Source organism: Mesocricetus auratus, unplaced genomic scaffold (assembly GCF_017639785.1).
Source record: "Mesocricetus auratus isolate SY011 unplaced genomic scaffold, BCM_Maur_2.0 Super-Scaffold_100010, whole genome shotgun sequence".
Classification (NCBI taxonomy): domain Eukaryota; kingdom Metazoa; phylum Chordata; class Mammalia; order Rodentia; family Cricetidae; genus Mesocricetus; species Mesocricetus auratus.
The window spans coordinates 85,879,215-85,941,379 of record NW_024429194.1 but is presented as its reverse complement, the minus strand read 5'-3'; the positions used below and the strand labels follow the sequence as shown (position 1 = coordinate 85,941,379).

The following is a 62,165-nucleotide window of genomic DNA, read 5'->3' as shown; positions in this document are numbered from 1 at the left end:
CAGGGTAGAGGAGAGAGCAGAAGCTTCTCTGGTGGGAGCCTTTCTTAGGAGGTTTTCTTGAACCTTTTTGGAGCCTGTTTAAAGGTTTCTTTATATCATTGAACGAGTCTCTGTGTTGTCAATCCCCGACACCCTCCGCACGTTCTCGGACACAGGCCGCGCAGCAGACGTGACAGTATGTGGGTGTGTTCCGAGACTCCTTCAACGAGGGCAGGTGCCACAATCTGAGGCACCATGTCTTGAGCGCCAGCAACTTCCGGACACCAGCAACTGCTTTAGGTCTCAGGAGATTGTGATAATTACTACGGTTAACAGATCTGGATCACCTGGGTGAGGAGCTGCTGAGCTATGGGGAGCTATGGGGAGCTGCTGAGCTATGGGGAGGATTATCTTTTACTGAGGTGTGAAGACTGCCCGCTGTGGGCGGCACCATCCCCTTCTGGGGTCCTGGGCTGTGTAAGTGGAGAGAGGGAGCTGAGCGGCAGCGTGTGCTCTGCTTCCCAGGTGCAGATGTGATGGACCAGCTGCTTCAGGTCCCACCAATGTGACTTCTCCGCCAAGACAGACAGTGTGCACCCTTGAACTGCGGCCAGCGCAAAGTCTGCCTCCTTTAAACTGCTTTTGTCAGAGTAGATTATCACAGCAATAGGAAAAGAAACTCAGACAGGGATTCATCAGATGCAGTTCCTCAGGGATTAAGTTTCCTAGACAGTTAATGTTCTGGATGGGGAGAGAGACACAAACCATAAGTATGCAAAGAAATACATAGAGGGGAGGTGAGGGGCAGAGCTCAGTTGGTGAAGTGTCTGCCTAACCTGTGTGTGAGATGTTAGTCCCCAGCACTCGGGAGGCAGAGGCAGGTGGATCTTTGTGAGTTTGAGGCCAGCCTGGTCTACAAGAGCTAGTTCCAGGACAGGTTCCAAAGCTATAGAGAAACCCTGTGTTGAAAAACCCAAAAAACTAACAAACAAAAAACCCAACAACAACAAAAACGACATGTTAGGTTCAATCCCCAGCACCATATAAATCATCAGCCTGAGCTATATACTTTGGGAGCTGGAGAGAAGGCTCAGTGATTAAGAGCACTGGCTGCTCTCCTAGGGTACCTGGGTTCAATTCCCAGCTCCCACGTGGCAGCTCACAACTGTCTGTAACTCCAGTTCCAGGGACCTGATACCCTCATACTGACGTACATGCAGGCAAAACACCAATGCGCTAAAATAAATCTAAAAAAAAAAACAAAACAGGCCAGGTGGTGCACACTTTGCATACTTTTAATCCCAGCACTCAGGCAGCAGAGGCAGGCGGATCTCTGTGAGTTTGAGACCAGCCGGGTCTCAGAGTGAGTTCCAGGACAGGCTCAAAAATCAAACAAACTAGAGATGTTGCTCAATTCGTGGAGAATTTGCTTAGCTGGCAAAAGTCTTAATCCCTTGCAGGTATGCTGGTTCTTTGAGGTGGGGAGAAGGGGGACCAGAGGCCAGCCTAGGCTACATGAGACCCTGCCTCGGTTACCCCCCCCAAAGAAAGTGCTTGTGAGCGGGGATCTGACTCTAAATCAGTTTGGCAAGCTCAGTTTGGGTTTTATTTAATTAACAAATCTTTCCCTCAATATATGTTTTTATTTCAATTAGAAATTCATTAACAGTTTTAATAATAAAGGAAACACGTGTATCCCCTCCTGTGTCTTATGGGTGCAGAGAATTAAACTTCGCAATGATCGCTGGGTTCAGGAGAAAAACCGACTGAAATGAGGTCACTGTGGTTCTGTAAGGTGAACCTAGATCCCTCGCGGAACTGGATTGGCCGGTCCCTTGGTCTCGCAAGCTCTTTAACCCTTCCTGGCGAGGCTCGCTGGAGAGTGTACCATGACCACTTCCCAGGCTGGCCGCCAGGGACCACGTAGGAGCGCCTGACTGGGCGCTCCTGAGATCTACCCTAGGCGACCCGCAGAGGACGAAAAAAGCGGGTGAAAGAATCGAGTATCTCGCATTGTTGCCTCCTGGACCATCCCAGAACAAGAGCCTGGCTTCATCACTATCCCAGCTCGGGGAAAGAGACCTTCTCATGCTGTTACCACCCTCAGGGCTTCCCTTGCGTGTGTTGTGCGCTTTGAGATAGAATACTCCACGCTGGCCTTGATCTCCTGCCTCAGTCTGACGGGCGCTGGCCAGTTACTGGCGCGTGAAAACACGCCCAGCTCCTCGCCACCTTGCAGAGAGACATCCGGCCTCTTTCTCTCCACTGCTGGCCACAGTGACCCGGCCGCAGTGAGCGCTTCGCGGGTCTGCACGCTGACTGCGGGAGTGCCCGGTGCAAGCGCCCCGGCCCTGGGGTGGCCGCAGGCAAACTCGTTGCCCGGTTCCCACGTTTGAGAAACGGGTTCCCGGGAGCAAAGCACTCGGCCCCTTGCTGGGCGTAGTGACGCACTCTGCGCTTGGGCAGCGGAGGCAGACGGATCTCATGAGTTCTACAGGGCGAGCTGCAAGTGACTGCGGGTCTCAAAGGGAAAGGAATGCTTAGACCCATGCCTGGAGCATTAAGCGTAAGCGAACGTTGGCCTAGCTTCGTCACCCTCGCGGAGGCCACTGCGCCCAGTCGCCCTTTTAAGGGACAGCGCCACTCTCCCGCTTAAGCGGAAGTGCCCCCTGAGGGCTCCGGAAGTGACTTCAGAGCCCCTGAGAAACATGGCCCCGGAGCGTTGTTCCGGAAGCGGTCACGGGTATCTGCGTGACGCTGATCGAGTTAGAGCGTCCCGTGGTGTTTCTATGGTGCCGCCCGCAACTCCCAGGCTCTCCGCTTCCTTTCCCGCCTGAAGGCCCGGAGCTGCGAGGCCGCCGGCGAGTCCCACCGGCGAAATAGCCAGCCGCCAGGGGGAGGGGTTGGCAAGGAGGTGACGCTCTGGGCGATCCCGCCTGCGTCTCGATGGTACCCAGCGCTCCAGCGTACAGTTCCGACTCCTCCGGGCGGACGCGGCCCCTTTAACCGGCTGAGGGCGGGGCCGAGGAGTTCCCGCGAGAGCGTCGGGGGGCGGGGGGCGGTGCCGAGGCGGGGGCCCGTGGCGGATGGAGCCCGCGATGGAGCCGGAGACTCTGGAGGCGCGAATCAGTGAGTGTCCGGGAGGGGCGCGGGCCAGACCGGAACCGGAACCGGGGGCGCGAGGTTGGCCCCTTTCCCGGCGGGGGCGGGGTCCGCGCGCCCCCTCCTCACGCCCCGCCCCCGACCCGGGAGGGGCGGCGCCCCAGTCCGCGGCTCGGACCCTGGCAGCTGCGCAGCCTGGGAGTGAGCGGGCGCCGCCCACCCGCCCGATGGCCGGGTTGCCGAGAGCACCCCAAACCCTGACTGCTGCACCGAAGAGCAGCCCCTCGAGTCTTCCCCTTGGGGGACCCCCCAGCTCAGGGCCTGGGTCTTTTCTCACGACAGCCCCGGGTCTAGGAAGGGTGGCCCAGCTCAGGCAATGCTGGGAGAAACTAAGTCTCAGTGCTTAAGCTTGAAAGGGTCCTGTCTCAGACTCCGTAAAGAAATCCAAGTTCTCTTGTCACTACACCCAGCCCAGGTTCACTCTACACCCCAGATAGCTTTCCCCTCCTCCTCAGAATCAGCTTCCCACAGCTCTGGCTTCCAAGCCCCCCCCCCGCCTGTCCCACCCTGCTGAACATCCCTGGCTTTGCCCCCCCCCTTCCTAGACTATGTCCCCGGGAGCTGCAGGCTGCCTCGATGGGGCTGTCCTCAGAATGAACCTCTTGGCCTCAGGTGCACCACGGATCCGTGCAGGGTGATGTGGGGAGTCATGGTCAGCACCTTGGAAGCCGGTCTGGAACAGAGTTGAACCTGGAGATTGATTCCAAACTATACCATGGGGGAGTTAGAGTCAGCCTGGGGGGGGGTTGTTGGTGGAAGGAGACACTCACTAGCTGTAGACTCGAGATGCCACAACTGTACAGGTCTCAAGAGGTCAAAGTCAAGGGTAGCTTCTAGAAAGGACCGTAGATATTTTCACCATCAGAAGTCACACCCTGTTGGGAAACACCTCTCTACCTCCTCAGGTACTCTCCTCTGACACCTGCCAGGGCAGATTCACCCCCACCCCCACCCCCACCCCCGGTGGAGACTGGGGAAGGGAAGGGGCCTGTCTCCTCCAACTCTAAGATCCTCAGGTTTCTGGGCTGTGAGAGTTTCCTCTTCCCTGGCTGCTGACTCCAGATTTACTGACTCCACCCTCACCGGAGCTCACATGCCTTTGACACTTTGAAGAACTTCCTGTTTTAGCCCTTTTTCCCAGCTGTCACTAAGAGGCCAGTGCCCCAGACATTCTCTCTGGATCCAGGCTGCAGTCACCAGTGTTCAATGCTTGGCCATTGTGGGGGCCTGGGAGACATTAACTGTTCAACCTTCCCCAAGAAAGCAGGGGGTGTTCCTGGGGTCACTTGGGGCTCACTGGTGACTTCTGTCCATCTCAAGGCTCATGGGATAGATTTGCACCAAGATAGTGCTGCTGCAGCCCTCTGCCCAGCCATATTGCCTCTGAGTACCTAGGAGAGAACAGCCCACCCCATTGCTTTCCATCCTCTCTGCTGCTCCGCCCCTTATATCCTTCTGAGATCGCTTCTCAACGTTGCCTGGTTTAGGTCAGTGAGCTTCAGGACAGCAGGGCTTTTTGGCCACCACTGTATTTTATTTTATTTTACGAGACAGGGTTTCTCTGCATTGTTTTGGAGGCTGTCGGTCCAGCCTGGCCTCGAACTCACAGAGATCCGCCTGCCTCTGCCTCCCGAGTGCTGGGATTAAAGGCGTGTGCCACCACCGCCCTGCCTGTATGTTATTTTTTTAAGTAAATGTGAATCAAGTGAATGCCTGCCAGGGTGTCTAGGCCCTAGGCATTGTATAGGTCCCCAGCTGGGCAGGTGCCACATACGGGGCCCTAGCGTCCTCCTGTCTACAGATCTTCCGCAGCCCCACCCCTTGGACTGTGACGCTCTGTACCCCCAGCATGGGCAGAAGCGTCTGGGAATCATGGAGACACTGCAGCCTCACCATGCACAAGGTGTTTCTCATCCACCCTGTGTTTTGTTCAGCTCTCAAGTGGGGAAATGGGGTTCAGGGAGGTTGCATTGCATACCAGATCTTCACTTAGCTGGCGTTGGAGGCTCAAGAAGGGGATTGTCTGGCATTATTGGCTACACTCCTCTTTGCTGTTTACTGCTCATTCCACATTCCAGCCTCCGCAGCCTCACCCAATGAGGGGAGATAGGTGTGTTCACAGTGGACAGGTGCACAGTAGCATCGTGTAATAGCCAGTGACATAGCCACTACCATCCTGGGCAGAAGCAAGGGACAGAGGCAGAGCTAGGCACAAGGTCCAAGGTACAGTCTTTCCCAGGCCCACATCTTTAGCTTGGCAGATGAGCCCTCAGCCTGGTTAACTCCTTTCAGTCTTAGCTGGAATGTTACCTCCTCTGACCGTAGGCTGACCGGAGTCTCCTGCTTTGGGTTCCTATGGTTTCTTGGCCAGTCACCTTTTCTTGGGAGCCTGGCTTTTCTTGGCCTACTGCCCAGCCCTACAGTTCCTCAAGGGCTGGGACCTTGACCTTTTCCTTAACCTAAGTCTCCTGAGTACAGATTCCAGGAGAGTAGGGATCTGTTCATGAGAACAGAGGCAATAAAGTCAGCATGATGGGATGCAGCCATGGAAGGTGGTCCCTGAGTGCAGGCTCTGAGTTTGGAGCCCTGGGGTGAGCCCAGCGTTGACTCTGCTGGAATGTCGGTGCTCAGGCTTGGGGCTGTACAGCAGGAAGTAGAAGGAAAACTCCACGTGCCCAATCCCTCCTGACCTTGCCAGTTGCTGGGAAGAGTGAGGGGAGGCAGGAATCCCACTAGCCCATACTGACTCCCTCTGCTCCTGCAGACAGAGCCACAAATCCCCTGAACAAGGAGCTGAACTGGGCCAGCATCAACGGGTTCTGCGAGCAGCTCAACGAAGACTTTGAGGGGTAGGTGGCTCTGCTCGGTGGAAACACTCAACAAAACACACTGCCCCTGTCTCTCGTGCACACTCCAGAGCCTGGCACTGGGCAGGCCAGGGACCCAGTTTCCATTCTAAAGGCAATCACATTTAACAAAGACAGTGGCACTTTTTTTTTAAAGATTTATTTATTTATTACATATACAGTGTTCTGCCTACATACCAGAAGAGGGCACCAGATTGAATTGTAGGTGGTTGTGAGCCACCATGTGGTTGCTGGGAATTGAACTCAGGACCTCTGGAAGAGCAGTCAGTGCTCTTAACCTCTGAGCCATCTCTCCAGCCCCAACAGTGGCACTTTTTGCTAGAGGCTACATATATGCCACCCACCTGAGGGAGACTTCCTGGACCCATTTTATAAATGAAGAAACTGAGGCTCAGCTGTTTGCTCTTGATTCTCACCGGCCCTTCTAAGCTTGGTCAAATCTAACCCTACCATGTGGCTGATGGTTTATTGGGGCCTTCCAGAGGGCGGACTACACCCTCTCCAACGGGTCCTTCATGCAAAAAAGAACCAGAACTACCTGGAATGCTTGTCTAAAATACACACGTGGGCCACCCCTAGAAGTGACTCCTTGAGGGCTTGGATTGGACATTTCCCAGGCTCATGGTGCTGCTGGATCACAGGGACCGAGTCACAGTATGTTTCTCCTCCACCCTCCTTCCCAGAGCAGGTGTTTATCTCCAGCAGCCCTGGGTGGGGGGTTCGTGAGCTATGGGGCAAAAGGGTCCCACCTCTGACTAGTCTTGGGCAAGTCATTGACCGCTCTGAGCCTTGCTGTCCTCAGCTGTAAAGTGCTGCTGCATATATTGGGTTCCGGGAGTCTTCCTGCCACAGAGGAAAGCAAGGAGTGGAGGGGCTTGTGAGCCACCTTGCATGGCCTTAGCACTCAAGCCACCGTCGCCTGTTCTTACCATCCCCTGTGCAGGCCAGGGACACAGCTGCTTTTGGTGGTGATGAATTTGAACTCAGGACCTCACTCACCCATGCTAGGCAGGTGCTCTGTCAATTAGCCTCATCTCCCAAGCCTGTGTCGTAGCTCTTAAAGCCAAGGGGGTTAAACTTACACCTCTTGAAGATCCCTGTCTACACTGGGTGCCTGGCACTGGCTGGCACCATCCCAGGAACTGTTTGATCTGGAGAAACATGGGCCTTTGTATGTGCTTCCCAGGGCCAGTAGAAGACTGAAGTGCTGCAAATTGACCTAGTGACTTGTCCCTTTGAGTGAGTCAGGTACCACGTCAGTCATTACTCTCTCCTTCTATCCAGGCCTCCACTTGCTACCCGCTTGCTGGCCCACAAGATCCAGTCCCCGCAGGAATGGGAAGCCATCCAGGCCTTGACGGTAAGAAAAGACCCTGGGGTTCCATGAGCCCAAGGGAACTGTGACTAGGTGATCCAGGATGCAGGTCAGGGTCCCTCAAGGTCCCCAAGGCTAGTCTCTGTCACAGCTGGGCCTCTCTGGTGGCAGGGATTGCTTCTCCACTTCAGCTGCCCAGTGGACACCTCCCCAGGATACTTGTTACACAGAGTTAAGGCCCTCGGCATGCATGGTTTTGAATCCATGTTTGTAGAACTCCAGGTTCTCTGCAGGGGCCACCCGGGCCATGCAGGATCTGCAAACCCTGGGCAGCACTTTCCTCTTCAGTAAGATTGGGGCTCTGGGTTGAGGTTTCATGACTACAGCAGGAGCCAAAGAGGTGGGTCGCTGTCTATGACCCCCTGCACAGTCTATGTACTAGCTACTTTAGGACAATTGTTTGAGGCCAGGCAAAAACTGCTCTAAGTAACTATACATGCCCCAACACGTTAGTTTTTGTTTGGGGTTTCTTCTTCAAGTATACAAGGGTCTTGTGATTTCACTGGTTTGGGAAAGGCCAGAGTAGTGCCAAATTGTTTTTTAAAAGATGAAAAAAAAAGCCAGGGGATGGTGACAGCACACACCTTTAATCCCAGTGCTTGGGAGGCAGAAGCAGGTGGATCTCTGTGAGTTCAAGGTCAGCCGGGTCTACAGAGTGAGTTCCAGGAAAACTTCACAATGAAGCCATGTTTCAAAAAAAGAAAAGAAAAATAGTAAAAAGGCCATGTGCAAGTCAAGTGTACATGGGCCAAGGCATGGAGAAGCGGGTGGTCATACTGCAGCTTGAGCGAGCTGCTCAGGGCTCTGGGGAGTGATGGACAGTCGCAGAGACCTTTGAGGCTGCACCTTGCGCCCTCGGGAGTCTTCCCCTCCTCTGGGCCCTGGCAGAGTCGGGGCCCTAACGCTTCCCTTCCCAGGTTCTGGAGACGTGCATGAGGAGCTGCGGCAGGCGCTTCCACGATGAGGTGGGCAAGTTCCGCTTCCTGAATGAGCTCATCAAGGTCGTGTCTCCCAAGGTGCGTCTTAGCCAAGGCTCGGAGTGCTGGGTCTAACGGAGGTGGCAGAAGAGGGATCCCTGGGGCTCTCTCTGTTAGGAACCCAGCACAGATCATTCTCCAGGACCTAGCTGAGTCTGGATAGCCTGGCCGCTGAGGAACCATTCAGTATGCAGGGAAGCTGATCCCAGGGCACACACATGCTGTCATTGGGTATGACCAGCCCAGGTTGCTTAGGTATCTGACATTTCTCCCTGTCCCCGTCACCTAGATGTGGTTTCCTTGAACCTCAGCATCTGAAGCCACAAACCTGAGTCAGTTATGTTAGCAAATGGACCACACCCTGGCTACTGGCCTTTGGCCTGAGAAGTCCTCCCCCAGTTTGGGTACATATTCGATGCCCAACCCCCTTTCTCCTCCTCTGACCAGAACTCTGAGTGGGCAGTGCAGCCCCATGTCTCCCGGGAGAAAGCTATGCAGTGAAAGCCTCATGGCCTAGTTTGCTGCTGGAAATGATGTGTGGGGCTCACGACTCTACATGAACCCTTCTCTCCTCACCTGGGGTCCCAGGCTCCGTGCTGCGGTCTCAAGGTTCAGTTCTGTGTGCTCTGAGCTGGTGTTCCTGCTCTGGGCCTCCAAGTTTACACGCCCACAATGAGGAAACTAAGTCACTGACAACTGACACAGCCAGTGGTGGTCCAGCTAAGAACCGAGCTCAGTTTACACCAGGCTATTGGGCATTTGAGGACTTCAGAGGCATCAGGGAGGGTTAGAGGCTGAGGGTCAGGTGAGTGGGGCTGAGCAGTCTCAGAGCTCCCTGTCTGTCTCTGAAGTACTTGGGCTCCCGGACATCAGAGAAGGTGAAGAATAAGATCTTGGAGCTGCTGTACAGCTGGACGATCGGCCTGCCTGAGGAGGTGAAGATTGCAGAAGCCTACCAGATGCTGAAGAAGCAGGGTGAGCCTCCACCCCAGGGTGCCAGGGGCCAGTAGCACGCTCCGCCTGCAGGTCGGGCTCCAGCAAGGCCGTGGGGCTGCCCTTAATGTCTCAAGAACACACATGGGGCCTCTCTATGGCTATGCCTTAGGCCAGCTTGAATGAAAAAAAAAGGGTATGGGGTCATGCTCAGAGAGTAGCCTCAAAACACGGGTGCCCAGGCGCTAGGGATGTAGCTCAGTTGGTGGGATGTTTGCCTAGCATACGTGAAGCTCTGGGTTCAGTCCCCAACACCAACCACTCCAGGTGTGGCGATGCCACCCTCAGCTCCATAGTTAGTTCAGAAGGGTTACATGGTAGCTGTCCTCAGAAAACATATGCGTGGGGGCTGAAGAGAGTTCAGTAGTTAAGAGCACTTGCTCTTCCAAAGGACCCCAGTTCCATCGCCTGAACTCCTAAAGTGGCTCACAAGCCCTGGACCCCAGCTCCAGGGGATTGGATGCCTTTGACCTCCACTCGCACAGGCCCACGTGGAGGTACAGATACCACACATAATTAAACATAAACAAAAAGAGCCAGAGAGAGGGCTCAGCAGTTAAGAGCACTGGCTGCTCTTCCAGAGGACCCAGCACCCACATGACAGCGAGCAACTATCTCTAGCTTGAAGGTCTGACACCCTCACACAGACATGCATGTATGCAAAATACCAATACAAATGAAATAAAAGTAAATTATTTTAAAAAATACAAAGGAACTATTTAAGTTATATGTATAATGTATATATTAATATATATTAGGCTCAAACCGTCTCTGATGGAGTTCACTGTGTAGGTCAGAAGTAGTCCCACTGCCAGGTAGTAGTGGCACACACTTTTAATCCAGCACTCAAGAGACAGAGGCAGGTAAATCTCTGTGAGTTTGAGGCCAGCCTGGTCTACAGAGCGAGTTCCAAGGCTACACAGAGAAACCCTGTCTGGGGGGATGAATAGTTCCATTCATCAAAGTCCAAAGCTGGTGACCTTATGAAAGATTGACCCCCTTTTGTGAGCGCACCGGAGTACACACACCAGCACCCCACACTCCCACCCCACCACACAAGTGGCCTGGCCCCTCCCCCAAGAACCTCTAACTGCCACGCTCCAACCACAAAACACTAACTGCTGGACCTTGCCCCCACCCTATGTATTAAAAAGACCAATTTTTAGCCAGGTGGTGGTGGTGGTGGTGTTAGTGGCGCACGCCTTTAATCCCAGCACTAGGGAGGCAGAGGCAGGAGGATCTCTGTGAGTTTGAGGCCAGCCTGGTCTACAGAGCAAGTTCCAGGCAGGCTTCAGAGTTACAGAGAAACCCTGTCTCAAAAAACAAACAAACAAAAACAATTTTTAGATGAGAAATCTCTCCAGTCTCCACCCTGGAAAGCTTCACCCTGAAAAGTTCCACCTGCTTCCCAAGGAACTGTATATAAGCCCTGTATCCTGTTCAGTTTGCTGCTATTTCCTGTCCAAGCAGAGGCAGCCACCCTCCTGGTTTTTTTCCAATAAATCTCTTGAGTGAGGTTTGTTGTGCCGTGTGACTTAGTGATATTCCTTGGCTCCTGGCTGCTGGGATGCCTTTCCATCTGAGCTGTGATGAAAAACTTAGTCACACCTTTGACCTGACCACCCCATTCTCATACCCCCTCCTGTTACTCCTGGCCCTGACACCTACTAACAGCCTTCCTTACCCTGTGTTCCCCAGGGATTGTGAAGTCTGACCCCAAGCTTCCAGAGGATGCCATCCTTCCCCTCCCCCCTCCACGGCCGAAGAATGTGATCTTTGAAGATGAGGAAAAGTCCAAGGTAAGGCAGAGTTGCAGCTTGGGCGTTAGGGCCTCTAGAACAGGCTGGTGCAGAATGTGATTCCTGTGGAGGTGTCCATGGGAGGAAGCAGCTCTTAGCGCCTGCTGAATACCCTGACCCATGCAAGCATCTGCATTCAGTAAGCACAGCTCATGATCCAGCGTTGAGGAGCTGCATAGCTTTGTCTTTCCATAGCGATTGTCCAGCTCTCAGTGAAGGGAGCATCCGCCTGGAGGGGGCTGTTGAAGGAAGGACTGCAACCCTCCCCAGCCAGCCTCCAAGGCTACACTGGGTTCTGGTGTGCCCACCGGGAGGTTCTGAAAGCCACAGCGCTCTAGGGAGGGCCGTGTGCTGAAGGCATCCTGCTATGCTCTGTGGGGCATGTGTACAGTGTCTTGCTTATCCGAATGGACACCCATCAGGTGTCAATCGGTTTTCTCCATTTGCCCAGAGCTTTAGTGTCTTGCCCAGGTCCCACACACAGTTACTGAGAAGACTGGTGCTGCCCGCAGTCACTTGCTTGTCTCTGCAGATGCTGGCCCGCCTGCTGAAGAGCTCACACCCTGAGGACCTCCGTGCTGCCAACAAGCTCATCAAGGAGATGGTGCAGGAGGTGATGGCTGGCCTGGGGCATGGTGTGGAAGGGATGGGTCTGTGTGTGTGTCCGTGTGTGTGTGTGTGTGTGTGTGTGTGTGTGTGTGTGTGTGTGTGTCCGTGTGTCCGTGTGTCCGTCCATCCCTATAGTGGCCCAGCAGAACAGTTGCCACAGCAATAGTCATCCGCTGCTAAGAGGCTGATTGATGATTTAGCGGGAAGAACTGCCCAGTATTCTGAGTGAACCTGCTATGTGTGAGTTCTTGAGGGGCTAGTTAGTGTTTGTTAGTAACAAGGCCAAGAATTGGTGGCATGCACCTGTAATCCTGGAACTCCAGAGGCTGAGGCAGGAGGATCGTAAGGTTGAGGCTAGTCTGGGCCCTATAGCAAGACCCTGTCTCAGAAAAAGAAAGAAAGGAAGGAAGTTAGTTTGGGAGCCAGCAAGATACAAGTAAGTATGCAAACCTTTTGAAGAAGTACTTCGGGAATATACGGGCTACAGCTTAGTGGTAGAAAGCTTTTCCAACATGCATGAGGTCCTGGTGTTTGTCCTCAGCACCTCCCCAAACAAATTGAACCTTAAAGTATTTTTTAAAATATATATGTAAGTATGTGTGTGTATAGAGATATGCACACACACAGGGCAAAACACAGATGTTAGTATGGTTAATGTATAAGTCAGTATATGTTGGAAGTGTACACTGAAAGGCCAAGTCATCAAAAAAGATGTTCAAGACCGGGTGTGCTGGTATACACCTTTAATCCCAGCACTCGGGAGGCAGAGGCAGTGGATCTCCGTGAGTTCAAGGCCAGCCTGATCTACAGAGTTCCAAGACAGTCAGGGCTATGTAGACAGAGATTCTCAAAACAAACAAAAACTTTTAAAAAGCATTCGGGATGGGCAAGGTGACTGGGCAGGCCAGGACAAAAAGATGGCCTTGACTGAATCCCAGGCAATGGGAGCTACAGAATGAAACTTTGTCACAAACCAAACCACAGATCTCAGTTTCCTTCCTAATAGCCTGAACAGAAAGGGCCACAGGTAACATAACTCTCCAGGCTAAGGATTGGCAGCAGGGAAATAAAGGGTCAAGGTCACAAGGCAGGTACCTCTGAGGCAGGAGACATCCCATCATGTACCCAAGGTGGCCATCAACCTGCAGTCCTGTGTATCTAGATCATCAGGTCATTTTTTTTTTTTCTTTGAAAATGTACAATTCAGGCCTGGCATAGTGGTGCACGCCTTTAATTCCAGCACTCGGGAGGCAGAGGCAGGCAGATCTCTTGTGACTTCAAGGTCAACCTAGTTTACATAGTGAGTTTCAGACTAGCCAAGACTGTTATATAGAGAAACCCTGTCTTCAAAAACAAAAAAGAAAGAAAATTTCCAGATGTTTTAAAAGTGTGTACCTCACAGAAACTACTAGTTCACTCTTCCTCAGAGTCAAGATCTAGTCATGCAGGTTGGTCAGGCTAAGTCCAGGCCCCAGATGGACTGTCAGGGCCTATTCTGCATACGGTAGCAGCAGGGATAGGGCGTGTCATGGGTTTGGATGGCTCATCTTCAGGGTTGTGTTAAAGGCCAAGCTACGTGAGACCGCCCAGAACATGGAACGTTGTCTTCAAGAGACAGACACGGGAGGGTGAGAACGCACAAGACCACAGGCGTGCGTGTAGAATCTTGAGGTGATCTGAGGCTACCCCTGGATTGGGGACTCTGGAGAGTGTAGGAAGTGACACAGTAGTGTAGACTGCGCCTTGGACAGAGTGCCCATCCTGCGTGGCGAGCCCTCAGCAGGCCTTGGCCACACAGAGCTGAAGCCGTGCCCATCCAGCCCCTGCTCCAGACTCACGCGCCATCTCCAGGGTCAGGGGCAGGCCTGAGACAGCCTCTGCCACTTGCTGCTCCACAGGACCAGAAGCGGATGGAGAAGATCTCCAAGCGGGTGAATGCCATTGAGGAGGTCAACAACAACGTGAAGCTGCTGACAGAGATGGTGATGAGCCACAGCCAGGGCGCCCCCGTCCAGCAGCAGTGAGGACCTCATGAAGGTGGGCCTGCTCCAGCCCACCCCCAGCCTGCCCCCACGCCCCCCGAGAGCCCCTATCCACTCACCCTGTCCCCCCAGGAACTGTACCAGCGCTGTGAGCGCATGCGGCCCACGCTCTTCCGATTGGCCAGTGACACAGAAGACAATGATGAGGCCTTAGGTGAGTCCCAGGCTGCTGAGATCAGGTCTGGCCCTGTCCCTCTACCTCCTCCCGCTTCAGGCCCTGCTAGACACCCGCAGTTGGAAGGAGCCGCCACGAGGGGGCCCCGTTTCTCCAGCACTGACCTGAGAAGGCTCTTGCGGACTCCAGGAACAAGGTCCTGAGCAGGCATCTCAACTCCTGCCCAGGAGAGGGAGCTCTCCCCCCCATTTCCCAGCTGGGGCTCGGCAAACAAAATGAGCAGCCCTGGTCTCAGAGCACCAGTGTGGCAGATCATCCCAGCCCAGCCACCCAGGCCCTCTGTCGCCTCCCTATCCCAGTCACCCTGCCTGGCTGTCCCCTCGACATTCTGGGTACATTTCCACCTCCAAACTCTACAGCACCTCAGCTGTCTGCACCCCATGAATGCAGTGGGATGCATGACCCTTCCCCTTCACATACCCTTTGGGGTGGATGTGGGGGGCCCTTCTCCCCTATCCAGAGGTCCCTGCACTCCCTCAATCTGGCCCCTCGCCTCCTTCCTGTTCCAGCTGAGATCCTGCAGGCCAACGACAATCTCACCCAGGTGATCAACCTGTACAAGCAGCTGGTCCGGGGTGAGGAAGTCAATGGCGATGCCACAGCCAGTTCCATTCCCGGTAAGAAGAAAGCAGAACTGCTGGGGGCGGGGCAGGGCGCAGGGCAGCATGACCTTCAGCATGACCCTGGCTCCTTGAGACCATGAAGGTCCCAAGAAGGGAGCTGAGACACTCTGTGGTGAGCCTGAAGTTGGGGAGGGAAGCAAGTTGTCATGGCGTAGAAGGAAGAGGGCTTTTCTTTTATCACGCATGTGTGGAGCTGGATCAAACCCTAGGCCTGATTGGACTTCCAGAAAAGGGAAAGCGCTTTCGACACAGACATGCAGAGCAGTCGGGGAAGACGGCAGCGTGGCATGTGGGGTGGGGTACAGGTGAAGCTGGCGGTGAGTGGCCCTTGGAGGGCGGAGGACCGCTCAGCGGAGCCTTGGGTGTGAGAGCCGCAGTGTTCTCCTAAGGCTGTGTCCCTGACTGACTCCTCAGCAGTCTTGGTTGCTATCACTGTGCCTTCACAGTAACACCACATTTCTCACACGTCCCTGACCTTAAGCAAAGCGGGACTGCATTCTGAACACGTGCCACCCGCGAAAGAAAGTGCTTGGCAGGGCATTTGAACAGGGCTGCAGCGGCCCCCAGGGCCCGCCCGGATTGCTGTCCCCTCCCTGCTGTGCTGCGTGGCCTCATGACTTTCCCAACTCTCCTTTCCACTCAGGGAGTACCTCAGCCCTGCTGGACCTCTCAGGCCTGGACCTCCCTCCCTCGGGCACCACATTTCCAGCCACGCCCACCCACCCTGGCAACCAGAGCAGTCCAGAGCAGCCCAGTGCCTCAGTGTCCCTGCTTGATGATGAGCTCATGTCTCTAGGTAAGGAAGAGGGCAGCGCAGGGGCAGCCTGCGGGCACCAACTCTGCTCTCCACCGGGCGGCGAGTGGAGGCCTTGGGACAAGCAGCGAGCCTGCCCTGTACTGGGTAGAGCCGAGGCTCAAGGAGACCAAGAACAAGGTCAGCCTGGCAGACATCAAGGCTGGCCAGCTCTGGCTGCCTGGCAGAGGCAGGTGACTTTTGGAGTCGGGCTGCCCTGGGAAGGATCAGTGAGTTCTCCTGACAGGAAGGACAGGGTTTAGTAAGATCTGCTTGTAGTGAGGAACGCTGAGAGTGTTTTCTTTAGGCTTTTTGTTTGGGTTTTTGTTTGTTTGTTTGTTTTGTTTTTTGAGACAGTTTCTGTGTAGCCATGGCTGTCCTATGCTTTACTCTGTAGACCAGGCTGGCCTCCAACTCAGAGATCCACCTGCCTCTGCCTCCTGGGTGCTGGAATTAAGGTGTGCACCACCACACAGCCTTCTCTGTGGTCTTAAAAGAATGCCCTGGGGGAGACCTGACACTTGCTGGTTCCCTGCCTGCTGGAGAGCACTTGCTAAAAGCAAGGTCTCTCATCTTTCTAAGTCAGACACAGGGCAAGCGTGGACAGACAGGGCTCATGCTGGCTTTCCAGGCGCCAGCCCCAGGGCCCTCCAGCACCATTTAGTTGGTCTGATTGACTTATGCCAGAGCCCTCAAAGTCTCCCTGGTCCTCTTTGCTGTGGTCCACAGGGACACAGGCTCCCTCAGGATAGCACTTGCCCACAAATGCTCACCAGGACCTGTGAGCGAGCCCAGACTCTCTCCCTCCTCACTACCTCGGCTCCCCCTCATAGCAGCTGAGGCACAGAGGTGAAAGTTCCTACTTCTGCCCATGAGTTGGCGTCTGGGCCTTGCTGGGAAGAGAGGAGCAAGTGTGGGCTGCAAGATGGCTGTTGGGACAACCGTCTCTATTTTTCTCTGCCACTGGGTCCCTCTGAGAGTGTGGGTTCCACTCCTGACCCTCAAAGAAAGGGGGACCCGGGGAGCCCCAAGATAGTATGTTGTTAGCTTTTAGCCCACCAGTCCAACCCCTACCTTGCTTTCTCTACAGGCCTAAGTGACCCCACACCACCTTCAGGCGCCAGCTCAGAGAGTGTGGGGTGGAACAGCTTCCAGGTAAGAGGGCTGAAGCTGCCTCAGCCTCTGACAGACCCAGGGGTAGGGAGTGGGGGGCCAGTATCCTGAGGGGGTGACAGACAGCCAGGTGGGTCCTGGGCAAGGCTCCCTGGGGCTGGGCAGTTCCGCCCTAGGGAAGAGCCCAACAGTGTCTTGTAATCTCCAGCACAAGTGCCTGTGCCTCAGCCTGGGGTCCCCAGTAGGACCACAAGCTTGCCTTCAAGGTTAAGCTGGGGCTCTTCTTCCCTTAAAGGTGACTTGGGGGCCCCCATAGTGTGGCCGTGTGGAGCTCCGGCCAGGTCCACTGCTCTGCCTCATGGACAGGTGCTGCAGCTTTCTCAGCTGTCACCTGCAGGGCGGGGACGGCCTCTGCACACTTGAGAGTCTCACTCCATCTCCTTCACCCACAGTCGTCAGATGGCGCTGAACCCTCAGCCCCTCCTCCAGCCCAGACCCCCAGTGTGGACTGCCGACCCCCGGCACAGGCACCCCTACCAGCGAGCAGTGGCCTGGATGACCTGGACCTCTTGGGGAAAACTCTCCTGCAACAGGCCCTGCCCCCGGAGGCCCAGCAAGTGCGGTGGTGAGGGCTGCTGTTGTCGGGCCTCCCTGTCCCTATGTAAGCCAGCAGCTTCTGGGCCCAGAGGGGACCCTCCATCGCTAGTTCAGGGAGCCCGGCATATCGGATCACCCACTGTGCTGAGGGTTTCACACCACACGGAGTTGATGAGAATAGGGCACAGTGCCTGCCCACACGCCCCCTAGAGACAGATGAAAGGGGGATCAGCATGGGAGGGTGCTGAAGCAAAGGGGTGAGAGGTACTCTTCCTGCAGGGGCGATGCCCACGGCTAGAGACACTGACCTATAGGACAGAGCTGGGCAGCCCAGTCTTTCCAGGGCCTCTAGAAAGACCACCAGGAAAATCGCTTGCTAATACCCTGTTCCCATCAAGGGAGAAGCAGCAGCCAGCCCCCCGGCTCACCCTCCGTGATCTGCAGAGTAAGAGCAGCTGCAGCTTGCCCAGTCCAGGAGCCACCAGCCTCCTCCACAGCACGTCCCCGGAGCTCCCTGGGCCTCCACCACAGCCAGCACCCACCGAGCTCTCTTTAGCCAACGTCACTGTGCCCCTGGAGTCCATCAAACCCAGTGAGTGGGGCTGTGTGGGGTGGGCGGGCTAGACCAGGTGAGCTCTTGTCCCCAGGGCCGGCCACTGCTGACTCCAGTGCATCCCTGCACAAGGGCCTCCCCATCCTAGAGTGATGCAAGGCTGCTTCCTAATCTCGGGGTCACACAGGAGGGGACTCTGAGAGCTGAACTCTGACCCCTCCTTCCTAGAGAAGGCAGGGGCCAGAACTGGAAGGTTCCATAAGATGATGAAACCGAGCATCAAAGAAAGATCCAGGCCTAAGCCCCAGGCGTCCCTTACCAGGAACAGTTAGTTGGTAGCTGGTAACTAGCCAGGCTGCATTGGCCTCCTCAGAAGCTGTGACCAAGGGCACCACACCTTTCCTGTCCTCACCAGTAGAACCAACCCTGAGCCCAAAGAGTGCATGACCCAGATTTTGACCCTTGACTCCAGCCTGGTACGGAACCCGACTGTGACTTGGCTGCAGGGTGGGTGTCGTGCGCTGCCTCACCGTCAGACCCCAGTGTGCCTTCCTCCCCAGGGGAGGCCAGGCCCTGGGTGAGAGAGAGGCTGCCAGGCCCTGGGTGAGAGAGAGGCGGCCAGGCCCTGGGTGAGAGAGAGGCAGCTAGGCCCTGGGTGAGAGAGAGGCGGCCAGGCCCTGGGTGAGAGAGAGGCGGCCAGGCCCTAGGTGAGAGAGAGGCGGCCAGGCATGTCCCGGCTCTGCCCACGCATCGTCCTCCCACCCTTCTCCCAACAGGCAGCATCTTGCCAGTGACCGTTTATGACCAGCATGGCTTCCGCGTCCTCTTCCACTTTGCTCGGGACCCACTGCCGGGGCGCTCTGACGTGCTGGTGGTGGTGGTCTCCATGCTGAGCACTGCCCCCCAGCCCATCCGCAACATTGTTTTCCAGTCAGCTGTCCCTAAGGTGACAGGGTAGACCAGGCGGGCCTTCCTCCCTCAAGGCAGGGTGACCTGAGACTTGGTGGGTGGCCAGCTGGCGGGGCACGGTCAGGGGACAAGATCTCCCTCACCGGGGAGCTGGGGGAGGGGCGGTGGGAAGACAGAGCAGAGATCCCCAGGCCCTGGGAGGGGAGCTGGTTCCTCACCAGTGGCCTCGAGTGCCTCCAGCTGCACACCTCCTACCCTCAGGTCATGAAGGTGAGGCTGCAGCCACCTTCCGGCACAGAGCTGCCAGCATTTAACCCCATCGTCCACCCCTCAGCCATCACCCAGGTCCTGCTCCTGGCTAACCCCCAGAAGGTGAGGGCCCAGCTATGCCAGGGTGGTGCCCGGGGGGAGGGTGGTGCTCCCTCCCTTTCCTGCTCTGACCCCTGTGCTCCTGCCGTTTGCGATCCAGGAGAAAGTTCGCCTTCGCTACAAGCTCATCTTCACCATGGGCGACCAGACCTACAATGAGATGGGAGATGTGGATCAGTTCCCCCCACCAGAAACCTGGGGGAGCCTCTAGGACAGAGGGGCTGGAGAGAGGAGGGGCAGCAGGACCTCTTCCTGTGCAGCCTGGTGCTCTCTCCTTCCTGTGGCCCCCAGTGACTCTTCCCTCTCCCTAGGTTCCTTCTCCTGCTGAGCCAAACCCAGCAGGAGGCTGGGCCTGGGTTTGCCATAGCTGCTGGGACCCCAGCCACCAGTGGGAGCCTGGAACAGGGAGGGGCTGTATGCCCGGGAAGGACTCTGGGGAGCGAGGGGAGAAGCATGGCTATTAGGCCCAGCCCTGACTCCAGCCTGAGGTGGGGTCCTCCCCCCCTGTCTTTTATGCCTTATGGAAAGGCCCAGCCATAACTTGGAGGCCATGCTGGAGCTGGGACCAGCCCAGGCCTCCTCTGTGGGAACCCAGTGACTGGGGGGATGCCCATGTCCTAGCTGTTTGCACTTGGTGTGTGGTTTGGCTCTTTGCTTTTCTTTTGAAATGGCCCTGTGGTCACAGAGCTGTCCCTCGGAGGCCTCCCTTTGCTCTCAGGCCTCCTATGAGGCCATGGGAACTTGGAAGCAAAGCCAGAGGACACCCCCACCTCCCTGGAGAGCCATGGAACTCCCAGAATTCCATGCTTCATTTATGAGCTTCTGCTGGAGCCTCCTGTGAACACCTCACATCTGCCCACCCATCTGTGGTCAAAAGCAGGGTCAGTGTGGGTGACAGCAGAGTATTTATGAAAATAAAATGACCTTTTCCTGGAGTAGCCATTCTTGTCCCCCTTGTGAGGTTGAGAGAGGAAGGGGAGATCCAGGAGTTGGGGGTCTTTGAGCCGCCCTGTAGACCAGTCGGCGCCGCCCACCCATCCCAGCCCCTGAGCCCTGCACCTCCTAGGGGCCTGTGACTGTACTGAGTCACTCGAGAAGCACTGGTCTGTGGTGACCCAGAGCTGTCCGAGCTGGGAATGAGGAGCCCCGTGCTACAGAAACTGAGGAACGCCCTGGCTGCTTGCTTCCTCCTGCTGAACCTGCAGTTTCTCCTTATGGGCTTCTCCCAGCCCCAGGTGCTGTTCTGGGAAGCAGGGCCCCAACAGCAGATGCCGTGCCTACCCCAGGAGCCCTGCGCTGCGCCCACTCCCAGCAACCCTCATCTCTCCTGACACAGTAAAGGGCCGTACCCAAGCAGGGTGCAGAAAGCCACACAGTAGGAAAATCTGCCCGTGGGGTGCGGTGAGGAGCTGGCAGAAGAGAGCCCCTGCCCCTGGGGGTCAGGCCCACTCTCCTGTGGGCAGCTGCGATGTCACGGGCTCCAGGAAGTCCCAGTCTGAGAAAACACTTTCGCTTTGTCTCAGCTGGCAGCCAGTTCCTAATCTGAAGTTGGCTACTAAAATCTCGGCCGCGGGTCCTGTGAAGACCTGCACATGGCACTCTTCTCCAGCCCCACACGTGAGGAACTCCTGGAGGTCCACGCTGGACATGCAGAGCGAAGGCATCTTAGGGTGGACCGCACAGCGAAACCACAGGAGGCAGCAGTCCCTCTGAGCCGTCTTCCAGCCAGACTCTGATGCGTGACTCACACCTGACACAGCTGATGCCTGTCCCAGCACCTGCCTTCCTTTCTCAGAAGGGCCTCTAGTTCCCACCGGGGGCCTCAGAGTCGAGTCTCCAGTATGATCTTGTTAGATGGCCACTGGGTGGGTGAGGGTTGCCATGAGGTCATAGGACCATGAATTGGGAGTGCTGGTTCCAAAGTCACTCCCTGGCTTGCTCTGCCTTTCTAGGTTCCTTGTTTAAAAAGGTCACAGGGCAGGGACCCAGAAAGCTAGTAAAGACCCTTTGAAGGATCTGTAGGCCCAAGATCCCGGCTGTCATGGGGATGCCGCTTCAGTTTCCTGACCACACTCCATCTCTGGCCTTGTCCTAGTCCACCTATATACGTATCTTTTGAGCAATCCCATGCCAGGGGTGGCCTGTCTCAAAACCTGGTAGGAACATGGGAGACTCAAAGAGCCGGGAACAAGGGGCATCCAGAGGTCTGCACCTGTCCTAGTGCGGGTACCCTGGGAAATATCTCTTCTGCCTCTTAGAAGATGAACCCCATTGCCACATCAGGGCATCGGGGCTTCCCAGACCTCAAAGCCACACTTCCACTTCTGGGACACTGGCCAGAGCCAGCAGTTAATTCTTTGGTAACCACAGTGCAGGCTGATGCTCTTTAGCAGATGCCAAGAGTGATGGAGAAGCCTCTGCCGCCGCCCTGGGGCAGCCAAGAGGAGCCACCCATCCTGGGATGTTGCTTGCAGCCTCTGCCTCCCCTGCCTCTGGGTCCTCAGAATTGCCCTGTGAGCCTGAGTCTGTATCAGCAGTCTAGATGGTAGATTATTCCAGCCACCTGGGCCTGCTCTCCACGTTTGTCACCTAGCCTACTCTGCTCCCAGCTGAGGTCAAGAGCACACATTGCTCCAGGGTTAGCAGTATCAGCCCCGCCCCAGGGTTCCTGGAAAAGCCTTTCAACCTGTGGAAGTGGGGGTGGGCAAGGGAGTTACCATAGCTCCAGGAAGCACACCGGTGGTGCTGGCTGCTGTGGGCAAAAGCTCTACTTGGAGGCTTTCTAGTATTGCCACAAACGAGCCATGTGGCAAAGGGTCTCAGTTGGTAGCAACAGCCTCCACCCCAGTCCGCCTACTGGCTGCCTGACCACATCCGATCAAATCTCACTAGCAGATGTCAGCCAGACTGTCAAGGGATGGCAGGCAAATCTGTGTGAAGGCTGGTGGCCCTCAGTGGTCCCAGGGAAGGCAGGAGCAAAGACCAGCCAGCCTTGAGGGAGTCTCCAGGCATTGCCACGTACAAAGCGGAAAGACAGCAGCGATGGCTCCCAGGTCTTAGGTCTACCTGTCTTCTGACCCCACCTGCTGTGCACATCTGGTCCAAGAGCCTGGGTCTGCACATCTGCCAAATGGAGGCAAAGATACCAACCTTAGGGGAGGATGAGCTAAGGGACATGCCAGTCAATTCTACCGTCCAAGGCAACTGGACATATTTCAAGGACAACTGAGGTCAAGTTTCTTGTCATTCTGACTTTTGCTGGTTGGATAATAACTAAACAGCAGACAGTCCCAGGCACTTTTCTGAGAATTTTACATGCTTAATTCCTGTAATCCTATTACGCTTGTGTTGTTTGTGGCTGAGGGGGAGCTATCTTATCCAAGGTCATTCAGTTAGTGTGCTGGTGAGAGACATTCCCTCCAAGTCTGTTCTTGAGGATGCAGATAATCATGGACCTGCTATCATCCAAGTCAGTCATGACATCATACTGCTGAGCTACTGAGCCCCAGAGGGCTCGGCCATGAGCTGGACAAAACCAGGCTGGGTGGCACTCCACCCGAGTCAGCAGGCCCTCAGTTTGGGGAAAGGTCCAGGAAGGGGTTAGCTGGTGGTCTATGAGGTACTTCTGTACAGTTGTCAGCCTTTGGAGTGACTCCTGGCAGCATATACCTGTAGTCTGCTGCTGGGAAGGCAAGAGCATTGCAAGTTCAAGACCAACTGGGCAACTTAGCGAGACCTCTTCCCAAAATAAAAAGGAGAACTGGCAGGCGAAGAGGCTCGGTGGGTAAAAGTCCCCGCCTTCAGGCATGAGGACCAACATGGCGGAAGCAGAGAACTGACTTCCATTAGCTGACCTCTGACCTCCCCACGAGAGTAATGTTTACACACAGGTGCACACAAGCACACACTAAATAAAAATGTGGCTGGGCAGTGGTGGTGCATGCCTTTAATCCCAGCACTCGGGAGGCAGAGGCAGGCGGATCTCTGTGAGTTTGAAGCCAGCCTAGTCTACAAGACCTAGTTCCAGGACAGCCTCCAAAGCCACAGAGAAACCCCCCCCCAAAAAAATGATTAAGGGAGCTGGAGAGCTGGCTCTTGGAGATAAAGGTTGCTTTTCCAGAGAACCAGGTTCAAGTCCCAGCATCTGTACACATAAAATGAAATGAAATTAAGAATTTTTAAATTTGCAGCTGGACAGCGGTATTGCATGCCTTTAATCCCAGCACTCAAACTCGGGGAGACAGAGGCAGGTAGATCTTTGTGAGTTTGAGACCAGACTGGTCTACGGAGTGAGTTCCAGGACAGCCAGAGCTACACAGATAAACTCTATATTGAAAAAGTTTTTTAAAAAATTTAAAAAGTAAAGAAGAGGGGCTGGAGAGATGGCTCAGAGGTTAAGAGCACTGCCTGCTCTTCCAAAGGTCCTGAGTTCAATTCCCAGCAACCACATGGTGGCTCACAACCATCTTCTGCAGGTGTATAATAAATGAATAAATAGATATATGAATACATAAATCTTTAGAGAGAGAGAGAAATAGGCTGCTCTTCTAGAGGTCCTGAGTTCAATTCCCAGCACCTACATGGTGGGTCACAGTCATCTACAGTGAGATCTGGTGCCCTCTTCTGGTATACACACATACACACAGGCAGAGCACTGTACATAATAAATAAATAAATAAATGTTTAAGAAAAAGACTGAGGCTGGGACTCAGTGGTGGAGCACTTGCCAAGCAGCACAAAGCCTAGGGTTTGAACCCTAGTACAAAGCCAAAATACCCACTCCTACAAAAGAGAGCCCAACCCAGCCATGATCCCAGCACACACCAATCAAAACTTTCAGATTACAACATTCTTTAAAGAAATAGCCGAGGATCCAACCTTCGGGGCTTCCAACCTTCTATAATTCAACAAGTATGACAAAGGAGGACCTTTCTTACAAGGTCACCCAGCCAAGAAGCACAACAGCATATCTGGTCAGACCTAGAAGGCCCCTGGGTCTGATTGCAGGAAAAGCTAGAGCTGGGCACTGGAGGCTGGGCACTGGAGATCTGGGCACTGGAGATCTGGGGACTGGAGGCTGAGGACTGGAAGCTGGGGACTGGAGGCTGGGCACTGGAGATCTGGGCACTGGAGATCTGGGGACTGGAGGCTGAGGACTGGAGGCTGGGGACTGGAGGCTGGGGACTGGAGGCTGGGGACTGGAGGCTGGGCACTGGAGGCTGGGCACTGGAGATCTGGGCACTGGAGATCTGGGGACTGGAGGCTGAGGACTGGAGGCTGGGGACTGGAGGCTGGGCACTGGAGATCTGGGCACTGGAGATCTGGGGACTGGAGGCTGGGAACTGGAGGCTGGGCACTGGAGGCTGAGGACTGGAGGCTGGGCACTGGAGGCTGGGCAAGAGCTTGGGCGTATTGATAATACACTCTGGTCATTTCTAAAAACAAGAACAAAACCAACCTGCTTTTGGGCCTAGGGAGCTGTCCCTTCCCCAGGCTAGAGTCAGGACTAGGCCCGGACAAGCCTAGGAGGCATAGGGTATAAGCCAGGCCCATTCTCAGGAACTTCCAGACTAGCCAAGCAGCCTGATAGCTTGACAAGGCAGAAGCACCATGGAGTTCAGAGACCCCCCCCCCCAGAGGCAAAAAGATGACATCTGGAGCCAAGCTGCCATCTTGGGAATCGCTCACTCATTCAGAAGAGTGTGCCCATTGCCAAGTCAGGGAAAACTGAACCGCAAGAGTGTTCTGGGTAGGACCTGGATGGCGGGAAAGCAAGGGGCCAGGACCAGAAACTGGGCATTCTAAGTCTCGTGTTAGGAGGCAGGTGAGGTCTACACCGCTCTGGCGTCCCTCCCGTCAGGGTACCTCGAGGACGGACCCTCTCAAGGGGTCCTTAGCCACTTCTCCAATCACTGGCCAGCAGCCTAACCCTTGGGAAAAGAGATGGGGAGGGAACCTGGCCTGCCTTCTCAAGTCTTCATCCACCGGCTGCGATTCCGGTTAAAGGGGGCTGTTCCTAGCCACGGTGTGGTGTTCCGGCCCTTGCAGAGGCAGCTTCAGGGACCCCTCTGGGCTCAATAGGATTTGTTTTGTTTCCCAAGACAGGGTTTCTCTGTGTAGCCCTAGCTGTCCTGGAACTCACTCTGTAGACCAGGCTGGCCTCAAACTCACAGAGATCCACCTGCCTCTGCCCCGGATTAAAGGCCTGCACAGGCACCACCGCCATGCTTCAATAGAACTTCTTGAATGGTAAAGGGCGCACACACTAGGTGCTCAAGTGGTGTGGCTCTGAACCGAAACTAACAGAGCAAAGTGCTGCAGTGCTCGGGGCTTCCTGTAGCCTCCCCTCCCCCGAGTCAGTTCGCCGCTGCCCACAGGCTCTCTCGCCCTGTAGTAACTACCGGTTATGAACTTCTACTGTTTGCACAGGCTGGTTTTCAGGGGCACGTTCCAAGGAGAAAACTTCTATCGCGCTTGGGGGGCTCAGAGCAGCACCTATGTCAGTGAGTGCCTAACAAGCAGGAAGGACAGAGACCAGGGACATTTGCCAGGAGGAATGAGAAAGATTTACAAATAGAGGGAACCGGCCAAGCTGGGGACCCTTAAAGTGGAGGAGCTCTAAGGCCGAGGAGCAGACCGGGGTATCTTGTTTACCCCGTGCCATGGGCTGGTCCAGGACAGTTGTCCCATCAGGCCACTATGCACAGTGAATGAGGAACTCTGGGGACCAGGTAGCCCCGACTCCCGGCCAGTGGTCCAGCAGGCATGAGGTATGGCCAGGGAATGGTATAGGGGAAGAAGTCTCCAAGGAGCATCTCCTGGTGACTAGCCTGCACAGGTCCCGAAGGCCGGTCCCGGGCCTGTCCCTTCAGGGCACGGGGCCTTCTTTTCCCTTTAAGAGAGCAAAGGTTGTTTATACCCAGGGCGGCGGTGGCAGGAGCGGCTTACCTGCTTCCCGTCACCCGCCGCCGCGGGGCAGGGTACGGGAAGGAGGAGCCGGCACTCAGCCTGCGTACTGCAGAGAGACAGACCAACAGACACTCGCCAGGCGACCGGCCGGGGGTCCTTGGGGCCCGGAAGCCGCGAAAGAGCGGGACACCAAACTTGGAGAGAGGAGTGACCTGGGGGCCGGGGGCGGAGTCGTGAGCGGGGGGAGGAGAGCGCCAGCGCCAGCTCCAGCCAGAGGAGCGCGCCGGCCCAGGAAGCCAGAGCGCCGCCCACCCATCCGGGGCGAATCGCGCGGGGAAGCAGGCTGGGCCGGGGGCTGCCAGCCTCGACCCCCACGGTGACCCCTCGGCCCCCCAGCCCGGACTCAAGATGATGAAGAGGCAACTGCACCGCATGCGGCAGCTGGCCCACACGGGCAGCTTGGGACGGTGAGTGTCACCCCCTTCGAGCGCTTGCTGTCGCCCCGCAGGACCTGAGCGGGTGCAGGAGAGCGGGGGGGGGGGGGGGGGAGGGAAACCAGTCAGGGAGGTCGGGGACATCTAGCCAGCGGCCCTCTGGTATGCCAGAGCCCTGACCTCGCTTCCCGGCGTCTGAAGCCACTGTGGTCGCACAGGCACAGCTGGCCTTTGCGGGGAACGGCACCTCCATTCCTGGTTGGAAAGGCTACAGAGAGCAGAATACGCCTTGAGCCTGGACGCTGCCCAGAGCCTCATTGGTCCCCTCCGGACAATGGGAACAGTTAACCACCCCTAACTGCAGGGTTGGGGAGGAACCGAGCCGATCGGGGGCCCCAGACCCTGGGGGAAGGGGACTGGCGGTGTTCTGGCCTGGGGAGGAGGGGCCTGCTCTGCGCTGGGTGTCCGTCCCCTCCCCCAGCTCAGGGGCCTCCTTCAGCAAAGTCCTGCTTCTGCTTTTCGAAGGCTCAGGTAGAGAGAGGCACCCTCTGGTCTCTTCGGTCCCCAGCTCCAGAACTAGGGGAGCGGAAGTTTGGGGAGTTTTCTCGGAGCTTTTCTCTCGCTCCTCTTCCCCAGCCTGGGAGTTCCCCATTCTTTGGGCCCAGGGAGGGAGTATCCAGAAACTTGATCGAGTCCTACAATGACATAGACACCTGCGAGCACCTACGAAGCCAGGCCACTTTGCTCTGAACCCATGTCCCTATGTGCCCGGGGCAGAGTCCCGGGACCTGCCCACAGCTGCAGTCCACTATCGTGCCTGTGGGCCTGACCACCCCGGAGGCCAGCTTCCACACTTCCCGTTCTGGGGGGGCCAGCCTCGGCCTCCTCTTTCCGGGACAGGCAAACAATTTGGGGGATGGGACAAGAGAAACTTTGCCTCTACGTTCCAAAGTTGAGCCCTGGGTAGCTCCCTCCTGCCCTTTTGGTGTCATGGGAACACCCTCTCCCAGGGCACAGCCCTGGGTGGAGGAGGAAGCAGGCGTGCATCCTCTAAAACCCATGGAATGTGCTCCAACTGCGGTGCAGACAGGCCACCCAGGCTGGGTGGGTCCTGGAAGCAACCGGGGCCCAGGTGCCATGTGCAGGGGCCAGTGGGAGGCAGTGGGCTTCCTAACCCAGACTTACTCAGCAGAAGCCCCCTCCCCCCGCAGCACCCCAGAGACTGCCGAGTTCTTGGGTGAGGACCTGCTGCAGGTACGTGCCTGGGCGGGCCGGGCCGGGCTGGGCTGGGCTGGGAGGCAGGTCTGTGCAGGCTGTCAGTTTCGAGGCTGACAGGCGGGACAACAGTCCAGGGCCTGGTTGAGTCATTCCCTTCTGGCCAGGGGAGCCCCAGAAGGGGAGAGAAAAGTACTCTTGCTCCGGGAGGACAACACAGCAATCACCCCTTACGGTCTACAGTCCCCACGTGTCCCCCCCCTCTGCCTCCCAGGTGGAGCAGCGCTTGGAGCCAGCTAAGCGAGCAGCCCACAATGTTCACAAACGCCTGCAGGCCTGTCTCCAGGGCCAAAGCGGGGCTGACATGGACAAGCGGGTGGTAAGTGGGGGTCACCCAGAGAAGGGGCCTGAGTGGTGAGGAATGGAGTGGGAATGAGACCCCCTCTCTGGGTTGGCTGCGGTTTGCTACCAACCAGCGCACCCCCAGGCCTTCTAGGTGGGCGGAGCACCGTTTGAGCTGGATGGGGGTGCTCACTGTTACTCAGCAGGCAGCCTGTATTGACTTCTGCCAGACTGTTGCTAAGACCCACAGTGCATTTCTCCCCAAGAGCGCTGGCAAAAGTCTCTTGTATAAGTCACTTGTGTGTAATGGGAAACCAAGACCTAAATTTACCAACCCAGGGTCACACAGCTAACAAGTGGCAAAAGCGACCCCTGTGGTCCCTCTGATTGTAAAATGTAGTGTGTAGTGTTCTCCATAACTCCAGGTGGAAGTAAAGGGATGTTTACATTTTCCTATGGTTGGAGCTGCAGGATTGGCTCCGAAGAAGCCCTCGCTCTTGCAGAGACTAGGTTGGGTTCCCACCACCCACATGGTTCGTAACTATCCAGTCCCAATCCCGTGGACTTGGACACCCTCTCCAGTGCTCTGAGGGCCGCAGGCATGGTTGCCCTCCCTAGAAGGGCCTGGGTGTGAGGCAATAGGCAGTCTTGGAGAGTTTGAGCTAGGTGGTGACTGGATTGACCCCTATGCTCTGAGGTAGGGAAGGAGGGTCATCTTACCCCTAAGCCACAAGGCCAGCTCTTCTCTTTGCAAAGGTGTGACCTTGGGACAGCTTCCAGCTCCCTCTCTCTGCATGGTAGTTCCCTAGTCTTCCTGGGTCTCAGCATTTCTTCTTGCCTAGGTAGTAGGTAGGCGATCATGTATGTGAGTGTGTGAGGCCACACACACACACACACACACACACATACACACACACACCATCCAGTTTCTATTGGTTGGCTCCTCCCTCTGCGGGCCTGTGTGTGTGGCCAGATGATCGGGCTCAGGTTGGGCGGAGGAGACTGGTAAACTCACGCTCCCCCCACCCACCCTCCCTGCAGAAGAAGCTCCCTCTCATGGCTCTTTCCACCACGATGGCTGAAAGCTTCAAAGAACTGGATCCCGATTCCAGCATGGGGTGAGCATGGGTGGGGCCTGGCTCTTCACTAGAGAGGGTGCCAGGGAGCAATGGGAGGGGGGGTCAGAGCAGCCAGAGCGTCTACCTCAAAAGGACAGCCAAGCTGGGAGTAATGTCCAGGCCATAAGACCTGAGAAGGCAGAGGAAATGGAGAGGCAGGGGCCTCCCAGTGTTTCTAGGTGGAGGCGAGTGACAGGGTAGTGTTGGCCCCTCGTGCTCTCTGTCCGCAGGAAGGCCTTAGAGATGAGCTGTGCCATCCAGAACCAGCTGGCCCGAATCTTGGCGGAGTTCGAGATGACCCTGGAGAGAGATGTCCTGCAGCCGCTCAGCAGGCTGAGCGAGGTGACCCTGTCCCCCAACCCCGGCCTCCCTGGACTCCTGCTCCCCCTGCCCTGCCCACCCAGGCTCCTGAACCCTCCCTGTGTCTACCTCAGGAGGAGCTGCCTGCCATCCTCAAGCATAAGAAGAGCCTGCAGAAGTTGGTGTCGGACTGGAACACCCTCAAGAGCAGGTGAGCGCCTGAACCTAGTCCAGCCGTCGTAGGGCTCCTCAGGCCCGTTGGGTACTGTGACCATGCTGGCCCTCGGGAACACATGTGGTAAAGGCATATATGTGTGAGGGTGTGCATGTGCTCCCTGCGCCACAGGTGACCCCAGAACTAGGAAAAACAGCCACTTTCCAAGGTCCTTATACGGTTGTAGGGCTTCTAGTCTGCGTTCTGGAGCTGGGTAGCTGTAATCACCAGGAACACCACCAGAGGGAGCCCTACAGAGCTTTGGCCGAGTCTGGGCAGAGGCCCAAGGAATTTCTGTTTTGCCTCTGTAAACCCTAGAGTCCTGTGTGATTACGTGTATGGAGGGAACACTTAGCAATGGCCACGAAATGGGGCCAGTGACCACCCACCTTGGGACCCTCCCCAGGCTCAGCCAGGCAGCCAAGAACTCAGGGAGCAGCCAAGGCCTGGGTGGTGGCCCAAGCAGTCACAGCCACGCCACCACTGCCACCAAGGTGGACACACTGAAGGAAGAGGAGGAGGAGCTGAAGAGGAAGGTGGAGCAGTGCAAGGTGAGAGGTCATGTGGCATCTCCGAGTAGGTGATAGGCGCGGGTATCCAGCCCAACTTACAGATGGGAAGACTGAGGCTCAGAGAGGGGACCAGACTGACCACGGCAGCTCTTGAGTTTTAAATCCAGGCGGTTAGGGGGTCAGTGTCTATGTAGCAGAGCACTACCTAGAGCCTCTGCCGTGCTCACCGTGTGCATTAATGGCTGGGATGTGGTTGTTTGGACTCTCAGTGTCCAATGAGTGAATGAGTGAATGAATGAATAGCATGTGTATGATGAATGATTTATGAGAGAATGGGCAGTGTTTTCTGGGTAGGTGAATGAACGGATGAGTGGCGTTTGCTGAGTAAATGGCCGGTGTCCGTGGTGTCAGTGAATGGAGGGTAAATGAAGGAATGGATGCGCGGCGGATAAGAACACATTGAACTAAGGACCTGGAGGCTCAGTGTAAAGAACTGGGAGCCAGAATAGGAGGTGGTCCGGTGGGCAGGCCCCAGGTGCAGGCCCCACGTGCAGGCCCCGGCCGAGAGAAAGCTGCCTGGACCTTCCATGTACAGCTCCTAGCTGTGAGCAGCACTCCAGTGCTCAGCTTCCTGGCCGACCCCAGCCTCTCCTGTCCTCCCCTTCTGTCCCCAAGGATGAGTACTTGGCTGACCTGTACCACTTTGCCACCAAGGAGGACTCATACGCCAACTACTTTATTCATGTGAGTCCGAGGCCCACCTCCAGACACCTGAAACCAGGGCGGATGCCACAGGGAAGCACTTCTGGGACTCCCAAGAGGTGGCTGGTGTGTGTTCTGGAGACCCTGGGGAGTTCTGCGCTTCCCTCATTTCTCTGGGGACCCTTTGTCCCCACAGCTCCTGGAGATTCAGGCCGACTACCATCGCAGGTCACTGACCTCACTGGACACGGCCCTCGCTGAGCTCAGGGACAACCACAGCCAAGCAGGTGGGGCATGAGTGAGCCAGCCTCACACCTCTGACCCTAGGGCTCTGTAAAAGTGTGCTCCGTAGTCAGGCGTGGTGGTGAACACATTAGTACCGGCACTCGGGAGGCAGGCACAGGTGGATCTCTGAGTTCAAAGCTAGCCTACTTTACATGGAGAGTTCCTGGACGGCCAGGGTACCCTGTCTGGAAAACTAGAAACAAAAAAATAAAAGTTTTCTCCTCGTCCAGAAAGGCAGAAGGGAGCCGTAGATGAGCTGGGAGAGGGCTGGATTAGGTCTTTGTGGGTGGACTTCCTACTGCTGGAAAAAAAGAGCCAAGAGAACTTCTAGAAGTTCTCTTCTAGAACTTCTAGATGGGAACGGCAGGGCAGTGGAGGTGGGCAGACTCAAGAGACAGGCTAGACGGTTGTGTGTGTGCAGGGTGGAAGGTGGATCCCTGGAGATGCCCTGCTGCCTGGGCCGCTGATGTGTCTCTTTTCCACAGATCTGTCCCCCCTGATGACGGCTGCCCCCGTCTCCAGGGTATACGGGGTGCCCCTGAGGACCCACCTGCAAGAGCTAGGTCGTGACATCGCCCTGCCCATCGAGGCCTGTGTCCTGATGCTGCTATCAGAGGGTATGCAGGAGGAGGTGAGAGCCGAGGCGGGCGGGGTGGGGTGACAGGGTCCCGAGCTGGTATCCATTGCCAAACTGACTCTGACTCCCCGAATGAATGGCATTTCAGGGGCCTGGCAGTGTACCCCAGACAACTAACTGAGCCCAGCGGCCCTTGCTCCATTTACTGGTCCCGCTGGCCCCGGGTGTGAATGGGGGGTTCTCGCTGGCCCCGGGTGTGAATGGGGGTTCTCGCTGGCCCTGGGTGTGAATGGGGGGTTCTCGCTGACTCTGTTTGGCAATGGGGAGACAGAGGCAGAGTAAATGTGCTCAGAGTCACATGAGGAACTGGGGGTCCTCAGTGCAGTCCTTGTCACATGCTGGCCCTTTCCTGAAGATTACCCAACCACGAGTGGACTGCAGGCTCCCCACCCATCTTGCTGAGGTCCCTTTCCCTCCCACCCCTAGTGAGACGTGTGTCCTACAGTTCTCTCAGGCCCTCAGGTACTCCCTGCTGTTTCCCGCCCTCCCCGTGCTCAGAATTCCAGACCTTGGTAGTCGGAGGGGTCTGTAGACACCATGGTGCCTGCTGCGACCACCGGCGCAGTGGGGACACTGAGGGCCAGCAGCCCTCTCCTGCCCCGCCCTCTGTGACACACAGCCTGTCCCTTCTTGCACCCCAGGGCCTCTTCCGTCTGGCTGCTGGGGCCTCTGTGCTGAAGCGCCTCAAGCAGACAATGGCCTCAGACCCCCACAGCCTAGAGGAGTTCTGCTCGGACCCCCATGCCGTGGCAGGTACCTCATCCACCGGGAGCCCCAGGCAGGGGGTGGGAGAGGGCAGAGCTGCCTGAGGTAACCCTGTCAGAGTTTGACTCTAGGCCTGATAAGCTACCAAAGAGACACCTTGGGATGCTTAGGCGCTCCTAATGCAGATCTGTGATGAACCCTCTGAAATGTGTCTGCTGTGTTTTTCTCTTTTTTTTTCCCATTTTTTTAAGGACAATCTTGCTAAGTACTATGTTAAAAGGGTCTATGACCCAAAGAAAGTATCAGACGCCTGGCGGTGGTGGCGCACGCCTTTAGTCCCAGCACTTGGGAGGCAGAGGCAGGCGGATCTCTGTGAGTTCGAGGCCAGCCTGGTCTACAGAGCGAGTTCCAGGACAGCCTCCAAAGCCACAGAGAAACCCTGTTTCGAAAAACCAAAAAGAAGAAGTGGGAGTTGTGGGGCTGCCTTAGACGGGAGTTGGGGGGCTGCCTTAGACCTTCCCCTGGCCTTGTTTCAGGAGCCCTTAAGTCCTATCTCCGGGAGCTGCCAGAGCCCCTGATGACCTCTGACCTCTATGATGACTGGATGAGAGCAGCCAGGTAAGGAGATGGGCATGAGGGGAGGGGGGAGATAAAAGCTCTAGAAATGTGGCCCTGGGCTGGCTCATTGGTGACTGTCCCTTTGCAGCCTGAAGGAGCCTGGGGCTCGCCTGGAGGCCCTCCGTGATGTTTGCAGCCGCCTGCCCCAAGAGAACTTGAACAACCTCAGGTGAGCACAGAGCCTCCCTTGTGATGTCCTGGTCCTGTGTTTTATATTAGACTGTATCGTGCACCATGCAAACCCCGCCAGGTGCCGTGGCTCATGCCTGTAATGCCAGCACGACAGAGGCTGAGATAGGAGGCTGGGTTTGGGGCCAGCCTGGGCTGCAGAGTGAGACCCTATCTTAAGCTGGGGATTTGGCTGCCAGTGGAGTACTTACCTAGTACACCTAGCATGCTATAAACTGGGGGAGGGGCGATGACGGGGGGGGGATGATGCGTGCCTGAGTTACAGAATTCATAAGGATCAGAACTTCAGGGTCATCCTTGGCTGTAGAGAGTTCGAGGCCAAGCTAGGCTATGAGACCATGTCTCAAAAAGCAAGTAAACAAAACCTCTTGAAGCAGCAAAGCCACGTTCGTTGCCTGGCTTCAGACGCCACGCTGCCACTCTCTGACCCCGGGCAGTGTCAGCACTGGAGACGGGCCCCACTGCCGGTGTCAGCCAGAAGATCCTCAACTTAGTTCTCCTCTCACAAACACGTTGGCTCTCAAAAACTAGATCAGGGAACTTAGCTGGTGAAAACTTAGCTGTGCCGTGTGGTATCTGTTCCCCTCTGTAAACCTAGGGTAGGAAGTTCTCAGGCCTTCAAGGGCATTGGCGAGCATTTACGGGCCTCTCCCACCCATCCAGGTACCTGATGAAGTTCCTGGCACTGCTGGCAGAGGAGCACCAAGTGAACAAGATGACACCCAGCAACATCGCCATTGTCTTGGGACCCAACCTGCTCTGGCCTCCTGAGAAAGAAGGGTGAGCGCCGTGAACACAGGGAGCCCGTCCCCAGCTGGTCGCTGGCCTCTAATTCCCCAGCCTCCGTCCCTGTTTCTGCAGTGGGTTGAGCAGAGGCTGAGGCTGATGTGAGGGGCGGCCTGAGGGACCGGGGTAGTGGCCGTGATGGGCACCTATGTGCTGGCCTGGTGCAGGTGCTGGAAACCCCGAGGGATGGTTTAAGTCTTACTCCCAGCCTTCCAGACATGAGCCTTGGAGAGACTGTATACATTCTAAGGGGAGTTGCTGAGGGAATTGGATGCAAACTGTAAGATAAATTGATACATGAGCCTTATCATGAATGTCCAGGCCACAGACAGATGGCAGGGTGTCGCCCTGTGTGCTGAATTGTAGTTGCTTGGTTGGGGCAATCAATCCAGGAACTGTGGAGAAAGAGCCCAGGATTGATTAGTGATGTCTGTCATAGGTGAAGGAGTGGGGGGTGGGGGATGTTAGTCAGCCAATGTTAGGGTCGCTAAAACTCTTGTTTCTCTTTTGTGCTAGGGACCAGGCCCAACTGGATGCAGCCTCTGTGTCCTCAATTCAGGTGGTGGGCGTGGTTGAAGCTCTGGTACAGAACGCAGACACACTCTTCCCTGGAGGTGATGTCCTTTCTTCCTGCCGCCTCTAGTCCTCTCCCACTGCGTTCCTGGGCTGCAGCCCAGCCTCAGCCCCTGGTCGCCTCACGAACTCTCCCTGTGGCTTAGAAGAAGCTGCTCTTTCATGCTGGGCTTGGGTTTCTCGTCTGTGCGGTGGGAGCAGTCCTGCCTGACCCATGGGAGGGGGAAGGCCGGGAGCAGTCCCATCGTCTCAGGGAGAGAGAGGGAGTAGGCCTGACTCCCCCGACGGGCAAAGGGCCTGAACTTGACACCTGTCCTTCTGCCTCTAGATATCAATTTCAGTGTATCAGGCGTCTTCTCAGCCCTGGCCCCCCAGGATAAGGCCAGTAGCCAACGGACCTCCGAGGACTTGCCACCTGCTGCTGCGCCTACGCCAGCTGCCACCCCAGCTCCAGCCTCCACAGCCGTGAAGGAAAGGTGAGGGCTGGGTAGCGTGAGTAGCCTGTTCCTGGCGGGCTAAGTAAGTAGCGTGAGTAGCCTGTTCCTGGCCAGCTGAGTAAGTAGCGTGAGTAGCCTGTTCCTGGCGGGCTGAGTAGTGTGAGTAGCCTGTTCCTGGCCACACACACATCGGCCTGTGGCTCTTTCTCCGAGGACTTAGGAATGTAGTGGTGGTATTTGTCCTGCAGATCTGGTCCCACTGGTTGGAGTGGGTGGGAGGAGCCTGCTCTTGGCCTTCAACATGTTCCCGTCTTCATTACATGGCTATTTCTACAGCACCTACTATGTGCCAGGCATTGTTCGTGCTCTGAGAACTTAGGGAACTGGGAGGGGACGGTTGGGATTTGTACCTGTCCTGTAACCAATCCTGTGAGTCTAGCAGGGATTCGTGGCACAGACAGGTGTCCTGAGTGGCCCACATGATGGCCATGGACTCCCTCAGCTGGGGCAGTCATGTGCCACCCTCAGCCCTTGCCAGGGGTGGGGAAGGGAGAGTGGACGTGTCCGTCTACGGCCCTGTGACAACAGGCGACGCTGTGCTCCGGGTGAGGCATGCGCGGGCGGTGTGGAGGGCTGCAGCGGTTGGGCAGGAAAAGGACGACCCCTGAGAGCCCAGGCTTGCGTGGACTTTTTACTGGGCTCACCCACTCTTGACTTCCGGTGATTCCGGTGGCGGAGCACCCCCTGAAGATCACATGGAGGTCTGGGGGTGCGCCTTAGTTAGGAGAGTGCTTGCCTAGTTCAAGTCCCAGCATTGCACAGAACCATGGTGGTGCTCACCTGTACTCTCAGCACTGGGCGGGTGGAGGCAGAAGGGTCAGGAGTTCAGGACCATCTTCCCCTACATAGAAAGTTCAAGGCCAGCCTGGGCTGCACCAGGCAGTCTCGAGAGAAAAGGGATCACCTGGAAATCCAAGGCAGAGAAGTCACCTGCCTCCCGCTTTGGCCCTGTGGATTGTCCCCTAGATGGTATCGCGCTGCACAGGTTTTCTACTAGGTTGGCCTCTGCTGCTGGGATAAACTCCGTGACCAAAACAACTCGGGAGGGAAGGAGCTTATTTGGCTTGCGCTTCCAGGCAGTAGTCTGTCACGGGTCTCAAGCAGGAGCAGAGGCAGGGGAGTGCTACCCACTGCCTTGCTTGCCGTGACTGGTGCTCAGCCAGCCTCTTGCTCTTTTTTCATTTATTTATGTATTTTTGATGTATATGGTGTTCTGCCTGCATGTTTGCCTGCACACCAGAAGAGGGCGCCAGATCTCATTATAGATGGCTGTCAGCCACCATGTGGTTGCTGGGAATTGAACTCAGGACCTCTGGAAGAGCAGACAGTGCTCTTAACCTCTGAGCCATCTCTCCAGCCCAGCCAGCCTTTTTTTTTTTTTTTTTTTTTTGCTTTTTAGAGTCAGGGTTTCTCTGTATTGTTTTGGAGGCTGTTCTGGAACTCGCTCTGTAGACCAGGCTGGCCTCGAACTCACAGAGATCCGCCTGCCTCTGCCTCCCGAGTGCTGGGATTAAAGATGTGTGCCACCGATGCCCAGCCCCAGCCAGCTTTCTTATACGACTCAGGACCATTGTCCAGGGACTGCACGGCCCCCCGTGAGCAGAGCCTTCCTACATTTATCAGCGGTCAAGGCTGCTCCCCACAGCCCAGTCTGATTTGGGCAGTCAGTCCCTCAGTTGAGACTCGTCTTTTCATGTGACTCTTGGTTGTGTCAGGTTGACAAAGTTGACGCAGACTCACCCATACGAGAGGTATCTACCAAGGGTGAGGAGAGTCATAGCCAGTGGGGAGAAGAAGTCCTTCCACCCAGCAGCCGGGAGTCATGCTGGATGCTAGGGGATGGCCAAGCTTAACCGCTGCCCCTCCTCTTCCCTTGACAGGACAGAGTCTGAAGTGCCCAAACCAGCTTCCCCCAAGGTCAGCAGGAGCCCCATGGAAACGGCCACTTCAGCAGAGGACATGACTCGGAGGAGTAAGTTGGTGTGGGAGACAGGAGCGGGAGAGCCGGGACCCCCAGTCCCCCCACATCTTTAGAGCGCCAGAAAGGCCGGCAACAGTGGGGAAAGGAGTGAGATGCTCAGGGTTTGCTGCCTGGCACGCTACACTGGCTCCCAGCTCTTACCTCATGGGCGGGGTGCCTGCCTCAGCACCCTCCCGTGCCGTGCAAGCTGAGTCTTGTGAGCTGGGACCTCAGGGAGTGTGCCGGACTCCGTCACAGAAAGTGCTAGAGAGAGGTAGGCAGTGTGGGTGTGGTGGGTGGGAAGCCCGGGACTACAAAGCCCAGGGCCAAAGCCGTGTTTAAGGGCAGAGGGAAGAGAGGTTCGGGGGTCCTGGAGGCTCCTGAGCTCTTTTGGCATACTCATATGTCAGCCTGGCCCAGAATGGACAGGTCAGAGGCCAGGGATCCCTGTGGGGACTGGATCACTAGGCAGCCCCCGACGCCGAGGCCCGAGGACAAGGGGGCTTAGAGCTGGGCGAATCGTGTAGATCGAGGGGAGCAGCGGCGGGAATCTGCAGGTCACACAGGGACCGGAAGACAGGAATCCCTAGAGTCACCGGAGGTGGCTCTGACAGCTGTGAGAGGGTGGGGCTCCCACCCCATCCCACCAGTGAGGAAATGCATGCAGATGAGCCACTCCGGAGAGCCCAGCCCGGAGGGCCAGGGAGAGTTTTGGCCTCAGCTCCACTTAGCCTTCCCCCACCCCCACCCCCACCCCCACCCCCGCTGCCTCACAAGGTCCAAGCTTGCCCAAGGACCTGGGACTTGTGAGAGGCTAGCAGGACCCATGTGTCAGTAGGGACATGTGGCACCAGAACCAGGGTAACTCCAAGGTATCAGGAAAAGAGAGACCAGACGTCCATTTGTTTGTACTAAGAGAATGCATGTGCTGCCTTTATTGCCAGGAGAATGTGTGTGTGTGTGTGTCTTCATTGCAAGTGCTAACAGGTCTCTCCCTTGTAGGAGGGAGGAGCTTTTTATACAAGTTTACAGCACAGGGGAAAAAACCCCAGGTAGAAGAGAGTGTGTTTTCCTCCTGCTGGATGTTGATGTCAGAGGGTCAAGGCCAGGGCAGTAAGCCAGGACTAGAAAACAGAAAGCACTTGGACTGGAAAACAAGTTGCACTTGTAGGCTGACCAGCAACTCACAGAGACCCCATGGGGCTGGGGCCCAACAGGGACAGTTGACATTTATATAGTCAACAGATACACACCCATGCTCGCTTGACGCCTAGACTGATAACCAGTGGCCATGTTGGGTGTGTGTTCTAGGGAGAGTAACGAGTAAGGACCAAGTAAGATAAAAATGGACAAGAGAGTTTCAGATGACAGATCCTCTGAGGCCAGTAAAACTGGGAAGGGCGACAGTGTTGCTGTGTTGGGGTCTGGGGGTCTGCTGTAAGCTGAGATACTGAACACCACGTGGGAGTAGAGAGACCCCACCCCACAGGAGGAATGCACACAGACTCATGAACCCTAACTTCCCTGTTTGCCTTCCTCCACAGCCAAGCGCCCGGCGCCGGCGCGGCCTACCATGCCGCCTCCCCAGCCCTCCAGCACACGCTCGTCCCCCCCAGCTCCCCCCCTGCCCCCTGGCCCCGGCATCCCTGGCGCTCCCCAAGCTCTGCCACGCCGTCTGGTGGGCACCAGCCTCCGGGCCCCCACAGTGCCTCCCCCACTACCCCCTGTACCTCCACAGCCTGCCCGGCGCCAGAGCCGGCGCCTACCAGCCTCCCCCAGCCCGGCTTCCCCTGGCCTAGTGGTTTCAAACTCGCCTGCGCAGGCGGACCAGGCAGCCGCTACAGAGGACAGAGGAGGCCCCGAGGCTTTAGGGGGACACCCCACGCCCCCAGTTCTGCCACCCCAGCCCCGGCCCAGGGGCCTCACCTCAGAGACAGACTGAGCAGGCCCTCCTGCCTCACAAGCCCTCAGTGTCCCCTCCCCCCCCCCCCTTGTCCTCCCAGGACAACCCTTGCCCTGTGCCTAGGTGCCTGCTGGGTCGGCCCCCATGGCTGGGAGGGCTCAGGCCAGCCCTCTCCTTTCTGACCTTTCCCTCTTCGAGTTTGAGCTTTGAGGCTCCCACCTGACCACCACCCCCCCCCCCGCCCCCACTCTCTGGCAGGGTCTCAAGGGAGCTACCAGAAGGAAGGATGGACTTGCCCTTTCCTACAACAGGACTTTTATTTTTTTCTCTTGCCAATGTATTTTTGTAAGGCTCGTAAATAAATTATTTTTAACAAAACTGGAACTGGCCCGGCGACAACTTTTTCTCCTGGAGTAGGGAATCTGCTTCCGTGAGGAGGGATGGGGACACAGTTTCTCCCCTGGAAATACGGAATCTGCCTCCATGAGGAGGGACGGGGACACAGTTTCTGCCTCCTTCCTTTCTCCTGGTCTGAAGGAAGAGCCATGTGCTTGGCACTGCTTGTCTAGCGTGATTCCGTAGCGTGGTTTCTCAGCATCACCTGCTGCTGTTACTGTGGCACGTGAGAAGGGACTGCCCAGGTCACAGCCAAGCCTGGGCCGAGATGAAGTTTGTGAGACTAACTCTGAAGCCTGGGCTCCCTCCTCCCACACGGGAGTTGCTCAGCTTCTTAGGATCATGGGTTCCTCCTTTGAGACAGTCTGGAAACTCCACCCTATCTGTCCTGAAGACCAGAGCTCATGCGCGCCCGCACAGACAACTTTCCGAGGAGCAGGGATCCGTCTCCCATGGTCTTCCTCAGATGTGCGGTGCCATTCAGATCGACACCTGAGGAACTTTTGGGAATGGGCAGGCAGAAATGACTGGAAGAGAGGGCAGATGAAATCTTCCTGACACTAGCCGGGTGAAAATGCTGAAGGAAAAAGCAGGGACCTGGCAGGGCGTTGGTGGCACACGCCTTTGATCTCAGCACTCGGGAGGCAGAGGCAGGTGGATCTCTGTGAGTTCAAGACCAGCCTGGTCTACAAGAGCTAGTTCCAGGACAGCCTCCAAAGCCACAGAGAAACCCTGTCTCGAACCCTGTCCCCAAAAAAGTAGGGACCTTCCCGATCATGGAAAAGGCATCGGAACAGAGAACAGTTGCTCCCAAAGGCAGGGTTTTCCTGGTCTCAACTGCAGTCACTCTGGAGGCTGGACAACCACAGAATTGTGACGGTACAGGTCCTGATTCATCCCTGCTCCCACACTTTGAACTACTGGTTCTCCAGATTAAAAGGCTCCGTCCACAAACTAAAGATCTAGGCGGCTATGTCGCCCTATCAACAATGCAGGCAACTAGCTGGCCCTGGGAAGCAAAATAATGCCCAGGTCCCACATAAACACAAACATAAAATCAGGTCTCTGGGCTCCTTCCTTATGTCTGGGCACTAGAATGTTTCGGCATTTGTCTTGAGCGTGTCTACACCGTGGAGGTCAGAAAACAACTTGCAGGAGTATGTTCTCTTTACTGTGAGGAGCCGTCATTGGTTGAACCGTCTCGCTCACCCTATAATCGTGTTTTTAAAAGCATTTACCTAGAGTCATAGAACTGTACATTAAAGATTACACATTTTACTAAATGCAAATTATACCAAAAAAAACCCTGCAAGTTCCCCCAGGGGACTCCACAGGGCCCCAAGTAGCATTGATTTGACCCAAAATCCCAAAGCCTAAGAAATCCCGCGTAATGTGGCCTCGCGCCACTCGTTTCTCAGGACTCGGCTTGGAACCAGAGCCTCAATGGTTCCGAGGGCACCGAGATCTGGCCCGAAGACAGCATCTCTCATCTCTCTGAGCCTGTTTTTCTCCTAGCAACCAATTGGCCTAAGCTTCTAATTGGCTGGGAAGCTCGAGGCGATTCGCTCCCGACTAAGGCTGGCTCTCCATGTCCCGCCCCTTTCTCCGAGTTCCTTCGGGATCCGCTCGGGCCCTCGGCTATCCTCTTGCCGCTATTGGCTGAGGTGGGCGGTCGTAGCCCCGCCCTCGGCCCTTCCCGGGTCCCAATTGGCAGAGCCGGCCCGTGGCCGTGGAGGGAGCGCGGCGCGCGCGTGCGAGCGGCCAGCCGGCTGCATGGCGCGCTGCGAGCGGCTGCGTGGCGCGGCCCTGCGCGACGTGCTGGGCCAGGCGCAGGGCGTCCTGTTCGACTGCGACGGGGTGCTGTGGAACGGCGAGCGTACCGTACCGGGCGCCCCCGAGTTGCTGCAGCGGCTGGCGCGGGCGGGCAAGGCCACACTGTTCGTGAGCAACAACAGCCGGCGCGCGCGGCCGGAGCTGGCGCTGCGCTTCGCCCGCCTGGGCTTCGCGGGGCTGCGCGCCGAGCAGCTCTTCAGCTCAGCGCTGTGTGCCGCGCGCCTGCTGTGCCAGCGTCTGCCCGGGCAGCCCGACGCACCGGGCACTGTGTTCGTGCTGGGTGGTGAGGGGCTGCGCGCTGAGCTGCGTGCCGCGGGACTGCGCCTGGCGGGGGACCCTGGCGGCGGCGACACGCGCGTGCGCGCTGTGCTCGTGGGCTACGACGAGCACTTCTCCTTCGCCAGGCTGAGCGAGGCGTGCGCGCACCTGCGGGACCCCGACTGCTTGCTCGTAGCCACCGATCGCGACCCTTGGCACCCACTCAGCGACGGAAGCCGGACACCCGGTGAGCGTGGGACGAGGCGCGGGGACGTGTACGGGGCCCCGACGCGCGTCTCGTATTGCCTGCAAGTGCGGCCCGTGAGGGGTAGGGGCCGAGGACCCGTTTGACAGACGAGCCAGCCGAGGTTCATTGTGGCTTAGGGACTTGCCGGTGGGATCCAGGCCTGGGACTGGCTCCCTGGGCGTTTGTCGCTGGCCCCACCTACTTTGCAGGTGGGTTTGTAGAAGCGGACGGATGATCCCAGTGGAGAGCCGAATCCGCACGTGCAGAAGCGTAGGATGGAGGCTGATGTGGAGACTGGAGGGTCGTGGAGCTTGACCTCCGCTCCAGGTCTGGCTGCAGTCGGTTCACCCCGTGGAGTTACATAACCTTGGAGCATCCCTGCTTGAGTGCCAGTGTGGCCCCTTGCCATGCTGGTCATCCCAGAGCCCCTGACTAGAGGTGGATGTTGCCAGCCCTCCTCCAGCCCTTGGTAGCCTTCAGAAACCGCTTGATGCTGTTTTTTTTTTTTTTTACTTCCGTTCCAGATTACTCCAAAAATAAGAGCGTTGGCTCATCTCTCAGTTGTAGAAATCGAGGCTCAGAGAGGGAAAGAGAGCTGCCAGAGAATGAATACACATTGAGCATAGAGTAGGTGAACCTTGAGCTTGGCCCTGGGAACACCCCTCCCCCATCACCCATCAAAGGGCACGCCGCCTGGCCGTTGTTACTGGGGGTACTCAGCCCTGCATCTAGACAGGAGCAGTGGGGGTTCGAGTCAGTCGAGAGGTGGAGGGAGCATCAGCTGTCGGGTAGTGACGACGAATGGGTAGGGACAGACTCGGTACCCCAGGGTGTGGCGTGGACACATGTCTGCCACTCCACTCTGCTGGCCTTTCACCCAAATCGTCATTGACACCAGATCCTGGGAGGGAGTGGGGTTCTGCGGCGTGGCATTGCAGGAAGCGAGGTAGCCACAGCGTTGTTGAAGGTGTGTGTGGAGAAGATCTGGGAGCCTTCCTGGAGGAGGCATGCTGCAGGGCAGGGTGGCGGGGAACAAGGAAATGCTGGCATTCTGTTAGGGTGGTGTAGCTGAAGAGGAAGCTGTTGCCCGGGCCGTTCCTGGCTTGTGGTTCTGCCTGAGACCTACTTTCTGCCCAGTAGATGCTTCCCTTCCCCCACCACGCTGATAGCAAGCCAGGGTTCCCTCAGAGCGTAGGATGAGGCTGTGGGTCAAGGGCTTCTCCAGGGCCCCAGAAAGTGGTGTGAGGAACTTGGGACCTGACCTGTCCATACCCAGGCCTGTGCAGGAACCTTCCTGACTTCTGTCTCCATATCCACCTAGCTATATGCACCCAACCTGCTGGTCACCCCTACTGCCTGGAGGGGGAGACAGAGCGTTAACAAACGGACTTGCAGCCACATTTGTGAGTGATGGCAGCTTCCAAATCATGTTAACAAACCCCCTGGTGGACCCAGTAGTGCACGCCTGTAATCCCAGCACTCGGAGACAGAGGCAGTACAGATCTCTGTGAGTTCGAGGCCAGCCTGATCTACAGAGCAAGTTCCAGGACAGCCAGTGGTACACAGAGAAACCCTGTCTCCAAAAAAAAAAAAAAACATAAATACAACAATAACAACAAAACTCCTACTGGTTGTATGTCAGTAACCTAGGAGCAGAAGGAGCTAGACAAACAAAAATTAATGAAGGTCCCCATTATGCATCAGATTAGAAACAATGTGAAACCACACCCCAATTCCCCCGCCCCATCACAGGCCTATGAAATTGCATGCATGTTTGCTTGAGCTGGCAAGTAGAAATGGCCACAAGTACAGGAATATGCCATTGCACATATATGCCTTGAGTTAAGTGTCACAGTCGTGGGCTCCCCTCCTGGGATGCTCGCCCAGCCATCATGTTGACTGCCGGGAGCCTCGGTAAAGCTTAGCTGTATGACTGATGTGATGTGGGGGCCGCAGGGACCAGCTCTGTCCTGGCAGCTAGGAAAAGAACAGACACACAAAGCTGCGGACAATCCTTTTGTGTTGAGATAGGGTCTCAGCCTTGGTCTGCCTGCCAATGCTGGGATTAAAGGTATGAACCACCACCCCTAGCAAGACTGGATCTAGGATGGTCGACTCCAACAAGTTACCCTAAAATGCAAGAATGGACCAAGGTGGCCATGGAGATATATACTTATATTCCCAGCACTTAGGAGGTTAAGGCAGGAGATCAGGAGTTCAAAGCCAGTGTGGGGACCGTTAAGATCTAATCTTGCCAGATGGGGTGATAGTGGCGCACGCCTTTAATCCCAGCACTCGGGAGGCAGAGGCAGACAGATCTCTGTGAGCTCGAGGCCAGCCTGGTCTACAGAGTGAGTTCTAGGATAACCTCCAAAAGCCACAGAGAAACCCTATCTTGGAAAACCGAAAAAAGAAAGACAAAACAAAAAAGGTTTACTTGGGTGTATAGTTCCCGAGAGATAAAAGTCAGTGGTAGCAGAACAGAGGTGACAGCTTGGTGGCTAGGACAGCAAGGTGAAAAGCTCCAACTGCAAGCAGGAAGCTGAGAGTGAGCGTTGGAGATGGTGGGAGACTAAAGCCTGCCCCCAGCGATGCACTTCCTGCTGCAGAGCCAGCCATGCCTCTGCTTGTCCAGACACCACCATCTGAGGAGCATGCTGCAGTGCCAGACTCTGAGGGGCAATCTTACTGCAGCCCACGCTGAGGAAGCTCAGCTCTGGTGGGCTCCTTTCTTTCTGTCCCTCTCATTTGCAGGGTGGTGGTAGGGGTTTGAGACAGGGTTTCTCTGTGTAGACCTAGGTGCCCTGGAACTCACTCTGTAGACCAGGCTGGCCTCAAACTCAGAGATCCACCTGCCTCTGCCTCCCGAGTGCTGGGACTAAAGGCGTGTGCCCCCGGCCCCCACTGGCTCTCTGGCCAGGTTTCTTTTTGTTTGTTTGTTTGGTTGGTTGGGGTTTTTGTTTTTGTTTTTGTTTTTTTGTTTTTTGGTTTTTTGAGACAGGGTTTCCCTGTGGCTTTGGAGGCTGTCCTGGAACTCGCTCTGTAGACCAGGCTGGTCTCCAACTCACAGAGATCCGCCTGCCTCTGCCTCCCGAGTGCTGGGATTAAAGGCGTGCGCCACCACCGCCCGGCCCTGGCCAGGTTTCTTACTGTCACGGAGTCTCAGCTTTGTTGTCTGTGAAATGGGCTTTCAGGAGTACTCTGAGTAAATGGTGGTGCTTCTCTTCGTTTGGTTATGGATGTTGGTGTAAAGGCAGGATGTCCTGGCACAAGGACGTGCCTGTGGGAAGGAATAGCGGGCTCATTGTGCCAGCAGGATGGTGCTGGCGGCGGGGCAGGACTGTGCTTTCCAAACAGACTCCCGTTGTCAGGCTCCTGGGCTCCTTCCCCAGCTTTGGTTACTTGTCAGGCTCCCTGGTCGCAGACATCTTCCAGCATGTAGCTTTTTGTCTCCAGATGGAATTTTCTCTAGGGGATCGTTTTACCCTGCAGGGCTGACTGGGTCAGAGGTGTGGACATTTCTGTGCCATGCTGCATTCCAGGCTGACTGTGTGCCAATTTTCCATGCCAGGAGCATGGTTTCTTGGAGCAGTAACCACCATTGCTGCCTTCCATTTACAAAGTGAGGCCCACTGCATCCCTTCAGGGGAAGTGGTACTTAACCCCATCCTACCACAGTTCCGAGGAAGAGGCTGAAGGGCTTCCCAAGAACACAGCTGCCCTGCAGAGCTGGTGGCACAAGCCTGCTCACACACACACACACACAAGCCTGTGCTCACACACAAGCCTGTGCTCACACACAAGCCTGTTCTCACACACAAGCCTGTTCTCACACACACACACACAGCCTGCTCACACACACACACACAAGCCTGCTCACACACACAAGCCTGTTCTCACACACACACACAAGCCTGTTCTCACACACACACAAGCCTGCACACACACACAAGCCTGCTCTCACACATACACACAAGCCTGTTCTCACACACACACAAGCCTGCACACACACACAAGCCTGTTCTCACACACACACACAAGCCTGTTCTCACACACACACAAGCCTGCTCACACACACACAAGCCTGCTCTCACACACACACACAAGCCTGTTCTCACACACACACACACAAGCCTGCTCTCACACACACACAAGCCTGCTCTCACACACACACAAGCCTGTTCTCACACACACAAGCCTGCTCACACACACAAGCCTGTTCTCACACACACACACACACACACAAGCCTGCTCACACATACACACAAGCTTGCTCACACACACAAGCCTGTTCTCACACACACAAGCCTGCACACACACACAAACAAGCCTGCTCACACACACACACACACAAGCCTGCTCACACACACAAGCCTGCTCACACACACACACAAGCCTGCTCACACACACACAAGCCTGCTCACACACAGGCTTAGAGTACACACAGAAAGGGACTGCCATTGCCACCTTCGTGTTAGGTGGAGAAGCTAAGCACACAGTGTGTCCGTGGCAGTGGTGGTGGATTCTGAATTCAGGTGTCTGGCACAGACAGTGCACAGCCTTTAGGTCAGGCCCAGCTGCTGCCCTCCTGCTGACCAAGTGTGCCCTCTCCACAGGTACTGGAAGCTTGGCTGCCGCAGTGGAGACAGCCTCAGGACGCCAGGCCCTGGTGGTGGGCAAACCCAGCCCCTACATGTTCCAGTGCATCACGGAAGACTTCAGCGTGGACCCTGCCCGCACACTGATGGTGGGTGACCGTCTGGAGACCGACATCCTCTTTGGCCACCGCTGTGGCATGACCACCGTGCTCACGCTCACAGGGGTCTCCCGCCTCGAGGAAGCCCAGGCTTACCTGGCAGCTGGTCAGCAGGACCTTGTACCTCACTACTATGTGGAGAGCATTGCAGACTTGATGGGGGGGCTGGAGGACTGAGCCTACCTCCCCCACTCCCTGATCCCCATCCCATAGATGGAGCCTCCGGGCCATGAGTCACATTCAGCGCCATGAGCTCCCTGGCACAGGTGTCTGTACCCCAGTAAAGGAAAGCTGGGATCCAGGAAGGTTTGTGGGCTCTCATACCCCTCCCAGCAATGGCTAGACACTGCTGTTCAGAAGCTGCCCCTACATCTTGAAGGTTTACCCTGGCCTGACCCCACCAGGTGGCCTTATTTCTTGCCCTGTCACCTCCCCTTCTTGAACTATATATGGGCCCTGAAGCCAAATGAAAATTTTCTTCAACCCTAAATACTTAAGCTCCTCCCCTCCTCTGGGACCTCTAGTGCTCTGTCCTTAGGGCCTCGTTGACCAATTAGAGGACTCCAGCCCCATTCTTGGCCTGAAGAGGCCTATGGAATGGAAAGCTACCAGTACTGACCGGTATGTTTATGTCTCACAGTGGGCCCTTAGTGGACCAAGTAGGAGCATATCCTGGAGCCCCAAAGCATCAATCACAAGGCTAAGTGACATTGATCTCTGGATGTCCATCAGGACCATAATAACCCACTGACCTCTTAGATCCCAGATACAACGATTTACAAGTCCAAGAACAGTGGCTTTTTGACAATCCTGGCCTGGCTAGATCAGCCAAGGGATCAGGTCCTAGCAGGGTAGGGTGATGAATGCCTGTTACTTACAGCACTTTGGAGGCTGAGGCAGGAGGATTGCTCTGAGTCTGACGACCTGGGTTGCAGAGTGAGACCTCATCTCACAATGACCAACTTCAAAGTCAGGTTTCTCCAGGGACTGATTGGTGGAATGGCAAGGCTCCCACCATAATGGCGTCCAGTGTTGATGGTTGCCACAGCTTGAGAGGGGGCCCCACGCCCCACCCATTGCATTCAGTGTTCGCTGTGCCCCCTCTCGAGCTGCCCGTGCCCAGCTATTTATTTATTTATCTGTTTGTTTGTTGTGTGCCAGTGATGGTGGGGGCAGGGCAGGCTCTTCCCGCCTCCTCCACCCTTGTTGTAACCAGTCCTTGAACTTTAATAAAATGTGAGTAGGAGTGTCTGTGCCCCAGTCTGTGGGGTGGGGAGTCCTGCCTGAGCCTGTTGCCCTCCAGTGCCAACACCCCCACCCTGCAAGAAAGGGTGCCTCCTACATCTGTGTTCCCAGCACAGATGTACTCAGACTCTTGAGCTTTTAGCAGCTGTGAGGCCTGGTGTCAGTTTGTACAAGCACAAGGGCCGAAGTTTGATCCCCAGAACCCACAGGAAAATGCCAGGTGTGGTGGCATGTGCTTGTAATCACAACAGGGGAGGCAGAGACAGGTGGGTCCTTGGGGCTCACTGGCCGACCGGTGTAGACTGCTTGGCCAGCTCCAGGCTAGTGAGAAAGCCTGTCTTGAAAAACAAGGTGGATGTTGCTGGAGGGGTGACCCTTGAAGGTGTCTGTCCCCCACATCCCTGAGCATCCAGGGGGGACATGCAGACACAGAGCCCAGTACTTGCGTTGCCCTTAGGCAGCAGCCGGTGTGTGATGCTGAGGACAGGGATGTGGCTCAGTGGTAGAGCAGATGTCTCCTGTGCCTCAGCACCATAAGGAAGGAAGAAATGTGATGTGGACTCAGAAGACAAGGGCGGGCAGCTGATCTCTGAACCAGAGATAGACATTTGCCCAGAAGGCTGCAGCCCCTCTGGAGAATATAGGCGCAGGATGGCACTGGGTGAGGTCCCACCCTCTGGCCAACTTGACACAAGATTTCAGAGGGGGGTGTGGACTCCATCGGAAACCGGGCCTCCTTAACTTTGAGATAGTGTAGTGTTATGCACTCCTTAAAAAAAACCTGTCAGACTGCCATTTCTTTGAAGGATGACTCATTCCTAACTCCCTCTCCCCACTCTGCAACCTTCTAACCTATCACTGCAGTTTATCAGAGTAGACGCTGTGAACCCACATTTGCTTCTCCATCTCCCATGGAGGATGCATTTCACACAGCTCACATGACACCAGCATTCCTCGGGGCACTGGGAGGCATTTAGAGCTTTCTTTAACCTTCCATGCAAAGTGCAGGGCCTTGTCTCAAAAAAACGAAGAAAACCGCAGCTGGAGAGAGGGCCCACTGAAGAGCATGGATTGCTCTTAGACTCAGATTGGCAGCTCAAAGCCACCGGTACCTCCAGCTACATGGGATCTGACCCTTGTTCTGGCCTCCCACACATTTTTAAAAAAAGTGTCAGTCGTGGGTGGTGCACGCCTTTAAAATCCCAGCACTCGAAGCAGAGGCAGGAGGATGTATGAGCTCAAGGCCAGCCTGGTCTACAAAGCTACACAGAGAAACCCTGTCTTGAAAAATAAAAGACATCTTTGAAGCTAAATGAAGCCCCAACAGGTGAGTGATTTAAAGCACATGAAGGCACAGCATGTGAGGGAAATAACTCCTTTGTACTTTTGTTTGCATACTGTTTAAGGAAGAAACAAGGATAACTGTCTAGCTATCGGGAGTCGCTAGACTGGCTCACCCCTAGGACTACTTGGAAATTCAGAAGAAAAGCCTAATCTACGGTGTCACTTTCAAATGTAAGGGAAGGTTTGAGACTAGTCCAGTTAATATTCCATTGAGTTTGAAGGCAGTAAACACTAATTGCAGTAATTTTGCTTAAAAAAAAAAAGTTGCTAGGCGGTGGTACCACATACATTTAATCCCAGCAGAGGCAGGTGAATCTCTTTGAGTTCGAGGCAAGCCTTTCTACAGATGGGGTTCCAGGACAGCCAAAGCTGTTATACAGAAAAGCCCTGTCTCGAAAAACAAAAAGCCTTTGAGACTTATATATATATGTTCATGATGTGTATGCTGGTGCCCATGGAGGTGAGAAAAGGTTATCAGACTCCCTAGAACTGGAGTTACAGGAAGTTGTGAGCCACCATGTGGGTGCTGGGAGGAAGACCTTGGAGGATGTCTGTCCCTGCCTACGCTGAGGTTCAAGGAAACCATCCCTGAATGTGGGCACCATCATCCCCCAGGCTAAAGAAGAAAGGGAGCTGAGCCCAGCACTCAGCCCTCTCTGCCGACAGCAGACACAATGTGGCCGGTCGCCTCAGACTTCTGCCGCCATGTCTTCTTTCTCTCCATGAGCCAAAGCACACCCTTGCTGGCTCCCTTTGGTCCTCACTGCTCCCGTGAACTCTCAGCAAGCAGTTAGAGTCCGCACAGAAAGCCGCTGTTGGAGGTGGGGCTGCTGTCGTGAGGCGCCCGCCCCGCCCCTGTGGTTCCTACATCTTCTGACCTGGGTTGTGGGAGGGGTGCGGAAAGAGCCCAGAGCTGCTGACTAGGAGCGTCCAAGTGCTACGAGCAGACTTAATGGGCCATTCGGGTCCAGAAGACCGAGACGCAAAGAGAGAAGTGAACAGTCAATACCACAGACACAAGGTTTCAGAGGGGGATGTGGACTCCATCGGAAACCCGGCTAAAGGCCATTGTGTTCTCTGTTCTAGCCAAGAACCTAGCCATATGTCCAGAAAAGTTGTATGAGGTTGTATTCAAAAGCAAAGGACTAGTTTGTTTGTTTAGATTTTTTGTTTGTTTGTTTGTTTGTTTTTGAGACATGGTTTCTCTGTGTAGCTCTGGCTGTCCGGTAACTCACTCTGTAGACCAGGCTGGCCCCTGCCTTCCAACCGCTGGGATTAAAGGCGTGTGCCACCATTGCCTGGCTAGAATTCCCAAGATAGCACTGTGGCATGGTTGTGGCTCACTGTTCTTAGATCTAAAGTGAGAGCAGAGAGTTGGAGAGAAGCTGGAGAGAAAACAGCTATAATGGTTAAAGAAATTAGTGCCATGACAGAGAAATTGGGTGCTGTAACTGCAAACTCTGAAGGACACTCAAGGGGGGAAAATGCAGTCTTGAATCAGGTAGTGGTGGCTCACGATTTTAGTCCCAGGGCTCAGGAGGCAGAGGCAGGCAGATCTGAGTTTGAGGCCAGCCTGAGCTACAGCGGGAGTTCCAGGAAACCCAGAGATACACAGAGAAACCCTGTCTCCGAAAAATGCAGTCTGACTGAGACTGCTGGAGGGATCCCCTGCTCAAACATTACCCCTAGGGAAGGGTTTTCTAAGTCCACCCAGCGTGGCGCACAGACCCCACTACACCTGTGGTAAAGGGGCCTAGCCCATACATCAAGCTGTCAGCAGAACTTGGTAGCATATCTGCAAGGTGCTAGGTTTTCAAACATACAGTCTGCAAGTCACCAAGTCATGGAGGTTCCAGAAAACTGCCAGGCCAGGCGATGTGTAACAGTGTTGGAATTCCTGAAAGGAAGCCCTAAGAGGCCGTTATTATTTGAAGTTATGAACGTAAGGCTCCAGTTAGCCAGGGCTGTAGGACATCTGCTGAGAAAAGCTGTGGGCGTGGCCCAAAAGAGGCTCCATGTGGTGCAGGCCACAGGACTGGAATGGGTGGGGCTACGAAAGGATGCTAAGACAAAGAAGCTTCAGGGTTGGTATTTTCTCTGATGGGTTTCAGGCTTGTCTGCATCTGATCCTGTTAAGAGAAGATTTTTCTTTGAGAGGAGCCTTCCCGCCCACCTGGTTCCAGATCCGCATCAGTCCCAAATAAACACACAGGAGGCTATATTCATTATGAAGCTGTCGGCCTTGCTTGTTTCTTACTGGCTAGCTCTGACTTAAGTAATTACCCCATAATTGTTAATCTAAGTATGTCTCTTACCGGAGAGGTTTCCGGGCTTCCTACCCCAATGGCGTTACATCTTGACTCTCTGTGTTTCTCCTTCCCAGAGTTCTCCTGGACTCCTAGTCCCTCCTATCTTGGTTCCCTATAGGCTCAACAGTGCTTTATTGACAAATGCACAGGACTTCCCCCAACATGATCCCATTCTTCCTTTTAGGGACAGGAAAGTTTACCATTGCATCCTGGAAGCAACTTGTTTTCTAAGACTTCCTGGCTAAGATTGTCTTGAGTCTCGGGAGGGATTTTGGACTTTGGGCTTTCAAACAGTGTTAGAACTGTTTGGACTTTTAGAAGTGGACTAAATGTCTTTTGCGATAAGAGATAAATTTGAGACTTTGGGGCCAGAGATGGAGTGTTTGTGTTGAAGTGAACCATTTGAGTATCAGGTTGACAAGAAATGGGTTGTGCCTGAGCCCCGGGGGCTGGGCTTGTGATCTGCAGAGGACAGAACCCAAGTGAATAACTAAGTGGAGGGATGGCTGCCTGGAAGGGTGGGACAGTGGGCAGCCGCAGGAGGTGCTGTGGTGGGGGGTACCAGCACAAGGGTACGAGGAGTTTGAGGCACCCCCCAACACACACCCCTACCCTTCACGAAGCAGCTTTCAGAGCAGAGGTTCCCAGGCCCATGTGTTTCCCTCAGCTCCCTCCCCCTGTGAGGGCACAGCCAAGTGCCCTCCCCTCTAGTTTCCACACCATTAAACTGCAATATAAGATGTGGGGGAGCCGGTCAGGTATGGCAATTCTGGGGTCCCTCCCGGCTCTGTCTTCAAGGACTCAGTGTGGGAGCTAGCTTGCTGGGTGCCGTGGATGGTACCCGTGTGCTCCGTGGCTCGATGCCAGCGCTGGCTGAAGGAGGTACAGACTGCATCAGGGCTGGGGAGGAGCTGGAGGGCCAGGAAGGGCCTTGCTGGCTGGGACCCGTATGGACAGGCTAAACCCAGATCCAAGGGCTAGGTTGCAGGACAGAATTCCAGAAGAATGTGCTGGCTGCTTAGGGGCTTGGCCTGAGGGAGACTCTCCAGACCTGGGCTTGGGAAAGGAGAGGGAGAAAGCAAACGAACTCAATGCTGGCCACCCTCATCTCAGTCAGGAATGACTGACATCACTGCTGTCCTCCAGGATCTGGACACTAGTCAGAATAGCCAAGGCCCTGGGCTGCAGCCCCCAAATCCATGCTCTTCTCTGCTCCCCTTGCCTCTGCTTGGCATCTGGCCACAGCTGCTGTTCCCTGGGCAGACGTTCACCAGGTGGGTGTGGACACTACAGAGAGTGATATACTCAGATGAGCTAGGCTATGAAAGCCAGGCGCCAGGCATTGGGCCTGACAGATAAGTGGTTGCCACCACCAAGAGGCCCTGAGAACTTCAAGGAGGGCACAGAGGGGATTTTATCTCCGTCGCCTTGCCTTTAAAGTCTCAGTGTCGTTACAAGGGACACTAGCGTCTGGCAAATTCACACTACAGCCTAGGTGGGCAAGACTCCGTCAGACGCTAAGGAAGGTAGCCTTGGGAAGAAGAAACAAGGAACTAAAAAACCTAAGCTCAGCTAGGCATAGTGACTCACAGCTCTTTTCCCAGGCAGGACTGCTTCAGATTCCAGACCAGCCTGGGCTACACAGTGAATTCCACTTCCAGGTCAGCCTGGGCTACAGAGTGAGATCGTGTCAAAACCCCCATGAGCTCAAAAAAAATCACCTATGACCTGAGTCCTGCCCTACACTACCCTCAGGCAGGAAAGAGCAGGACTTCACACACAGTGCTGCAAACAGAGCCTGAACAAACAGGGCTAGAAAGCAGAAACTGAGTCTCCAGTCCCCCCAGTCAGAAGAGACCCTCATACCCTGTTCCTCCATGGCCGGCCTGGGCAGACAGCACCCGCAGAGAAGGGCCCTCCCCACTCAGACGTCTCCTTTCAGGTCATGACCTGGCAGGGACAGCTCCTGGAGCCCTGAGCTCCGGGAACCTGGGTTAGCCTGACAACTGCCCGCCAAATCTCTACCTGGAACTCTGCCTGATGTGTCCCATTCCTGATGTGACAGTGATGTGTCCCATTCCTGATGCGGCAGATACCTAGAGAAGAGTGGAGGAGCAGGACGGGCCCTGACAGTCCCTCTCTGTGGCTGAGGTCTGAGGGGGCCCCACAGGAAAGAGGGAAGCTTCTGTGGTTAGTTTCCTTGGTAGCTGCCTGAGGGCGGGGCTGGGGACTGATGAGGCAGCCCAGTCTGGTTGAAATCTGACAGTATCTCCCCTGTGCAGTACAGGCTTCCCTCTCCTCCTGTCCGGGGTGGGCTTTCCTATCTGTTAGAAGGAGCTGGAGATGAGCCAGGGAGAGCAAGGCGGATGGCTGGTCTGGCCCCAGACGTGACTCGTGGTTCCACATCTGCATCTCTCTTCAGAGATGGCAGTTTCAGAAGGGTAATGACAACATGGGCTCCCTGTACTCCCATGCTCTCCCTACCCGACTCCCCAGTGCGAACTGAGAACCCCTCTAACTAACCAGAGACTGTAGGGTAATAGAGGGAGCTCTGGCAGCCAACAGGCGGGGCTTGGCCTCGACGTCATTAAAGAGATACATGGTTGGTAGAATGTTTGCTCAGCACACACAAAGGCCTGGGTTCAATCCCCAACAAGACATAGACCAAGCGTGAAGTCGCCTGCTTGTAATCCCAGCACTTAGGAGGCAGGAGGGGGAGCATCAGAGGCTTAGGACCCTCTTTGGCATAGAAAGTTCCAGGCCGGGTTGTGCTGCATTGAGACTCCCTCAAAAGAGGCTAAGAGGACTGGAGAGATGGCTCAGAGGTTAAGAGCACTGACTGCTCTTCCAGAGGTCCTGAGTTCAATTCCCAGCAACCACATGGTGACTCACAACCATCTATAATGAGATCTGGTGCCCTCTTCTGACTGGCATGCAGGCAGAACACTGTATACATAATAATAAATAAAATCTTTTTTTTTAAAAAAGAGGGTAATGGTAAAAACCACAGATTTATTTATTCAATGTGACCACACTGGGAAGGGGAACAGATAAAGGGACCCTGTAACACCAAGTCTGGTTTTAGGGTGCTGATGTGTGTGTTGTTTTTTTAGGGGGGACAGTTGTTGCTATACTAGCCATTAATTATTTATGTACTTATTTAATGTTTTTGTTGGGGGTTTTTTGTTGTTGTTGTTTTTGGTTTTTTGAGATGACAGGGCTTCTCTGTATAACAGCCCTAGCTGTCCTGGAACTCACTCTGTAGACCAGGCTGGCTTTGAACTCACAGAGAACCCCCTGCCTCTGCCTCCTGAGTGCCAATTTAAAGGTGTGTGCCACCACTGCTCAGCTAGCTGTTAGTGTTTTTTCTTTTGCGCCAGGGTCTCATGTAGCTGATGTAGCCTTGAATTCCTAACCCTCCTGCCTCAGCCTTCCAAGTGCTGGTATCACAGGCGTGAACCACAGTGCACTTTCAGCTTAAATACTGGAAGAATTGGGGCAGATAGCAAGACATATGCATACTTGAGCACACTGGCCCTGCAAAAGGGTTCAAAGAAGTCCCATTGCATGAGGGAACAGGCTCAGGAGAGGGCCAGTCCTGCCCTGTGTGTGCAGACTCATCTCAGGAACAAGTGTCCTCCCGTGGGGGAGGGGCTGTCCTGTAAAGCTTTGTGTTTTCTAGACTCCAAGGAGACTGCAGATTTGGGTCAGTGACTTGTCTCTGTGCCTGTGGCTTAGAAGGAGGAGGTGGTCAGGAAGCTTGAGTCAAGCAGGAGTCTGAGCCAAAGTATGGAGACAGATCCAAGAAAACGCAGAGAGGGCAGACTCACCCTGTCACTAGTCTTCTGGAACCAAAGGAGGGGTCCCGGCTCTGGGCGGGAGCAGCTTCAGAAATGTTTTACCACTTAACCCTCCACTCTGCTGAGCGAGCCTCCCTAAGTCACATCTCACCCCACAACTATCTGTAGCTCCCTAGGACCCCAGGGGAAACAACAATGAAACCCTTTGTCTGGCCCACAAGGCCATGCATGATCCTTGGCTCCTCTCTCCTACACACTCATCAGATGTCCCCCAGAAAGCCTTTGCCGGGCAGTCCTTCAAGACCCTGTTTTACACCCCACAGTCTCCACCCCGCCACAGCGGCGTCTGCGTCTTTGCCTTCACCAGAGCCAGCACAGCGATATTTAATTAGACTTTGAGTCCTCCGAGGCCGGCCCAGGGCTAGACACATAGTAGGTGCTCAGGAAAACACCTGCTAAGTGGATGGCCACGTCTGGTCCCCAAAAGTGAGAATGAGGCCAAGGGTTCGGGGCTGGCACACCCTAGGCTACCCCTCAGGCCCGGGATGTCAGAGCCAGGGCACCCAGAAGTCCCTGCAGGCTCCGCAGTGGGGTGAAGTCCAAGGCTTGAGCCGAGGACACCAGCGTCAGGCCTGGCGCCCAGCCCAGTCTTTCTTTAGCCCTAGTGAGCCGCACCGAGCTGCAGCCACAGAGCGCTGCTTCCGGGGAAAGCCCGGGTGGGGCCTGGGCTTCGCGGTCCTTCTCAGCCCTGCACAGAGGTCCTCAGCCGGAGCCACACCCCAGCCTGCCGGGCTGCAGCCTCTTCTAGCCCTGCTCTAATGTCTGCAGGCTCGACACACGCAGACCCCCACCAGCTGCGCGCTGGCCCCGGGCCCCTTCCCGCCAACTCTTGAGCCTAACTCATCCTCAAACTATTTTCCACTGGCTCCCCCAATCTCTGCCACCGCACAGATCTTTTTTTAGTGGGAAGAATAAGGGGCGTCGCTAGGACCCTGAGGGAGGGATTTAGGAGGGGCACTCTCCTCCCTGATTGGTCACCTCTGCTCTAAAACTGAATTATAATCCACAGACTCCGCCTCTAGTGCCCCCCCCACCCCTGTCCTGACATCAATTGGCCTAGCCTACCGGAGGGGCGGGACTCACCAGGTCTGGTCCTGTTAAAAAGGGTCAGAGAGGGCTTGGGGTCCGGTCACTCGGGTGGAGTCTTCGGACAGCTGGTGCAGCCCATCGCAGGAATCTTCCCTTCGCTTCCATCATGGCCTGTGTGAGTGCGAGACCCTCTACTGCAAGGTCTAGGGGATTGAGCAGCAGCAGATGGGCATAGGAAAGTGGCCAGCTTGGGACCTGGTCCCAGCTGTGCCGCCTTGGACAGGTGTTTTCTCTGATCCTCAGTAGCCACATCTGTAAAATGGGGGTGGGTGTCATAGTCCCCCCCAAAAGCCTTGAGCCTCTCTATGTAAAGAGTATCCTGGATTTCTCTGAGCGCCGACAATATACTTCCATCTTGCAAGGGCCAATATTCTGCCACTTTGCAGTTTTCTGAGGAGAGTGGGAAGGGTGTGGCCACCTGGGGAGGGGAAGGGGACGCAGGGGGACATTTTGGTCAAGGCCACTCACTGCTTCCCTCTCCTCCATTCTAGAGGCTTCTGACCCCTCCCCCCCTGCAGCTGTCCCCAGTCACAGAGCCAGGGCCCAGTAGATCACCCTCTGCTCCAGAAAAATATGAAAACCTCCTGGGCCGGGGATAAGCCGCCGTCCAGGCCAGGCTGGGGCTGGTCGTGGCTGCTGGCCAGCTGGGGGCCGAGAGAACTGCGTACTTTTGCACAAAGAGACACACGGGCTAGCTATTTGTCGGGTTCAAATGTCAAACCCCTCCCACAAATGGGCTCCTGCCCACGCACCCAGGCAGGTGCCCAGCAATGCCCAGCTAAGTGCTGGGCTCCCCTTGCTGAACCCAGGGCGCTGCACTTTCCCGGGAGCCTCCACTCCAGCCTTGAGGGGGCCTGGAGAGGTCCAGGCTGCCTTCTCCCTCCCGGAGGAGCTGACTGAGGACCCCATCTTCCCCTCCACTCTAAGTAAAAGAAAAAAAGAAAAACCTCCAAGCTGACTGGGTGAATCTTCTAGGCTCAGTCCTGTGGGACAGCCATAAGTTTCAAATTAGCATACCGTGATGGGAAAGGGGCCTGTCCCTGACTACGGGGACAATCAAGACTAGAACTCACCCACCTTACCCCTGGGCTTCCCTAGCGCTCGCTCGCTGCTCAGGGTACCCAGGGCGGCACTGACCCCATGCCCACACCCCAGGCCTCTGCTAAGGTAGCTCAGGCCACGATCAAACTCGGCCCTAAATGCAGCTAGGTGGTCTTTTCTACACAGGGTCTGGTCGCAAGCAACCTGAATCTCAAACCTGGGGAGTGTCTCAAAGTTCGGGGTGAGGTGGCCCCCGACGCCAAGAGGTGAGAATGCAGCCAGGGATGGCGGTGGCAGGGGCGGCGTTGGCAGGCCTTGGGTCCCGAGGCTGGGGATGGGCGTGGCCGGCCGGAGCTGCTCCTCCCCAGCCGGCAGAGGGTTAATGGCCGGCCGCAGATGCTGCGTGAGTCACTTCCTCGCTGGGTCTGGTCCACCTCACCGTGGTCTCCCTTTCCCTCCCGCCCCCTCTCTCCGGGATGGAGTTTCTTAAACTAAACCAGCTGCTGCCTCAGCAGCTACCTCGGTTTACCCCCTCCCCTTCCGCCTGGGGTGTGTAGTGTGGGGCGTGGCAATGAGGGAGGGGTCACCCACGTGCCTGCTGCCTGGGGGGGGGGACGGGGGAGCACGGGGTGGGGGCGGGAGGCGGGGACGGGCTCAGTCTTTTCTTTCAATGTTTCCCTCTTATTCCTACATCCCACAGCCTAGTTTCTCAGCAACCATGTGACCTGAGACCAGTCACCCAAGCTCGGGAAGCCTCCGCTTTTTATTTTATTTTATTTTTTTCGTCTGGGGAGACAGGGTCTCACTATGTAGCTAGCCCTGGTTAGCATGGAACATACTATGTCTACTAGGCTAGCCTCCACGGAAACCCACATGCCTTTGCCTCCCCAGTGCTGGGATTGAAAGTGTGTGCACCGCCACACCCGGAAGGGCCCGGGTTTCCTAATAAAGCCAGAGGGAAAGTTGTGGTGTGGAGAATGCCTGAGGCCAGATTTATCAAGGCAGCTGACTGGCAGTGAGTGCCCGAGCCTGTTCCTCTTTCTTCCTACCAGACCACGGTGGCAAATGCTGCTACCAGGCCCCATGCAACAGATCAATCCCTGTATTATTATTTGCACTTTTACTCCACAATGATGGGGCATCCGCAGAGTGTTCCGCTCCGTGTCAGGCACCAGGGACTCAGATACACAAGACAGACAGGACGACATCTGGAGAGTCTCCCCGCTTGACCAAAGGGGCTGACACCAGTTAATGTCTGGAGGAGAGATCCTTTCAGGGCAGCCCCCCATTGTGCAGACAGGAAAGAAACTTGTGGCTCAGAGAGGAATAGCAGGGTCGAGGGCAGAATTCGAACCCAGGTTCCTGGCCTTCCTGTTGACTGAGTTTCGGCAAGGTGCATTACAGGCCAGCTGCTGATGCTGCCTTTCCTCGGTGAGCTTTGGGTCTGGAGCACGGCCTCAAGCCTACCTGTCACTCTGCAGCTTTGTGCTGAACCTGGGGAAGGACAGCAACAACCTGTGCCTACACTTCAACCCCCGCTTCAACGCCCATGGGGACGCCAACACTATCGTGTGCAACAGCAAGGACAACGGGGCCTGGGGGACTGAGCACCGGGAGCCTGCCTTCCCCTTCCAGCCTGGAAGCATTGTGGAGGTGTGCAGGATGGGGCTGGGCAGGGCCCGGGGCGGGCTGGACAACCATGGCTCTCGTGTTCAGAGACAGGCTGGCCCTTCCTGGCCGTGTGGCTACCAGTGACGGTCACCCGCTCTGAACCTACATAGGGACTCACCTCTATGGGCATGGGCGCTGTCATCTGGGCTCCGAGCTGCTCTAGGCTGTCTAGGCTGTCACTCACTGGCCTTCTCCACACCCCCAGGTCTGCATCACTTTTGACCAGGCTGACCTGACCATCAAGCTGCCAGACGGGCATGAGTTCAAGTTCCCTAACCGCCTCAACATGGAGGCCATCAGCTACATGGCGGCAGATGGAGACTTCAAGATCAAGTGTGTGGCCTTTGAGTGAAGTCAGCCAGCCCACGGGCCTCAATAAAGGCAGCTGCCTCTGCTCTGCGCAACCCAGATCTTCATGAGAGAGAGAGAGAGAGAGAGAGAGAGAGAGAGAGAGAGAGAGAGAAAGAGAGAGAGAGAGAAGAGAGAGTGTCTGTCTGTGTGTGTCTGTGTGTGTCTGTGTGTGTGTCTGTGTGAGGGGCCTGCCCGGGCCTGATCGTCTTCACTCCCAGTGTGTCCCTCCTGGTCCAAGTGGCCTCTCCTCTTCCCCCAGATTCTCCAGGCCAAGCAGAGCCCATCACATGGAGGGTTTGGTGACCTGACCGGAGAGTGTGATCCGTCCCATGGTGACAGGAGCAGACAATGGGAGGAGGAGGAGGAGGAGGAGGGATGAGCAACAGGGCCTCGTTTGCCTTCAGGAGGGCCAGAAAGCCACTGGGCATGGTGGCACATACTCGAAACCTATGAGGCCAGGGCAGACAGATTGCCAAGTGTTCAAGACCAGTCTGGACTAGTTAGAGTTCAGGCCAGCCTGGCTACATGGTGGAGTCAGCTGGGACTAGTGTGCAGCCCTGTATTACTACCTACTTGGGAAACTGAGGCAAGAAGAACACTTTCACTTAGGCCGGGTGGTGGTGGCACACACCTTTAATCCCAGCACTCGGGAGGCAGAGGCAGGCAGATCTCTGTGAGTTCAAGACCAGCTTGGTCTACAAGAGCTAGTTCCAAGACAGGCTCCAAAGCCACAGAGAAACCCTCTCTCAAAAAACAAAAAAAACAAAAAAAACAAAAAAAAAAAAAAAAGAAAGAAAGAAAGATCACTTAGAACTAGCTTGGGCAACGTAGCGACACCTCATACAGGATGGGGATAGTAAGGTTAGGGACTACAAGCTGCTGCTACAAGCCTTGTGCTTATTAGCTGATCTCTCTGAGTCATGGTTTTTCACTTGTGCATGGGAGATTCACATGAGGGTTGTTGTGAGGTTGAATGAGATTTTACGGAGGAGCCCAAGTCCTGCTCTGGATACATAATGATCAATGCCCTGTAGTTTGGGGTTTCTTATGCTACCTTTTGGGAGGGGGGGATTCAAGACAGGGCTTCTCTGTGTAACATCCCTGGCAGTCCTAGACCTCTCTTTGCATTGTAGACCAGGTTGTCCTCAGACTCACGGAGATCCGCCTGCCTCTGCTTCCCAAGTGCTGGGATTAAAGTGTGTGCCACCCCTGACCAGCTCTTACTATCCTTTTATGCCTACCAATGCAAAGGGGAGAAAATGGGCCCAAAGGGACAAGATGGCTCCTCAGTAGCCACCACATGGGGAAGCAGTCTTCCTGGCTTTATAATCCTCAGCCACACGGCCACTCCCTGGAACCCAGAGACAGCCAGAGGACTAGACTAGAAGCTGCTAACACTGTGACCTGAGCTGGTGTCGCGGCCCTTTAACGCGGTTGGGGACTGAGTGGTCCCCTCAGAGACATGGGGCAAGGACTGGGGTTGGGAGGCTGACTGGGAGAGCCCACAAGCAGGCCTTCCAGAGGGCAGGCAGCTCACGGGGCTGCAGAGATACCATGCCTGCTACTCACTGTGTGTTTACTCTGTCTGTCTGCCAACATTAGCCCGGGTTCTTTCTGTTCCCTTGGGATACTGTTCTTCACTGAGCCCTGTCCAACCCAGCACAAGTAACTGCTGCAGATCCATGGGCCACCCCTATCACACACACACACACACACACACACACACACACACACACACACACACTTTCCAAGAAACAGCTGAAGGAGCTGAGCCAAGCTTCTGGAAGGTTCAAACACGAACCTTATTAGGCTCCCCGAAACGCTGAGCTCCGGGGTATACTATCCTGAGGCTGGGGGCAGGCACGGGTGAGAGCAGCAGATCTCATTCACTAGGACGTCTGGCACCGTCCTGGCAGGGTCTCTTGCGTCCCCCAGCCTCAGTTTCCCCATCCATAGCAGGTTGGAAGAGTCCTCGTGTCGGTGGGTCCCCTGGGATTCGGGAAGGGAGCACCCATAGGGGAAGTTCAAAGAGAATGGAATGCGCATGCCTAGGCCTCCCATGAGCCACGCCCAGTCTGAGGCTCCCAAGTGGCCCCTAGGGAGAAAGGTTTGGAAGCGTGGCTGTGGAGGAGGCGCCCTCTGCTGGGCTATAAATAAAATATTCCTAGACTGTCTACCTGTCTTCACAAACAGCCACTGCTTGTCTTCTTTCTTCCCGTGTGGCGCCCCCTGCTGCCTCGGGCACTCATTAGATGCCCAGTAAATGCAGAAATAATTGCAAGCCGAAATCTAGCGGATACCAGTGGAGTGTGGGACGGTAGCCCTGACACAGAGTGGCACATTTCATTCCCCCTGGGGAGTTGTCATGGCCTCCCCTAGGCACTGCAGGGCCCACAGCTGGAGTGACGGAGGGGCAACCTTGCAGAGCTCTCTCCTGAGGTCCCCAGCCAGAAGCCATCTCGTTGCTGTCTCTGAAACACACAAGCAGCCTGGGGGCGGTGCACACTGTCTGTCTACAGGGCGTTGGTTCTTGTACTGAGTGGCTTTGATCCGGTCACTTTACCCCTCCCCTTTAATATTTACTTATTATGTATACAGTGTTCCGTCTGCCTGTACTCCTGCAGGCCAGAAGAGGGCACCAGATCTCATCACAGATGGCTGTGAGTCACCATGTGGTTGCTGGGAATTGAACTCAGATCCTCCAGAAGAGCAGTCAATGCTCTAAATTTCTGAGCTATCTCTCCAACCCTCACTCACCTCTTTTTTTTTTTTTTTTTTTTTTTTTGGTTTTTTGAGACAGGGTTTCTTTGGCTGTCCTGGAGCTCACTTTGTAGACCAGGCTGGCCTCAAACTTACAGAGATCTGCCTGCCTCTGTTTCCCAAGTGCTGGGATTAAAGGTGTGTGCCACCACAGCCTCTGCCTTCTCACTT

At 55.6% G+C, this 62,165-nt stretch overlaps 4 protein-coding genes and 1 long non-coding RNA gene across 9 annotated transcripts; 4 read left to right on the top strand and 1 right to left on the bottom strand.

Moving 5' to 3' along the window:
* The first annotated feature begins 1,912 nt into the window (after positions 1–1,912).
* On the top strand, positions 1,913–19,873 carry Gga1 (golgi associated, gamma adaptin ear containing, ARF binding protein 1). Its single transcript, XM_040754174.1, is given in 18 exon segments — positions 1,913–3,108; positions 5,906–5,990; positions 7,293–7,368; positions 8,301–8,399; positions 9,212–9,335; positions 11,052–11,152; positions 11,685–11,765; positions 13,660–13,766; positions 13,768–13,798; positions 13,876–13,957; positions 14,488–14,595; positions 15,245–15,397; positions 16,485–16,549; positions 16,960–17,132; positions 17,503–17,696; positions 18,434–18,603; positions 18,828–18,938; positions 19,036–19,873. Coding segments are annotated over 18 exon segments (1,914 nt in total). The 5' UTR covers positions 1,913–3,065; the 3' UTR covers positions 19,147–19,873.
* A 6,040-nt stretch (positions 19,874–25,913) lies between these two features.
* Positions 25,914–39,212, top strand: Sh3bp1 (SH3 domain binding protein 1). 5 transcript variants are annotated; one of them, XM_040754171.1, is made up of 19 exons: positions 25,919–26,311; positions 26,497–26,809; positions 27,490–27,532; positions 27,768–27,872; positions 28,877–28,953; positions 29,184–29,295; positions 29,388–29,464; positions 29,874–30,018; positions 30,655–30,723; positions 30,878–30,968; positions 31,452–31,597; positions 32,245–32,356; positions 32,845–32,926; positions 33,015–33,095; positions 33,779–33,895; positions 34,418–34,515; positions 34,803–34,950; positions 36,852–36,943; positions 38,476–39,212. In XM_040754171.1, exons 4-19 carry the CDS (start codon positions 27,858–27,860, stop codon positions 38,871–38,873), a joined length of 1,860 nt encoding a protein of 619 aa, XP_040610105.1. In that variant the 5' UTR covers positions 25,919–26,311; positions 26,497–26,809; positions 27,490–27,532; positions 27,768–27,857; the 3' UTR covers positions 38,874–39,212. The 5 variants fall into 5 exon arrangements, with proteins under 5 accessions (XP_012966821.2, XP_005067021.1, XP_005067020.1 ...); XM_013111367.3 differs by having other exon boundaries at positions 25,914–26,311; positions 26,497–27,532; XM_005066964.4 differs by lacking the exon at positions 26,497–26,809 and having other exon boundaries at positions 25,916–26,311; positions 39,093–39,212.
* A 1,769-nt stretch (positions 39,213–40,981) lies between these two features.
* On the top strand, positions 40,982–47,570 carry LOC101826074 (pyridoxal phosphatase). Its single transcript, XM_005066965.4, has 2 exons — positions 40,982–41,568; positions 46,185–47,570. The coding sequence occupies exons 1-2, from the start codon at positions 41,004–41,006 to the stop codon at positions 46,499–46,501; spliced, it is 882 nt and encodes a 293-aa protein (XP_005067022.1). The 5' UTR covers positions 40,982–41,003; the 3' UTR covers positions 46,502–47,570.
* A 2,729-nt stretch (positions 47,571–50,299) lies between these two features.
* Positions 50,300–56,304, bottom strand: LOC121142946. The gene is made up of 2 exons (XR_005880107.1): positions 56,166–56,304; positions 50,300–51,042 (listed from the first exon to the last, which is right to left on the bottom strand). It is a non-coding gene; the product is annotated as an uncharacterized LOC121142946 (long non-coding RNA).
* Positions 56,154–59,287, top strand: Lgals1 (galectin 1). Its single transcript, XM_005066966.4, has 4 exons — positions 56,154–56,286; positions 57,399–57,478; positions 58,694–58,865; positions 59,089–59,287. The coding sequence occupies exons 1-4, from the start codon at positions 56,278–56,280 to the stop codon at positions 59,233–59,235; spliced, it is 408 nt and encodes a 135-aa protein (XP_005067023.1). The 5' UTR covers positions 56,154–56,277; the 3' UTR covers positions 59,236–59,287.
* Positions 59,288–62,165: the final 2,878 nt, after the last annotated feature.

Coding starts and splice junctions, on each gene's coding strand:
- Lgals1 (XM_005066966.4), top strand. Junction 57,479..58,693: donor GTGGCCCCCGACGCCAAGAG/GTGAGAATGCAG, acceptor GTCACTCTGCAG/CTTTGTGCTGAACCTGGGGA. Junction 58,866..59,088: donor AGCCTGGAAGCATTGTGGAG/GTGTGCAGGATG, acceptor CCACACCCCCAG/GTCTGCATCACTTTTGACCA.
- Sh3bp1 (XM_013111367.3), top strand. CDS start 27,041: ATGTGCCCGGGGCAGAGTCCCGGGACCTGCCCACAGCTGCAGTCCACT. Junction 29,465..29,873: donor TGGAACACCCTCAAGAGCAG/GTGAGCGCCTGA, acceptor GACCCTCCCCAG/GCTCAGCCAGGCAGCCAAGA. Junction 34,516..34,802: donor AGACACACTCTTCCCTGGAG/GTGATGTCCTTT, acceptor TTCTGCCTCTAG/ATATCAATTTCAGTGTATCA.
- LOC101826074 (XM_005066965.4), top strand. CDS start 41,004: ATGGCGCGCTGCGAGCGGCTGCGTGGCGCGGCCCTGCGCGACGTGCTG. Junction 41,569..46,184: donor CGACGGAAGCCGGACACCCG/GTGAGCGTGGGA, acceptor CCCTCTCCACAG/GTACTGGAAGCTTGGCTGCC.